The sequence below is a fragment of the Bufo gargarizans genome, chromosome 5 (genome assembly GCF_014858855.1).
Source record: "Bufo gargarizans isolate SCDJY-AF-19 chromosome 5, ASM1485885v1, whole genome shotgun sequence".
Taxonomy (NCBI): Eukaryota; Metazoa; Chordata; class Amphibia; order Anura; family Bufonidae; genus Bufo; species Bufo gargarizans.
Window position 1 is genome coordinate 297152279 of NC_058084.1, and position 72089 is coordinate 297224367.

Consider the following 72089-nt stretch of genomic DNA (forward strand, 5'->3'; position numbering starts at 1 on the left):
CGTCTCCAGTCTCCTGACCAGCCAATTTTACCAGCATCTGTTCCAGGACATGAAGCAGTGGAATGACTTTGTTCATTCTGTAGTCCTGGCGACTGACAAATAACGGGGCATCCTCAAAGGGTCTGAGCAAACTGCAGGTGTCACACATGAGCTGCCACTGGCTGACATCGCAGTTACACAGAAGAGTACTCCTGTCCTCTTGGATCATCAGGAAATCGTTGATGGCCTTTTTCTGTTCATATAGTCGGTCCAACAAAACGCTTGACAACCATATTGAACACGTGTCATGCAGGACGGATGGCTGAGCCCTCCTTGACGCAGCTCTGACAAAATTTTCTTCCCGTAGTTGGTCACCATGGATTCGATTTTTAGTTGTCGCAAGGAAAGCCAGGATTTGATTTCTTGCTGAAGGACACGGAGCAGTTCCTCCCCTGTGTGACATTTTTTGCCAAGGCAAACGAGGTGCAGAACAGCGTGACACCACCTTGCCCTGCACATGTGGTTTGCTGGAGGGACACTGTGAAATGTCCCTGCAGTGGAGGCTGAGGACACGGTGGAGGATGTGGAGGAAGAGGAGGACATTATCGCTGGACCAATGGCGTGGCAACATGGAGGCGGAAGCGGCGTCACCTGGCCAAGTTGCTGGTGTGGCTGTGCAGGAACGACATACACCCAGTGGGCGGTAAAGGACATGTACTGTCCCTGAACGTAGTTACAGCTCTACACGTCGGCGCTGCCATGCACTTTGGCAGACACTGACAGGCTCAAGGACGGGCCCACCTTCTGTTCTACATATTTGTGCAGGGCTGGTACTGCCTTTTTGACAAAGAAATGATGGCTTGGGACTCTCCACTTCGGCTAGGCACAAGCCATAAGTTCCCTGAAAGGTGCAGTCCACCACTTGGAAAGGTAGGGACTGCAGCACCAGTAACTTGGACAGGAGAAGATTCAGCTTCTGCGCCGTTGGATGAGTGTGCATTTCTTGGCAATCACTTCGGTGATCGATTTCTGATGGAATGAGTGACAAGGAGTAGGAAGTAGAGGAGGAGAAGGATCATTGGGAACAGCAGATGATGGGAATGACCAACAGTTCCCTTCGGCTGAGGTGGTGAAGCCTTGACTGCCTGAAACCGGGTGTGTGCCACTGGGTGATGCAGCGGTTGCTGCAGCAGGCTGGACCACCACATCGGAGCCACGGTTCTGCCAGGCCACTGCATGGCGATGCTGCATATGTTGACGCAGGGTGGCAGTGTCAACATTGGCACACTGGCCACGCTTCACCTTCTGCCCACAGATTCTACATATGGCCACATTCACCTTCTCCAGAGGCTGAGTAGGTGATTTTACTACCCCTGCACCGCTACTTCCTGGGCAGGTAGGCTCCCGAGAAGCGGGTGGTCTACCCCTGGCACGTTTGGATCCCAACCTCCCACTGCTGGCACCCTGCTGACTCCTGCCCACGCTAGCGCCTTGCTGGATCCACTTCTGGCTCGCGGGCAACCTGCCACCCTCTTCTCCCGATGATGATGAAGCCCCTTTGTCACCCGGCTCCCAAGTGCGATCAGCTACATCATCATTATCGAGTAGTGTCTGCATTTCATTGATGTCCTCCTCAATGGTCTCTGGGTCAGGAGCCTGACTGCTTGCAACACCAGCTCCCACGCCACTCTCCTCATCACTACTTGCCCGCCTAGCGGAGGAATCGGCGGATGTCTCCTCCAGATCTTGGCTGTGCAGTAGCTGCTGACTGCCCCCCAATCCCTTGTCCTCACTTTATAGTGGAGGTGAGCCCTCAGCATACAATACTTCTGTGGCTATGGGAAAGGAAAAGGACAGAGGCAGGTCTAGGACAGGTGAGGGTGCAGGGCCTGCTTTAGGGCCATGCTAACTAAGGGTTGTGTCTGACGAACCCACTGACTCTTGGATTGGGGTGTCTGTTGTCACTCGCGACTAAGTCGAAGATTGAGTCAACACTCAAGAACCGCTGGGTTGCTGGTCACGACACGACTGCTAGCTGAGACTGGGAGCTCAGGCCTCTCAAAGTGACCCCTGCTGCCATGACCCCTTACTCTGGTGCGACCTCTGCCTGCGCCAGAAACATTTAGGGGTCTGCTACTCCCCTGTGCAGGACCTGGCACTTCTCTGCCTGACATACTATTAGATCAAATAAATAAAAAGGAAATTAAAACACCCCACAAAAGTCTTTACTACAGATAACTTCACCGATGAGCTGCAAATATATTTTTTCTTTTTGTGGTAATGCACCCCACAAAAGCCTTTACTACAGATTAATGCAGAGTGGCAAATGTTTTTTTTCTTTTCTTTTTACGCTAATATGCGTCACAAAAAGCTTAATAAGAAATTACTGCACCACAGAGCGGCAAATATATGTTTTCTTTTTACGCTAATACACGTCACAAAAGGCTTAACAAAAAGTAACTGCACAGCACAGCGGCAAATGTATTTTTTTCTTTTTAGGCTACTACACTCCACAAAAGGCCAAACAAGAAATAATTGCACTGCAGAGCGGCAAAAGTATTTTTTCTTTTTCTGCAAAATCACCCCACCAAAGCCTTTCCTACAAATATATTTTTTCTTTTTGTGCTAATCTATGTCACAAAAGGCATAACAAGAAATAACAGTACCGCAGAGCGGCATATGTATTTTTTTATTTTTGTGCTAGTGCACGTCACAAAAAGCTCAGCAAAAAATAACTGCGACACAGATTGGCAAATTTCTTTTTTTCTTTTTGCTCTAAAACACCCCACAAAAGCTTTTAATAACAGATTGCAGCACCGCAGAGCAGCAAATATATTTTTTATTTTTCTGCTAAAACACCCCAGCAAAGCCTTTACTACAGATGAGTGCACCGCCGAGTGGCAAATAAATAAATACACGTCACAAAAGGCTTTACAAGAAATAACTGCACCGCAGAGCGGCAAATGTATTTTTTTTTCTTTTTGCGCTGAAACACCCCACAAAAGCCTTTACTACAGATAACTGCAACACAGAGTGGAAAATGTATGTTTTCTTTTTGCGCTAATAGACGTCACAAAAAGCTTTACAAGAAATAACTGCACCGCAGAGCGGCAAATGCATTTTTTTCTTTTTAATCTAAAACACCCTACAAAGCCTTTTACTGCACGGCAGAGAGGCAAATGATTTTTTATTTTTTTTGCTCTAATGCACATCACAAAAGGCTTTACAAGAAATAACTACACTGCTGAGCAGCAAATATATTTTTTTCTTTTTCCGCTAAAACACCCCACAAAAGTATTTACTATAGATTACTGCACCGCAGAGAGGCAAATGTATCTTTTTTTCTTTTTGCGCTAATACACATCACAAAAGGCTTAACAAGAAATAACTGTACCACAGAGCGGCAAATCTTTTTTTTCTTTTTTCGCTAAAACATCCCACCAAAGCCTTTGCTTAAGATAAGGGCACCGCAGAGCGGCAAATGTATTTTTATTTTTGCGCTAATACATGTCACAAAAGGCTTTACAAGAAATAACTACACCGCAGAGCGACAAATGTATTTTTCTTTTTGTGCTAATACACGTCACAAAAGGCTTAACAAGAAATAACTGCACCGTGGAGTGGCAAATGTTTTTTTTTTTTTTTTTGTGCTAATACACGTCACAAAAAGCTTAACAAGAAATAACTGCCCTGCAGAGTGGCAAATATATTCTTTCTTTTTTGTTCTAATAAAGTCACAAAAAGCTTAACAAGAAATACTGCACCACAGAGCGGCAAATGTATGTTTTCTTTTTACGCTAATACACGCCACAAAAGGCTTAACAATAGAGTTGAGCGGACACCTGGATGTTCAGGTTTGACTGGTTCGGCAGAACTTCACAAAAAAGTTTGAGTTCGGGACCCGAACATGTCCCGAACCCGAACCACATTGAAGTCAATGGGGACCCGAACTATGGAGCACTAAAAAAGTCATGCAAAGGACTAGAGGGCTGCAAATGGCATCAAAATGTGGTTAAGTGCATGGCAAGTGTTCTGCAAACTGCACCGCAGGGGGATGGGGATATGACTAAAACTAACATAAAATACGCAAAAATAAAAAACATTATAATCTTGATCTAGGAGGACGAGGTCCATATGGAGTAGGAGGTTGAGGAGGCGGTGGATGTGGCAGTGTGGGTGGGAGCGGCGGTGGAGGAGGAGGAGGAGGTAGCCAACACTGTTTTTTTGTTTTAATTTATTTTATATATTTTTTGTTTAAATTAAGGTACATCCCAAAACATTGGGAAATATAACCTGTGATAACCCCCTCTAGCCATGCTAAATAAATGTTCAGACAATACACTGGCTGCAGGGCAGGCCAGCACCTCCAAGGCGTAAAGGGCAAGCTCCGTCTATGTGCCTTATTTGGAAACCCAGAAGTTGAAGGGGGCAGACCCATCAGTCAGTACGTGTAGGCGTGTGCACACACACTGCTCCACCATGTTGCACGTCCCCGTGATGGCCATGGTCCAATTGAATATCTGCTCTATCAACTTTTGATGTTCTTTTCTTTGCCTACCATGTTGATCATGGTTAGCGGTTCCACGCCGGAGAGGGAGGTTAATGGATAAAATTTAATGTGATCGAGCCGAAATGTGGGACAAATTATTGAAGCCGAAGCTTCCAAGTAAAGAAGGGTGGGCGTGGCAATTACCCACTCCCAAATAAGGGAGGTAGTGACAATAAATTACAATATAGAACTCTTAAGAGGCCCTGTTATTGGAATGATTAATACAAAATTATAGGGAATGTCACTGATATATTTTGGATTTGGAAAACATTAGATAGGAGAGGCCCTGCTGCCACTTTGTTGACTCTAGATAACTTCTACCTGATTGCACGTCCCCGTGACATCCACGATCCAATTGGATATCTTCTCGATCAACTTTTGATGTTCTTTTCTGCGCCTACCATGTTGATCACGGTTAGCGGCGAATCAGAGTTTCACGCCTGAGAGGGAGCGTGAGAAAGGGATACCACATCCAAGGGAGGTCAATGGTTGCAATGTGATGAAGCTGAAATGTGGGACAAGTTATTAAAGCGAAAGGATCGAATGAAAGGGCCAATTAAAGACGAATTTTACAAATTTAAGTCTCTGTCATCTATGCAGAGCAGGGGTCTTTCATTGGCAAAAATGGATTAATGTCACTCACCAATAGAACAGACGATTTTTAAAAATTTCGGGCACTGTCAACTATGTAGAGCAGGGGTTTATTCACGGCATAACTGTGTTCATGTCACCCACCAATTCAACAGATGATTTTACAAAAAATAAGGTCCCAGTCACCTATGCAGAGCAGGGGTTTATTCACGGCAAAAATGGTAAAATGTCACCCAAGAATGTAACAAACATATTAGTGAAATGTATTTCCTTGTCCACTAAGTAGAGCAGGGGTATATCACAGCCAAAAATTTGTGAATTTCACCTGACAACGTAACAGAAAAATTTGGGAAATTTATTAACCTGTCCACTAGGTAGAGCAGGGGTATATCAAAGCCAAAAATTGGTGAATGTCACCCAACTATGTAACAGAAAAATTTGTGAAATTTATGAACCTGTCTACTAGGTAGTTCAGGGGTATATCACAGCCAAAAAATTGTGAATTTCACCCGACAATGTAACAGAAAAATTAGTGAAATTTATTAACCTGTCCACTAGGTAGAGCAGGGGTATATCACAGCCAAAAATTGGTGAATTTCACCCAACTATATAACAGAAAAATGTGTGTAATGTATTAACCTGTCCACTAGGTAGAGCAGGGGTATCTCACAGCCAAAAATTTCGGATATATAAACCAACAATATCTCAGACAAATGAGTGAAATGACCTAAAATTTTGCTGGATTCGTGGGATTTGTGGACTGGAATCCAGGCGTAATTTGCTCTGCTTAACTAGAAATAACTGCACCGCAGAGCGGAAAATGTATTTTTTCCTTTTACGCTAATACACTTCACAAAAAGCTCAACAAAAAATAACTGCAACACAGATTGGCAAATATATTTTTTCTATTTTCTCTAAAACACCTAACAAAAGCCTTCATAACAGATTGCTGCACCACAGAGTGGCAAATATTTTTTTTATTTTTCCGCTAAAACACCCCAGCAAAGCCTTTACTACAGATAAGTGTAACACAGAGTGGCAAATGTATTTTTTTCTTTTTGCTCTAATACATGTCACAAAAAGCTTTACAAGAAATAACTGCACCGCAGAGCGGCAAATGTATTTTTCTTTTTCCGCTAAAACACTCCACCAAAGCCTTTACTACAGATAAGTGCACTGCAGAGCAGCAAATGTATTTTTATTTTTGCTCTAATACACGTCACAAAAGGCTTTACAAGAAATAACTGCACCACTGAGCAGCAAATATATTTTTTCTTTTTCCACTAAAACACCCCCACAAAAGTCTTTACTACAGATTACTGCACCGCAGAGAGGCAAATGTATATTTTTTTCTTTTTGTGCTAATACACGTCACAAAAGGCTTAACAAGAAATAACTGAACCACAGAGCAGCAAATGTATTTTTTCTTTTTTCGCTTAAACATCCCACCAAAGCCTTTGCTTCAGATAAGTGCACTGCAGAGCAGCAAATGTATTTTTATTTTTGGGCTAATATAAGTCACAAAAGGCTTTACAAGAAATAACTACACCGCTGAGTGGCAAATATATATTTTTCTTTTCCGCTAAAACACACCACAATTGGCTTTTCTACAGATTATTGAACCACAGAGCGACAAATATATATTTTTATTTTTTTGCTAAAACATCCCACAAATGCTGTTTACTACAGATAAGTGCACAGCACAAGGTCAAATAAGATATAGAAATATTTCCTTGTAATAACCCCTCTTAATGCCTGTATCAAACAGCACTTGCACCCTAATAAGAACGGTTTGCTGGAATTACAAAGCTGTATAATGGCAATTTGGGTGCCCAGTCAGTGCTGCAAGGTCTAATAGGAATGTTCTTTTTACCCTAGTTGTCACCCCCCCCCCCCCCTCCACCGAATGAACCCTGTTCAACAGAAATGCAGTTGAATTATTCCTTCCTATTCTTTCCCTACACCTTGAATAATCTTTCCCTGCACTTGTAAAAAAAAAATTAAGCAGAATGACAATTTTTCTATCGCTGTCCCTAGTGCCAGCAGAAACTTCTCTCCCTGCACTATATACGCTGGTGAATGGCAGAATCTAAGATGGCTGCCGTATTTATGTGGCTGTGACATTACAGGGCTGGCTGGCTTCTGATTGGCTGCATGCATGTCAGTATGGGTGATTCCTCCTTCCTTTCTCCATGTCCTCACACGTGCAGTAGCCATTTTAGGAAAAATGCGATTTGTTACTACAAAGCGTGAGGAAATTGACATTCGGTGCGATTCCAATTTTTCCTGAAATTTGTAGCAAATTCCACTTCGTCAGCTTCGATTCACTCATCTCTAATTGTAGGGTGTTCAAATTCTTTTATAAGTAATTTAATCCTCCTTAATTGTGTAATTGGGGCAAAATTGCAGTCTAATACTACAGATTTTGGGGTGCTTACTTTCTTTTATATACTGTATAAGTACGTATATTGATTCATCCTTGATTCTGGGGTGAAATTGCGGCCTGATACTATAGATTTTAGGGTGTTAATATTCCTTTATACAAACAGCTGTGTTAAAAATAATAGCAGTGTGTTTAAAAAAAGTGAATAATGCTCAAAATCCTTCTAATAGCTTTTATTTCCATACACACAAATTCATTGAGAACACTACACATTCTATTCCAAATCAAAACATGAAGCAAATATATCAAATTTGTGTTGCTCCTCAAAAAAATAAATAAAAAATAAAAGAAAATTGAATATTAGATTGTTAAAAAAAAATAGCAGTGTTTGTATTCTTCTTTACAAACTCTAATATTTAGTTGTATAACCACTGTTTCTGAGAACTGATGTACATCTGTGTTGCATGGAGTCAACCAACTTCTGGCACCTGTGAACAGGTATTCCAGCCCAGGATGATTGGACCACATTCCACAGTTCTTTATTTCTTGGGTTTGCCTCAGAAACTTTTTTGATGCCACCCCACAAGTTTTCTATTGGCTGGCCACTCCATAACATCAATCTTGTTGGTCTGGAACCATTCTTGTTCTAACACCCATTTCAAGGGCATTTCCTCTTCAGCATAATGCAGCATGACCTTTTCAAGTATTCTGATGTATTCAAACTGATCCATGATCCTTTTAGATCTTTCAGTTGGATAGCTGTCAGCCAAAGGGTCTAAATAAAAGATTAGATCTAATATTGCAACAATAATATAATATAGTTCCCACTATACATTTTGTGTTTTTATGTTATGTATATATTTTTTATTTTTTGTAGAGAACTTTTTAAAATAAAGGAGATTACCGGCATATTTTCTGGTCATATGACAGCCTAATTGCAGGCGCAGCTGTGTGGCCGGTTTATATGCTGTAAGCATATGTATCCTCAGTTTGTCATGAGTAAGGGCAGACATCACAATAGCCCAAAACCGGTAGACGAGGATTTGTCAAACTGGATGTTTAATTTTTAATTGCTGAAATAAAGTACTGTTGCACTGTCTATGTATTGAGCTGGATTGCATCCATTTTATTGGATTTCTACTTACCCGCATCCAAGTGCGGTTATCCCATGCTCAAAGTAGATGAAGAGCAGGTGAGAGCTGTTTTATCTTTCTTGCTGGATCTATGATCGCTGGTATGCGATAAATAGGCCCAACACCATAGTATGAGAAACATCCCCATATCATGATGCTTGTGCCACCATGCTTCACTGTCTTCACAGTGTACTGTGGCTTGAATTCAGTGTTTGGGGGTCGCCTGACAAACTGTCTCTGGCCACTAGACCCAAAAAGAACAATCTTACTTTCATTAGTCCATAAAATGACTCTTAAGGCCAGTCAATTTGCTATTTGTCAAATTGTAACCTCTTCAGCACGTCTTTTTTTTTTAACAGGGGGCCTTTTTCAGATAGCTTGGCTTCACATAGGCGTCTTTTTATTGTAACAGTACTCACAGGTAATTTTAGACCTTCTTTGATCTTCCTGGAGCTGAATTTTGGCTATACTTCTATCCATTTGAATGGTAGTTTTTCACTTTCTTCCACATCTTTCAGGTTTTGCCATTTTAAAGCATTTGCGATTAGAGTTGAGCGGACACCTGGATGTTCGGATTCAACGGGTTCGGCCGAACTTCGGAAAAAAGTTTGAGTTCGGTACCCGAACTTGACCCTGAACCCGAACCCCATTGAAGTCAATGGAAACCCGAACTTTTGAGCACTAAAATGTCTGTAAAAATGTCATGGAAAGCGCTAGAGGGCTGCATATGTCGTAAAAATGTGGTTAAGAGCATGGCAAGTGCTCTGCAAACAAATGTGGATAGGGAAATGACTTATAAAAATAAAAAAATCTATAATCTTGATCTAGGAGGACCAGGTCCATATGGAGTAGGAGGTTGAGGAGGCGGTGGATGTGGCGGTGTAGGTATAAGTGGTGGTGGAGGAGGTAGCCTACACTGCTTTTTGTTTTAAAATTTATTTTAATTTTTTAAAATTAAGGTACACCCCAAAACATTGGGAAATATAACCCTCCAGTCATGCTAAACACACGTTCAGACAATACACCGGCTGCAGGGCAGGCCAGCACCTCGAAGGTGTAAAGGGCAAGCTCAGGCCATGTGCCTAATTTTGAGACCCAGAAGTTGCAGGGGCTGACCCCTGTCAGTTAGTTCGTGTAGGCGTGTGCATACTTACTGCCCCACCATGTTGCACGTCCCAGTGATGTTCACAATCCAATTTGATATCTGCTCTATCAACTTTCGATGTTCTTTTATGCGCCTACCATGGTGATTACGGGTGGTGGGGAATCAGGGTTCCAGGCCGGAGAGGGAGCGTGAGAAAAAGAGACCTAATTTAAGGGAGATAAATTTATTTATTTTTAAATTGGGATCGAGAAGAAATGTGGGAAAAGCTATTGAGGCACAAAAGTGGGAAAAATTACAGAAGCCCAAATGTGGGCCAAAAGAGTCAAGCGGAATTGTGAGAAAAGCTATTGAGGCGCAAATGTTGGCCAAAAGAGGATAGCGGAAATGTGGGACAAAGTATTGAAGCTTAAATGTGGCACAACTTGTTTAAGTTTAAGCATTGATTCAAAGGAGGTGGCACGCATCAATTAAAGAAGCATTTCAGACATTTTATTCCCTGTCACCTATACAGAGCAGGGGTTTATTAACGTCTAAAATTGTATAATGTCAACCCAAGAATGTAACAGAAAAATTACAGAAATTAATTACCTGTCTACTTCGTAGAGCAGGGGTCTATGACAGAAAACAATTGTTTATTGTCACCCGAAAATGTAAAATAAAAATTATTGAAATTTATTAAGCTGTCAACTAGATAGAGATAAAATTTGTGAATTTGACCAGGTCTAATAGGTATAGCAGAGATACATCACACCCAAAAATAGCTGAATTTCATCAGAAAATGTAACTGCCAATTTTTTTTAATTTTTTTTTTACCGGTCTACTAGATATAGCAGTGGTACTTCACACCAAAAAGGTTGCTAGATTTCACCAGAAAAATGTAACTGACAAATATTTTTTTTTGGTTAACCGGCCTACTAGTTATAGCAGTGGTACTATACACCCAAAAATTGGTTAATTTCACCCGAAAATGTAACTGAAATTTTTTAATTTATTTTTTAAACGGCCTACTAGGTATAGCAGTGGTACATCACACCCAAAAATTGGTGAATTTCACCATAAAATGTAACAGACAAATTGTTTTATTGTTTAACCTGTCTACTAGGTATAGCAGTGGTACTTCACACCCAAAAATTTGTGAATTTCACTGGAAAATGTAAATGACAAAGCAGTGAAATGATATAAAATAAAACACATACAAAAAAAAAATTTGATTTTATAGGTGGAGTTCCATATGGAGTATGAGTTTGAGGAGGCGGTAGACGTAGCGGAGTAGGTGAAAGCGGCGGTGGAGAAGGACGAGATAGCCAACACAGGTTTTTGGTTTTAATTTAATTTTCTAAAATTAAGGTACACTCCAAAAAGTGTGACATATCCAAAATACAAAGATAAACAATTGTGCTGCAGTATGACATTGGCTGCTTAGTGCCGGTATACATGTCTATTCTGCACAAGGTACGGACAAGTCCTGAGGGATCCATGCCTGGTTCATTTTTAATAAACGTGAGCTTGTCCACATTGGCTGTGGACAGGCGGCTGCACTTGTCTGTAAAGAGAACGGGTGAGAACGCTGAAAGCGCGCACAGACGGCCCACACTTTATGCAGCAGCTCTGACATATCGGGGTAAGTTTTAAGGAATCTCTGCACCACCAAATTCAGCACATCCGCCAGGCAAGGGATGTGCATCAAACCGGCTAGTCCCAGAGCTACTATGAGATTTTGGCATTATCGCACACCACTAGGCCGGGCTTGAGGCTGACTGGCACAAACCACTCATTGGTCTGTTGCTCAAGGCCCGTCCACAGCTCCTGCGCAGTGTGGGGTTTGTCCCCCAAACAGATAAGTTTAAAAACTGCCTGCTGTCGTTTACCCCTGGCTGTGATGAAGTTTGTGGTGAAGGTATTACGCTGACCAGATGAGGAGCTGGTAGAGGATGAGGAAGCAGAGTAGGAGGAGGAAGCAACAGGAGACAAACTGAAGCACCCTGCAATCCTAGGTGGTGGAAGGACATGCACCAAACTGCTATCCGCCTCAGGCCCAGCCGCCACTGCATTTACACAGTGTGCTGTTATGGAGATATAACGGCCCTGACAGTACTTACTGGTCCACGTATCCGTAGTCAGGTGCACCTTGCCACAGATGGCGTTGCGCAGTTCACACCTGATTTTGTCCCCTACATGGTTGTGCAGGGAAGGGTTGGCTCGCCTTGAAAAGTAGTGGTGGCTGGGCATGACATACTGTGGGACAGCCACCGCCATAAGGCCTTTAAAACTATCCGTCTCCACCAGACGGAATGACAGCATTTCAAAGGCCAGTAATTTAGAAATGCTGGCATTCAGGGCTAGGGATCGCGGGTAGGTAGGTGGGTACTTCCTCTTCCTCTCCAGCGTTTGGGAGATGGAGAGCTGAACGCTTCCGTGGGACATTGTGGAGATGCTTGGTGACCCAGGTGTTTGTGTTGCTGGCAGATCCTCTGTTTGCGGGGTGGCAGGTGGCACTGTCACTCCAGATGTGGATGAAGAGGCCGAGACTGCAGCAGAAGAGGAAGCAGGAGGAGCCAGAGACCTTTCTTGGTTTTTGAGCTGTCGACTCCACTGCAGCTAGTGCTTTGCACTTACATGCCTGGTCATGCAGGTTGTGCTCAGATTGAGAATGTTTATGCCTCGCTTCAGGCTCTGATTGCACAGCGTGCAAACCACTCATGTCTTGTGGTCAGCACATTGTCTGAAGAACTGCCATGCCAGGGACTCCTTGGAGCAGGCTTTGGTGTGCTCGGTCCCTTGCTGCAGTGGGCTGTAGCAGGCATACTGTCTAGAGGACGGCCTCTCCTCTTTTGCACCCTGCTCCCTCTTCTGCTGTGCTGGTGGCTTTGTGCGACCACCGCATCTTTCTCCGAACTACATAGGTCACTCGCATGACCTTGAATCCATGTGGGATCGAGGACCTCATCATCCTCCACATCATCTTCCACTTAGTCTTCACCCCTGCCATCCTTGTCGGTCTGCACACTTTCGAAATCCACAGCAGTTGGCACCTGTGTTTCGTCATCATCCGAGACGTGCTGTGATGGTCCTCCCATGTACTCATCTTGAAAGATAAGTGGTTGGGCATCTGTACACTCAATCTCTTCCACTTCTGGGGCAGGGCTAGGTGGTGGATGTCCCTGGAAAAACCTGCTAACAGAGTCATCAAAAAGCAGAAGAGACTGCTGCATGACTTGGGGCTCAGACTGCTAGGCTGATTTGCAAGGGGGTGAGGTCAAAGACAGATGGACATCGGCTGCAGGTGCCAACTGTAGTCTTTCAGCAGGAGACTGGGTGGGAGACAATGTGAAGGAACTGGATCCACTGACAGCAACCCAATCTACTATTGTCTGTACTTGTTCAGGCCTCACCATTCGTAGAGCCGCATTAGGTCCGACCAAATACCACTGCAGGTTTTGTCGCCTACTCACACCTGAGGAAAGGGTTTCACTTGTGCGTGTAACTGGCATAGATCTACCACGTCCTCTCCCTGCAACAGGAGCTCCAACAGCAGCACCACGACCTGGGCCATGTCCCTTTTTTGACGCTCTCCTCATATTTCTCAAATTTAGGATCTTGCCCTAAATGGGTGTTTAATTAAAAGTAGAATAGAACCACAATATGTAAAGGGTGTATCTCACACGGCCTGAACCAGACTAGGCCTCAATTAAAGATTTTTTTGCCCAAAATAGCTGTATTTTAACCCCTTAGGGACTTAGGGTATACCGGTATGCCCTGTTTCCCGAGTCCTTAAGAACCCAGGGCGTACCAGTTCGTCCTGTGTAGTTTTGATCACTGCCGCACGGTGCCTGTTGAAATCATTCAGCAGGCACCCTGTGACAATGCCTAGGGGGTCCTGTGACCCCCCCACATTGCTGATCGCTACAAATTGCAGGTCAATTCAGACATACGGTTTTTAGCACTTATGCAAGTTTCTGATCCCTGCGGTCCGTGACCGTAGGGATCAGAAACCCCAAAGTGCCTATATTTCTATGTTAACACCCCCCCATGCAGCCCTCTGTGTTTTTCTGCCTGCGGGCCCAGTGGGGGGAGAATTGCGGGCGGTGCGGGAGGCGGCGGGAGGCCGGCGGCAATGTGGGGGGCGGGTGAGCGATCTTCCTCCCGCCCCCCGTTTATTTTCAGGATGGCCAAGCGGTTAAATCAGAGTGTCAGCTCATTTCTGACACTCCGATTGAAACGTAGGGACCGCTGTATGGAAGAGGTGAAGAGGGAGGGAGCTCCCTCCCTCTCCCATCTGAGGGCTGCTGTGCCTTTGCAGCCCCCGGACAGGATGGGGTGACAGAGGGAGGGAGCCCTCCTCCCTCCCCTTCCCCGTCTGCTCAGGCATCCTGCTGTCCATGGTGCTGAACAGATCTGTACTAAAGGCAGAGATCTGTTCAGACAAAGTGTGAATGAAATACAGTGCAGTACACTATATAGTGTACTGTACTGTATTATACAGACATCAGACCCACTGGATATTCAAGAACCAAGTGGGTCTGGGTAAAAAAAAAAAATGTGAAAAAAAAAGTAAAAAAAAAAAAAAAAACATTTATCCCTGATTAAAAAAAAATAAAAAATTCCCTATGCATGTTATATATCACTGTGTCCATAACGACCCAATCTATAAAACGGTCATGTTACAGTTCCTGCACGGTGAACCACATAAAAAATAAAAACTATGATGAAATTGAAATTTGGCTCACCTTACTACCAAAAAAGGGTAATATAAGTGATCAAAAAAGTTGTATGTACGCCAAAATAGTACCATTCAAACCGTCGTCTCATCCCACAAAAGATGATCCCCTACAGGAGACAATGGGCCAAAAAATAAAAAAAACTTGGGCTTTTAGACTATAGAGACACTAAAACAAGTTTTTTTGGTTTAAAAAATGATATTATTGTGTAAAACCTTAATAAATAAAAAAAGGTACACATATTAGGCATTGCCTTGTCCGTAAGAACCTGCTCTATAAAAATATCACATGATCTAACCCTTCAGTTGAACAACGTAAAAAAAGAAAATTAAAATGGTGTAAAAAGATCCATAATTTTGTCACCTTACTTCCAAAAAAGGTAATAAAAACTATCAAAAAAGTTGTATGTACCCCAAAAACATACCATTAAAACAGTCACCTCATCCTGCAAAAAAGGAGACCCTAACTAAGACAATTTCCCAAAAAAAAAAAAAAAAAAAAACTATGGCTCTCAGACTATGGAGACACAAAAATGATATTTTTTGTTTCAAAAATGATATTATTGTGTAAAACTTAAATAAATTTAAAAAAGTAAACATATTAGGTATCCCTGCATCCGTAACAACCTGCTCTATAAAAATAGTACATGATCTAATCTGTCAGATGAACGTTGTAAATAATAAAAAATTAAAACCGTGTCAAAACAGGTATTTTTTGGCATATTTTCCATTTTAATCATTTTTTCCCTTAACAAAGCAAGGGTTAACAGCCAAACAAAACTCAATATTTATTGCCCTGATTCTTTAGTTTACAGAAACACCCCATATGTGATCGTAAACCTCTGTACGGGCACACAGCAGGGTGCAGAAGGAAAGGAATGCCATATGGATTTTGGAAGGCAGTTTTTGCTGGACTTGTTTTTTGACACCATGTCCCATTTGAAGCCCCCCTGATGCACCCCTAGAGTAGAAACTCCAAAAATTGACCCCATTTAAGAAACTACACCCCTCAAGGTATTCAACTGATTATTGCAAACTTTGTTAACCCTTTAAGTTTTCCACAAGAGTCAATGGCAAATGGAGATTAAATTTCCGAATTTCTATTTTTTGTTACTTAGCTTCACAAAAAGTGTAATATAGAGCAACCAAAAATCATATGTAACCTAAAAAAGTACCAAAAAAAACTGCCACCTTATCCCGTAGTTTCCAAAATGGGGTCACATTCTTGGAGATTCTACAGGGGGCTTCAAAGGGGACATGGTGTAAATAAACCACACGGCGTTCCTTTCCCTATACGCCCTGACGTGGGGCTGTAGAGTGGTGTACGACCACATATCGGGTGTTTCTGTAAACCTCAGAGTCAGGGCAATAAATATAGAGTTTTGTTTGGCTGTTAACCCTTGCTTTGTTAGTGAAAAAAATTGATTAAAATAGAAAACTTGGCAAAAAATTTTAATTCTGAAATTTCATCTCCATTTGCCATCAACTCTTGGTGAACACCTAAAGGGTTAATAATGTTAGTTAGTGGGGTCACTTTTTGGTGGTTTATATTAAGTAAGCCTCACAAAGTGACTTCAGACCTGAACTGGTCTCTAAAAAGTGTTTTATTGAAAATTTCAGAAAATTTTCAAGATTTGCATCTAAACTTCAAGTCTTGTAACGTCCCCAAAAAATAAAATGGCATTCCCAAAATGATCCAAACATAAAGTAGAGATATGGGGAATGTAAACTAATAGCTATTTTTGGAGGTATTACTATTTGGGTAAATTTGGTATTTTTTTATAAATAAAAATGATATTTTTTTACTCCATTTTACCAGTGTTATGAATTACAATATGTGAGAAAAAAAACAATCTCAGAATGGCCTGGATAAGTAAAAGTGTTTTAAAGTAATCACCACATAAAGTGACACTGGTCAGATTTGCAAAAAAATGGCCAAGTCCTTAAGGTGAAATAGGGCTGAGTCCTTAAGGGGTTAAATGCCTGAATAGAACCCCTGTATGTAGAGGGAGTATCTCACAGGGCCTGAACCAGTGTAGGCCTAAATTAAATATTTATTTGCACAAAAAGGCTGTATTTCAAATGGCTGTATTTCAAATGCCTGAATCAAACCCCTGTATGTAGAGGGTGTATCTCACACAGCCTGAACAAGTGCAGGCTTGAATTCAATATTGGTGCACCAAAAGCAGTATTTAAAAAGCCTGAATCAAACCCCTGTATGTAGAGGGTGTATCTCACAGGGCCTGAACCAGTGTAGGCCTAAATTAAATATTTATTTGCACAAAATGGATGTATTTCAAATGGCTGTATTTCAAATGCCTGAATGAAACCCCTGTATGTAGAGGGTGTATCTCACACAGCCTGAACCAGTGCAGGCCTGAATTAAATATTGGTGCACCAAATGGTGGTATTTCAAATGCCTGAATCAAACACCTGTATGTAGAGGGTGTATCTCACAGGGCCTGAACCAGCGTAGGCCTAAATTTAAAATTTCTTTGCACAAAATGAATGTATTTCAAATGGCTGTATTTCAAATGCCTGAATCAAACCCCTGTATGTAGAGGGTGTATCTCACAGGGACTGAAGCAGTGTAGGCCTAAATTAAATATTTTATCACAAGACACGGAGGCTCATATTGCTTTCTCTTCCTTTACTAAATTCCATAGCAGCAAGAAGAGTAACCATGGTAACAACAAAAGAAACACCCCTAAGGGTAACTCCTCCCTCCCATCAGTCCATAAATAGCTCCTCCACAGGGACCACTTCCTCTTTCTTTGCTGCTCCATAGCAGATAAGTGGTCTATTTTTTGTCATATTGTGATTTCTGTTATAATAACTTTTTATAACTGTATTTTGCCTTACAGTTTACCCCACTGTCTGGGGGAGAGGTTTCTTATCAACCCCCTATTGCGTTAAGTTCTCTGTGGGGGCATTTATTGTTCTTTATATATATATATATATATATATATATATCTTATATATGTAAATTGCTTCTGCCTGCGCCTCATTTTACCCTCTCTCATATTCTACTCCTATCTTGTTATTCAGCTTTTCCGTCCCCCTGGGTTTCCCACGGACCTTTTTTCCTATCACGCTTCTTGGCCTCCGTTCGGGGTCCTCCGGGCGGGCTCCATATTTTCGTCCCCTTCAGCAGCGTTCGCCTGTTCTCCCCGCGCCCGAACTCTCGCGATTCACGAGACTTCGGGCGCCATCTTGGAATTCGGGGGTCGGTCCTCATCCGCCATCTTGGTGTCCCCGGCCGTTCTCGGGACACGCCTCCTTCTTGGGCGGTCTTTTCTCTGGGCGGCGCTTTTTTCCTCCCGCTCCTATTGGTTTATCGAAGCGGGGGGGCGTTCCCATATTACTGCGGCAGCCGTTGTCTTCCGCTCCAGCGCCATTTCGGCCCTGCATCTCGCTAGTTTCGGTCGGCTTCTCAGCAGGTTATATCAGCGATCTCTGCCCACACACTAGGTCCTATCTGTGTGAGTGACTAACTCCACTGGTATGTCTGTGCAGGATTCCGCCACCCCTGTCCCCAGCTCTCTGGCTCCCATACCCCAGGGACCCTCTCCGGCTCATGGGGCGTTTACTATGTCCCCTGCGGATGCCCAAGCTCTGGCCCTGCAGCAGTCCATATCCCAGGCAGTTTCTGCCGCTATGGGATCCATGTCTTCTGTTATCAGCCAGTCCATTTCTCAGGCCCTTATCCCTAGAGCATCTCCCCGCATTCCGTCACCTGCAGCCACTGCCTCCAGAAACCCTACCACTGATAGCATTGTTCTATCGCATGAGAGCGTGCCTGGCACACGCAAACGAGCCTGTCCGCTCCAGGCAGAAAAGTCGCGTCGGTGGAAATCTGCTCGCGCTCAGCACAAGCCTAGTGATCACTCTGAAATTGAGTCAGATGAGGAGGCTTTGAGTTTCCATCCGGATGGTTCGGATGATGATATTGAGGGGGTTATGGTGGACCCTGATGTGGACGATTACGTCCCAGTCTCTCGGCCATCTACTAGTGGGACCTCAGGGGCTATCAATTCTGCCACCGCCCCCCTTACTGACCCATCGGGTGAACCTCTGTTTGACCCGGATAGCATACACCACCCCAGGTCCGCCAAGTGGGTCCCCGCTCCCCATGTGGCTAGTTACCTGGAGTCCAGGATTAGAACTCCCTTGGGCAAGGAGACCCGCAACAAGCTAAGGGCTGAATGTCCACGCCCCATTATCCCTAATAAGGTCGGTGAGACTCCTAACGTGGACCCTAAAATGGTCCAGTTTCTGGCCAAAACAGGTTTTCACCCTCGCAGGGGCCTTGACTCGGCCCTACGGGCTTGCCAGGATAAACTCCTGGATATCCTAGGTCCCCTCACAAAAAATTTTGAGCTGGCTGAGGCAGCCAAGTCTGATGGCACTCAGATTGACCCAGATGAGCTCAGGGGCTGGTTGCAGCGTGCCATATGTGTGACCGGGAATGTTAATACTCCCCTGGCGATTGAGAGGAGGAAAGCAATCCTCATGAAAATTGAGCCTAAACTTACCAATATGGCCTTATCCGAATCTGGCAAAGATGCTCAGGGGCTCCTTTTTGGCGATTCCTTTATTAAGGAACTAGGCAAATTTGTTGGAGCCTTCACGGCACTGGATAAAGCGCAATCTAACATGCGCAAAGTCTTTCAGAATCGGGTCTCTACCAGGGTCGGCAGCTCAAGGGGCCGCCTGTCCGGCCATTCGCATTTCCAGGCCCGTAACACCGGTCGAGGCTCCTTTCATCAGCGCCAAACGTTCTAGGATCAGCGTCAACAAACGCCGTTCTTCCCGTCCAGAGGCACCTTCAGAAGGTCCAGAGGCTTCAGAGGAGCTCCGAGTTCCCATCGTCCATTTGGTAAGTCCCCAGATTTGTCCTCTGTCTTCTTCCCTATGCATAGGGGGCAGGCTCCGACATTTTTTACATGCCTGGGATCGCATCACCTCTGATCCGTGGGTCCTTTCCACTGTCAGGGGTTTTCGGATCGAACTTACAGACTTGTCTGCCCCCCTTCAGACCGCGAGAGTTCTCTCCAGAGTCTCGCAGACTCATAGACACGGAACTCTGGTCCCTTTTGGAAAAGGGCGCCATAGAAAGAGCCCCAGACCCTTGCGGGGGAGTGGTCAGCGGTATTTTCCTTGTGGAAAAGAAAGGAGGGCAGTTCCGCCCAGTGATCAATCTGAAGAATCTGAACGTGTATGTGCGATACCGCCATTTCAAAATGGAGGGCATTCATCTGCTCAGGGACCTTCTCCTCCCGGACGAGTGGATGGTCAAACTCGATTTGAAGGACGCCTATCTCACGGTTCCTAATGCTCAACAGTCCAGGGATCTGTTGCGTTTTCTGTGGGGGGATCAGATTTGGCGGTTCACGTGCCTCCCGTTTGGCCTCTCATCGGCCCCTTGGTGTTTCACCAAACTCATGAAGCCGGTGGTTTCCTGGCTTCGGGGTCAGGGTGTCCGTCTGATAATTTATCTAGACGACATGCTGCTGATTGCTCGGGATCCCTCCACGCTCCTTACTCATCTGCGACTGTCCGTTTCTCTGCTCACCGGTCTGGGATTCGTTATCAATCACGAAAAGTCTTGTCTCCAACCTTCCAGGTCCATGGAATTCCTGGGGTTCAGAGTGGACTCTTCCACCCACACTCTCTGCCTACCGATGTCCAAGGTTCGAGCCATCCGGAGGGAATTACGACACACCCTCCGGTTGCCTCACGTGTCCCTTCGTCACTTAGCCCGTGTCTTGGGTCTCCTTTCTTCCTCGATTCAGGCGGTCTTCCCGACTCCTCTCCATTACCGGGCGCTTCAACGGCTCAAGATTGCCCATCTTCGGGCGGGCGCATCCTACGGGGAATTGGTGGTCCTGCATCAGGACACCAGGGACGAGTTAACGTGGTGGATTCACAACCTCGACGTGTGGAACGGCAAGGCTATCGTGGGTCCTCAGCCAGACGTGGTGATAGAATCGGATGCCAGTCTGCAGGGATGGGGGGCCCGCTGCAATGGCGTTTCCACCGGAGGGCCTTGGTCCACGTCGGAGTCATCTCTGCACATCAACGCGTTGGAGCTGCTGGCAGGGTCCTTCGCGATTCGGAGCTTCGTCGACGGCAAGGTCAACGCTTGCATACGTCTCAGGATGGACAATGTGTCGGCAGTCCGGTATGTGAACTTCATGGGCGGCACTCGGTCGGCAATGTTGACTCATCTGGCGAAGGAGTTCTGGTCCTATTGTCTGGACAGGGGTATAACAGTCGTGGCGGAGTACATTCCAGGACTCCTCAACGTTCATGCGGATTGGAGTTCACGCTACATCTCGGACTTCAGCGACTGGATGTTGGATTCTGCGGTGTTCTCCTCCATCGAATCCCTCTGGGGCCCGTTCTCCGTGGACCTTTTTGCTTCTCGTTGGAACGCCCAGCTGCCCAGGTACTACAGTTGGAGGCCGGATCCTCACTCGGAGGAGGTGGATGCATTGCTCCAGGATTGGTCGGGCGCTCTCTTATACGCTTTTCCACCCTTCGCCTTGATTCCCCGGGTATTGTCTCAGGTACGTCGCCAGCAAGCGGAGTTGGTTCTGGTGGTTCCGTTCTGGCGGCCACAGACTTGGTTCCCACAGCTGATGGAGCTATTGATTGCGGACCCGATCCTTCTCCCGGCCCGTCTGGATCTCCTTCTAGGCCCGCTAGGTCAACACCATCCCCTGCTATTGAACAACGCTCTCCGTCTCCTGGCATGCAGGATCTCAGGGGTCGCTGGGACATCGATGGAATATCGGAAATGACTAGATTCCTTCTGGAAAGTGCGTGGGCCCCCGGTACAATTTGGGCGTATCGAGCAGCCTGGGGAGTTTGGTCTCGTTGGTGCTTGGGACGGGACCTGGATCCCGTTTCGGCTCCCGTAGAGGAGGTGTTGCAGTTTTTGTCCTCCCTCTTCGAGGATGGCAAGGCCTATCGTACCATTAATTGGTACAGGTCTGCCATTTCTTCCCGTCATCAGGGGTTCTCGTCTCTCTAGACCTCCTAGGCCTCGGTTCTCCTCATACGTCCGCATGTGTTTTGTGGATCCGATCCATGTATCCATGGATCCGTAAAAATCATGCGGACGTCTGAATGGAGCCTTACAGGGGGGTGATCAATGACAGGCGGGTGATCACCCATATACACTCCCTGATCACCCCCTGTCATTGATCACCCCCCTGTAAGGCTCCATTCAGACGTCCGCATGATTTTTACGGATCCATGGATACATGGATCGGATCCGCAAAACACATGCGGACGTCTGAATGGAGCCTTACAGGGGGTGATCAATGACAGGCGGGTGATCACCCATATACACTCCCTGATCACTCCCTGTCATTGATCACCCCCCTGTCATTGATCACCCCCCTGTAAGGCTCCATTCAGACGTCCGTATGATTTTTACGGATCCATGGATACATGGATCGGATCCACAAAACACATGCGGACGTCTGAATGGAGCCTTACAGGGGGGGTGATCAATGACAGGGGGGTGATCAGGGAGTGTATATGGGTGATCACCCCCTGTCATTGATCACCCCCCTGTCATTGATCACCCCCCTGTAAGGCTCCATTCAGACGTCCGCATGATTTTTACGGATCCATGGATACATGGATCGGATCCGCAAAACACATGCGGACGTCTGAATGGAGCCTTACAGGGGGTGATCAATGACAGGCGGGTGATCACCCATATACACTCCCTGATCACCCCCCTGTCATTGATCACCCCCCTGTAAGGCTCCATTCAGACGTCCGCATGTGTTTTGTGGATCCGATCCATGTATCCATGGATCCGTAAAAATCATGCGGACGTCTGAATGGAGCCTTACAGGGGGGGTGATCAGTGACAGGGGGGTGATCACCCTGATCACCCCCTGTCATTGATAACCCCCCTGTAAGGCTCCATTCAGACGTCCGCATGTGTTTTGTGGATCCGATCCATGTATCCATGGATCCGTAAAAATCATGCGGATGTCTGAATGGAGCCTTACAGGGGGGTGATCAGTGACAGGGGGGTGATCACCCTGATCACCCCCTGTCATTGATAACCCCCCTGTAAGGCTCCATTCAGACGTCCGCATGTGTTTTGTGGATCCGATCCATGTATCCATGGATCCGTAAAAATCATGCGGACGTCTGAATGGAGCCTTACAGGGGGGTGATCAGTGACAGGGGGGTGATCACCCTGATCACCCCCTGTCATTGATAACCCCCCTGTAAGGCTCCATTCAGACGTCCGCATGTGTTTTGCGGATCCGATCCATGTATCCATGGATCCGTAAAAATCATGCGGACGTCTGAATGGAGCCTTACAGGGGGGTGATCAATGACAGGGGGGTGATCAATGACAGGGGGTGATCAGGGAGTCTATATGGGTGATCACCCCTATGTCATTGATCACCCCCCTGTCATTGGTCACCCCCCTGTCATTGATCACCCCCCCTGTAAGGTATCATTCAGACATTTTTTTTGGCACAAGTTAGCGGAAATTTTTTGTTTGTTTTTGTTTTTGTTTTTTCTTACTAAGTCTCATATTCTACTAACTTGTGTCAAAAAATAAAATCTCACATGAACTCACCATACCCCTCACGGAATCCAAATGCGTAAACATTTTTAGACATTTATATTCCAGACTTCTTCTCACGCTTTAGGGCCCCTAAAAAGCCAGGGCAGTATAAATACCCCACATGTGACCCCATTTCGGAAAGAAGACACCCCAAGGTATTCCGTGAGGGGCATATTGAGTCCATGAAAGATTGACATTTTTGTCCTAAGTTAGCGGAAAGTGAGACTTTGTGAGAAAAAAACAAAAAAAAAATCAATATCCGCTAACTTATGCAAAAAAAAAAAAAATTCTAGGAACTCGCCATGCCCCTCATTGAATACCTTGGGGTGTCTTCTTTCCAAAGTGGGGTCACATGTGGGGTATTTATACTGCCCTGGCTTTTTAGGGGCCCGAAAGTGTGAGAAGAAGTCTGGGATCCAAATGTCTAAAAATGCCCTCCTAAAAGGAATTTGGGCCCCTTTGCGCATCTAGGCTGCAAAAAAGTGTCACACATGTGGTATCGCCGTACTCAGGAGAAGTTGGGGAATGTGTTTTGGGGTGTCATTTTACATATACCCATGCTGGGTGAGAAAAATATCTTGGTCATGACGATTAACAAGGTTCCCCAAACTTTTGCATCCCACTGTATCTAGATACCCAATACATCTCAGGTCTAGTGGTCTCTGTGTGGTCTGGCTGCAGGCTACCTATTGGATTCTTCAGAAATATGAGAGGTGTACTCAATTTTTGTGAATATTCGCTTTAATGAGCAGTCATACATAGGTGTGGAGAAAGACCTCTTCCACTCCTAAGATCTCCTGTTTCTGTTTTCTTACAACCCTAAATGAGAAAAGGAGAAGAGGGAGAATGCACGTAAGGTCACGCAATTAACTGCTATCGGGAGGTAGGTGTGGAGAGTGACTTCTTTCACTACTGAGAACTCCTAAGCGGGGGAAGGAGAAAGGTGGAGAAGGTACATTCAGATTACATATACACACTGCTATCTGAACCTAGGTGTGGAGAGAGACCTCTTCCACTATGGCTGTGAGTAAAGCACTTAGGAAGTTTATATCTCAGCCCAAGTAGCTGTCGATTAAAGACTATTTCACCTTTGGGACAACTTTTTTAATGATTGTATTTTACTCATTTGGGTCTAAAAGTCATTTTTCAATTGCTCTTTATTAAACATATTGAGTATTTTTATCACAAAGAATTAACTGTTTTTCTAGCTATGTACATCCTACAGTACTTTCACTTCCACTTTGTGCCTGGTCATCTCTAAATTGCTAAGATGTCATAAACACTTATTTAAGCCACATTCTTATCAGTAAGATAAGGATTGAGCTTGGATGCGTGTTTATGAGGTCTGAGGTCAGAGATAAAGAGCCTGTCAGCCTCCTGGCTGGCTGAATAGAGAGAAAATTCAGATCCTGCGCTGCTCTGTACAGAGAAAATGACTCCTAGGGGGTCATTTATCAAACTGGTGTAAAGTAAAACTGTCTTAGTTACCCGAGGCAACCAAATTACATATTTTTTTTATTTTTTTTTAAAACAGCTCCTTTGGAAAATGAAAGGTAGAATCTGATTGTTTGCTATTGGCAACTAAGCCTGTTCTACTTTACACCAATTTGATAACTCTCCCCCATATTTTTAATAAAGACCAATTGAAAAAATGCCAGGGCAGTATAAATACCCCACATGTGACCCCATTTCGGAAAGAAGACACCCCAAGGTATTCCGTGAGGGGCATATTGAGTCCATGAAAGATTGACATTTTTGTCCTAAGTTAGCGGAAAGTGAGACTTTGTGAGAAAAAAACAAAAAAAAATCAATATCCGCTAACTTATGCAAAAAAAAAATAATTTCTAGGAACTCGCCATGCCCCTCATTGAATACCTTGGGGTGTCTTCTTTCCAAAGTGGGGTCACATGTGGGGTATTTATACTGCCCTGGCTTTTTAGGGGCCCGAAAGTGTGAGAAGAAGTCTGGGATCCAAATGTCTAAAAATGCCCTCCTAAAAGGAATTTGGGCACCTTTGCGCATCTAGGCTGCAAAAAAGTGTCACACATGTGGTATCGCCGTACTCAGGAGAAGTTGGGGAATGTGTTTTGGGGTGTCATTTTACATATACCCATGCTGGGTGAGAAAAATATCTTGGTCAAATGCCAACTTTGTATAAAAAAAATGGGAAAAGTTGTCTTTTGCCAAGATATTTCTCTCACCCAGCATGGGTATATGTAAAATGACACCCCAAAACACATTCCCCAACTTCTCCTGAGTACGGCGATACCACATGTGTAACACTTTTTTGCAGCCAAGGTGGGCAAAGGGGCACATATTCCAAAGTGCACCTTTCGGATTTCGCAGGCCATTTTTTACACATTTTGATTGCAAGGTACTTCTTACACATTTGGGCCCCTAAATTGCCAGGGCAGTATAACTACGCCACAAGTGACCCCATTTTGGAAAGAAGACACCCCAAGGTATTCCGTAAGGGGCATGGCGAGTTCCTAGAATTTTTTATTTTTTGTCACAAGTTAGCGGAAAATGATGATTTTTCTTTTTTTTTCTTTTTTCCTTACAAAGTCTCATATTCCACTAACTTGCGACAAAAAATAAAAAATTCTAGGAACTCGCCATGCCCCTCACGGAATACCCTGGGGTGTCTTCTTTCCAAAATGGGGTCACTTGTGGCGTAGTTATACTGCCCTGGCAATTAGGGGCCCATATGTGTGAGAAGTACTTTGCAATCAAAATCTGTAAAAAATGACCGGTGAAATCCGAAAGGTGCACTTTGGAATATGTGCTCCTTTGCCCACCTTCGCATCAAAAAAAAGTCACACATCTGGTATCGCCGTACTCAGGAGAAGTTGGGGAATGTGTTTTGGGGTGTCATTTTACATATACCCATGCTGGGTGAGAGAAATATCTTGGCAAAAGACAACTTTTCCCATTTTTTTATACAAAGTTGGCATTTGACCAAGATATTTTTCTCACCCAGCATGGGTATATGTAAAATGACACCCCAAAACACATTCCCCAACTTCTCCTGAGTACGGCGATACCACATGTGTGACACTTTTTTGCAGCCAAGGTGGGCAAAGGGGCACATATTCCAAAGAGCACCTTTTGGATTTCGCAGGCCATTTTTTACACATTTTGATTGCAAGGTACTTCTTACACATTTGGGCCCCTAAATTGCCAGGGCAGTATAACTACGCCACAAGTGACCCCATTTTGGAAAGAAGACACCCCAAGGTATTCCGTGAGGGGCACGGCGAGTTCCTAGAATTTTTTATTTTTTGTCACAAGTTAGCGGAAAATGATGATTTTTCTTTTTTTTTCTTTTTTCCTTACAAAGTCTCCTATTCCACTAACTTGCGACAAAAAATAAAAAATTCTAGGAACTCGCCATGCCCCTCACGGAATACCTTGGGGTGTCTTCTTTCCAAAATGGGGTCACTTGTGGCGTAGTTATACTGCCCTGGCAATTTAGGGGCCCATATGTGTAAGAAGTACTTTGCAATCAAAATCTGTAAAAAATGACCAGTGAAATCCGAAAGGTGCACTTTGGAATATGTGCCCCTTTGCCCACCTTGGCATCAAAAAAGTGTCACACATCTGGTATCGCCGTACTCAGGAGAAGTTGGGGAATGTGTTTTGGGGGTGTCATTTTACATATAACCATGCTGGGTGAGAGAAATATCTTGGCAAAAGACAACTTTTCCCATTTTTTTATACAAAGTTGGCATTTGACCAAGATATTTTTCTCACCCAGCATGGGTATATGTAAAATGACACCCCAAAACACATTCCCCAACTTCTCCTGAGTACGGCGATACCAGATGTGTGACACTTTTTTGCAGCCAAGGTGGGCAAAGGGGCACATATTCCAAAGTGCACCTTTCGGATTTCACCGGTCATTTTTTACACATTTCGATTGCAAAGTTCTTCTCACACATTTGGGCCCCTAAATTGCCAGGGCAGTATAACTACCCCACAAGTGACCCCATTTTGGAAAGAAGACACCCCAAGGTATTCCGTGAGGGGCATGGCGAGTTCCTAGAATTTTTTATTTTTTGTCGCAAGTTAGTGGAATATGAGACTTTGTAAGAAAAAAATAAAAATAAAAAATCATCATCATTTTCCGCTAACTTGTGACAAAAAATAAAAAGTTCTATGAACTCACTATGCCCATCAGCAAATACCTTAGGGTGTCTACTTTCCGAAATGGGGTCATTTGTGGGGGTTTTCTACTGTTTGGGCATTGTAGAACCTCAGGAATCATGACAGGTGCTCAGAAAGTCAGAGCTGCTTCAAAAAGCGGAAATTCACATTTTTGTACCATAGTTTGTAAACGCTATAACTTTTACCCAAACCATTTTTTTTTTTTGCCCAAAATTTTTTTTTTATCAAAGACATGTAGAACTATAAATTTAGCGAAAAAGTTATATATGGATGTCGTTTTTTTTGCAAAATTTTACAGCTGAAAGTGAAAAATGTCATTTTTTTGCAAAAAAATAGTTACATTTCGATTAATAACAAAAAAAGTAAAAATGTCAGCAGCAATAAAATACCACCAAATGAAAGCTCTATTAGTGAGAAGAAAAGGAGGTAAAATTCATTTGGGTGGTAAGTTGCATGACCGAGCGATAAACGGTGAAAGGAGTGTAGTGCCGAAGTGTAAAAAGTGGCCTGGTCATTAAGGGGGTTTCAGCTAGCGGGGCTGAAGTGGTTAATAAAATCATGACTTTACGTCATTACTTAGGAAAATCATACAATTTCTTTGCACAAAATGGATGTATTTCAAATGGCTGTATTTGTATGTGTTATTTTTTTTTTTGTAACAGAATATGAAAGCTGTATATATTAAACTTGAATTTAACACTTGCAGATCAGGAAAATAGTGTTTTTTGAAGAAAAAATTTGTGTTTTTCAAACCCCAGAAAATGATGGGTATATTTCTAGCTTAAATTGCACACTGACTAATCAAGATGTTGTAGATTGCCCAAAAAGTGTATTTTTGGTAACAGAATATGAAAGCTGTATATATTAAACTTGAATTTAACACTTGCAGATCAGGAAAATAATGTTTTTTTTTTAGAAAAAAATAGTGTGTTTTTCAAACCCCAGAAAATGAGTGTATTTCTAGCTTAACCCCCTCCCGACCGCCTAACGCAGAGATTTCCTGTGAACATGCGCACACAGGAGAGCACGTTCATAGGATCGGAAGGTAACCTTGAAAGGTATATCCTTGAAAGGTATATCAGACACTGTTTTGTTAACAGCGTCTGATATACCTGCTACCTGGTCCTTTGGTGGTCCCTTTTGCTTGGATTGACCACCAGAGGACACAGGCAGCTCAGTAATAAGTAGCAGCAAGCACCACACTACACTACACCCCCCCTGTCACTTATTAACCCCTGACCCCCCCCCCCTGTCATTGATCACCCCCATGTAAGGCTCTATTTAGACGTATAAAAAAATGGGAAAAGTTGCATTTTACAGATATTTATCTCACCCAGCATGGGTATATGTACAAATACACCCCAAAACACATTGCCCTTCTTCTCCTGAGTACGGCGATACCACATGTGTGACACTTTTTTGCAGCCTGGGTGCGCAAAGGGGCCCAAATTCCTTTTAGGAGGGCATTTTTTATGCATTTGGATTCCAAACTACTTCTCACGCTTTTGGTCCCCCAAAATGCAAGGGCAGTATAAATACCCCACAAGTGACCCCATTTTGGAAAGAAGACACCCCAAGGTATTCCGTTGAGTTCATGTAAAATTTAATTTTTTGTCACAAGTTAGTGGAATATGAGACTTTGTAAGAAAAGATAAAAATCATTTTCCACTAACTTGTGACAAAAAATAAAAACTTCCATGAACTCACTATGCCCATCAGCGAATACCTTAGGGTGTCTACTTTCTGAAATAGGGTCATTTGTGGGGTGTTTCTACTGTCTGGGCATTGTAGAACCTCGGGAAACATGACAGGTGCTCAGAAAGTCAAAGTGTATAAATTCACATTTTTGCACCATAGTTTGTAAACACTATAACTTTTACCCAAACCAATAAATATACACTTATTGCATTTTTTTTTATTAAAGACATGTAGAACAATAAATTTAAATAAAAAAAATATATAGAAATGTAGTTTTATTTGAAAAATTTTACAACAGAAAGTGAAAAATGTCATTTTTTTGCAAAAATGTCGGTCAATTTTGATTAATATCAAAAAAAGTAAAAATGTCAGCAGTAATGAAATACCACCAAATGAAAGCTCTATTAGTGAGAAAAAAAGGAGGTAAATTTTATTTGGGTGGTAAGTTGTATGACCGAGCAATAAACCGTGAAAGTAGTGTAGTGCAGAAGTGTAAAAAGTGGTCTGGTCATTAAGGGGGTTTAAGCTAGGGGGGCTGAAGTGGTTAAATTGTACACTGACTAATCAAGATGTTGTAGATTGCCAAAAAAGTGTTTTTTTGGTAACAAAATATGAAAGCTGTATATATTAAACTTGAATTTAACACTTGCAGATCAGGAAAATACATTTTTTTATTTTTTTATTTTTAAGTGTGTTTTTCAAACCCCAGAAAATGATGGGTGTATTTCTAGCTTAAATTGCACACTGACTAATCAAGATGTTGTAGTTTGCCCAAAAAAATTGTGATTTGCAATGTCCCAAAAGCTCAGATGCAGTGCTGGTGCACTGAGCTTGCATAAAATGTCCGCCTCCGCCGCCCACCTAACTAACAGAATTATAAAAGTGTTTTTTTTTTTTTTTTTTTTGGTCAATGGGCTTAGGGCAGGGTAAAACGATTGTGCCCTGCACCCATACAACTATTTCTCTGTAGATCGCTGAGTTAGATTCTCTCCTATTCTCTCCCTGAAATCACCAGTCCAGCAGCATCCTCTCCCTGCACTTGTAACAGCAGAGTGATGTGCAGCGCTACGTGACTCAAGCTTATATAGAGGCTGGGTCACATGCTGCTCTGGCCAATCACAGCCATGCCATTAGTAGGCATGGCTGCGATGGCTTCTAAGGTCAGACAGTTAAACGCTTATTGATTGGCTGCTCTGCAGCCTTTCAAAAAGCACCAAGAAAGCGCCGAACACCGAACCCGAACTTTTAATGAAATGTTCGGGTTCGGGTCCGTGTCCAAAAATCCTAAAGTTCAGTATGAACCGGAACTTTACAGTTCGGATTCGCTCAACCCTATATTTAAACTCAAAACCACCAACCCTCATGGTCTGAATAATCAGTTACAATTTGGCTGTTTCCTGTGACCGGTAATGATGCCCCTTTTACTCAACAGTGCTCCCTGGCTGCGTACAAGATTAGTTGATCAAGCGTGTGGAATTGAGGGCAATTTATTATCATCCTTATATGCCCCTTTCCACTATCTTTTCACCCCCTCTAGCCACCAAAACATTGTGAAAAATGGCCCGCTACTTCTGGCCACATGCTTCAGTCACTATTCTGATGCTGCCACCCTCCTGATGCCACACACTTACTGCCTGTGCTGCCATCTTCTCCTACTGTCACTATCTTGTTCTGTTATCTCAACTGCTGTTGCCCCCCACCTACTCACTCTGTGACTGGTCCACTATGTTGATGCCTCATGCTGTTTCCACCCTCACCACTCTGTGACAGAGCCACTATGTGCACTCCTCATGTTGTTGCCACCCTTAACACTCTGTGATGGTGTCACTTTATTGACTCCTAATGCTGTTGCCACACTGACCACTCTGTGAAAGGGCCACTATATTGACTCCTCATGCTGTTACCACCCTCACCACTCTGTCAGAAGAACCAAAACTGAAAAACACAACAGAGTCTGTCTTTGGAGCTTTAATAAAGGCTTTTATCACATGGTAAGTATTTTTCATGAGAATTTACTCATGATTTGGAAGCCAAAAGCAGGAGTGGGTTCAAAACTACAGTGTTCATTTTAGGACATGGTCAGATATCATAGTCAAGTATCAAAATAATGCCAATGTGACACCTGACCCTGACACCTGACCCTGACACCTGACTCTGACACCTGACCCTGACACCTGACCCTGACACCTGACCCTGACACCTGACTCTCATATCTGAATTTGCTCTTCATAAGTCAGGGTCAAAGTGAGAAGGAGTTATAGATAAACTATGTATTTGACCGCTAAATCACACAACCAAAGTATGTCTATTGCTGAGCTCATAGCTCTTTGCCAGGCAAGCTGGTAGCTCAGTGGTAATGCTGCTGCCCCATGTCCAGGCTTTCTGAGTCCAAAGCCCCTTTCAGCCTCCAAAAAAAGGTTTACATTTTATTATGTGCTAGATAAGAGGCAAATTTAAATGATGTGTGACGCTGATATCTGACGTCCTTCACTTGTCAGTATCACAAAACATTTTAGCTTTACTGTGGTTTTGTATTCTACATCACATAGATGAACAAAAATCACAAGCGCATATGAGGCCAGCTGGTAGCTCAGTGGTAATGCTCTTGCCCCATGTCCAGGCTCTCTGAGTTCAAAGCCCCTTTCACCCTTAAAAGTATGTTTACATTTTGTTATGCCCTAGAAATTAGGCAAATTTAAATGATGTGTGACGCTGATGTGTGACGCTGATGTCTCACTTCCTTCAGTTGTCAGTATCACAAAACATTTTAGGTTTACTGTGTTTTTTGCTATACTACATCTCATAGATCAAAAAAATCCCCATCTTTGCTGTCTAAAGCTATAGTTCAGTGGTAAAACACTTGCTTTGCATGTTGTGTTCATGGGTTCAATACCTGTTTCAGGCTTTTAATTAAATTAATATTTTATATTTTATTGAGCTCTAGATCAGAGACAAATTCCAGTGCTGTGTGATGTAAGTAGTCCTTTATTTTATTTTATTAAGAGTACATGGGCAGCACTATAGTAAAGGGTGCCCTGTATACAGAGCTGTATCCTGGATTTTACATATCTACTGTATATATGTGTATTATACACACAGCGTGCTATAGCTTCACCACACTGAGACTTGCTCCGAAAGCTGATATACTTATCACTGCTTTATCCACGGACACAATATCTGATCATACAGATGGCAGTACTAAGTGATAGCTTCTAAGCATAGAAAAACCATGTGGTAATGTCATAGCTCGGAGGTTACATTAATGGCTTTGCTTGTTGAAGTCCCCAGAAAGACATATGTATTTTTTCTTTAATAGCATATACTATAATAAATAATATGTCATTAACCCATAGGATACCAGCGCTGTACATGTATGTCGCTGGAAACACGGTCACAAATCCCAGCACCATACAGGTACAGCGCTCTGATCGGGCGGCACAGGAGCTACTCCCTCCCGATCAGCTGCAGGGGTCCAGAAGGCACTAATAGTTGGACCCCTGCTGCATGCACCGGCATCGGTGAAAACCCTGATGCCGGCTCATTAACCCTTGCACTGCCGCTGACAGCTGCATGTGCGGTATCCCCGTGGTGCTGTGATGTCAGCCTGCTGTCTAGCTCTGTCAGTCAATGGGGGGAGGGGTGTGTGTGCAGAGCACAGGGTGATAGAGCAGTGTTTCCCAACCAGCGTGCCTCCAGCTGTGGCAAAACTACAACTCCCAGCATGCCCGGACAGCCTTTGGCTGTGCATGCATGCTGGGAGTTGTAGTTTTGCAACACCTGGCACACTGGTTGGGAAACACTGTGATAGAGCATTGCTCAGAATATTAAGCCCCGCCTCTGAGGGCTCAAATTGTTTATTTGCATATGAATAAAAATACAGATATCTCTGCAGTTATTTATCATACATAATCAGCATAATGAGCCCTACCAGGCAGTATGTATGGTCTAATAGGGTTGATTCTGGTGACAGAGCCTCTTTAGCCTCTTATGGACACAGGGCGTACCTGTGTATTTCCGATCACCGCTGTGCGGCGGGCAGTGTTACGAACGGTGTGCCTGCTGAAATCATTCAGAAGGCACCCTGTGACAATGCCAAGGGGGGTCCTGTGACCATCCTCCCCCATATCGGTGATCGCTGCTAACTGCAGGTCAATTCAGACCTGCGGTTTGCAGCATTTCCAGGTTATTCAGGTCTCCGGTGACCTGAATATGAGGGTGATCAGTGGTGTAATATACATCAACCAATCACCCTCCGTAGATCCTGTGAGGTGGCGGTGATGGTGGATGAGGGTGAGGATCACCTGTGATTGGTTGGAGGGACTGACCTGGAGATAACGTCCTGGAGCTCCACTCTCCCCGCCCACAGACTTCTGTGTGAGTAAGGAGAGAGGAGCCCTGTGTCAGTCCATCTGCATCCCACACAATCCACCGCCATCCGTGGCCCCTGAGACCCCATAAAGTGCCATCTGGCATATAAACATTTAGGGAGAGCTTTTGGTTAGGTAGGGGTAGTGGAAAAAAAAGTAATATTGTAATATAGTAATAATTTTTGTGTGCAGCACCCGGATCTGAGGGTATCTGGGGTCCACAGCAACTTGTGCGACCCCCGTCCCCCCAGGAGTGCTGCAGCTTTCCCCCCCACCCAGATATTTTGGGGCGCAAGTGCATTTTTTTTCTTTTTGTAGGTGCGCTGACTGTGGCCGGCACTCTTAGCTGTAAAAGAGCGCCTGGCCACTGTCAGCGCATCGCCCACCCCACCGCTGATCAGCTTGGTACCGCTGATCAGTGAGTTTTTGGGCTGTGAGCAATTTTTCGGGGATTCTGTTAGGTTAGGGTGGGTTAGGGTAGGGTATACATAAAAACACACCGCCCCCCACACACAGTAAATAAAGTTTTACACACACACGCACTCCCCTTTAGCGTTCTAAGATGGCCCGCTGTATGTTCTCGGCCGAGGAGGCGTACGCCCAGCTGCTCTCCGACTCCGAGAGCCCCAGTGAGGACGAGGATGACCCCACTTTCCTGTTGTCATCCTCGTTCTCCTCATCATCTAGCGATGATGATGAGCCCCAAGACGGCGGAGACGCCGCCAGCGGAGCCAGGAACCCCCCGTGCCAGGAAACCTGTGGCCCACACTAGTATGAGCAGCCCTGGGGCTCGTACTAGTTTTCCGGCCCACCAGGCAAGTTCACCTGAGCCCTCTACCGGTGAACTTGGCTGGAGTACCCCAGAAGACAAATATCCCCATCATTGTCATCTCTGTTTTGATCCCACTTCTGTTTTTTTGGCCTTAGCAATACTAATGAAATACTGATGCAAAAAACTGACCAAATACTGACCATGTGAAGGAGGATGCTCAAAAAACAACATCCGTTTTTTGGGGGTTGTTTTTGTGACAGATCAGAAGAAGGGAAAAATAAACAGGGACGTCAACACAAACTTACTGCTGACACCCTCTCCACTAGAGATGGCCTTGTGGTTCGCCCGATGTTCTTTTCACAGCGAACTTTGATTGTTCGCGATTCGCCGAACATGCAAACATATGGAGATATTCGCGCCCACCATATTCTTTTACATTGTGAAGAACTTTGACCCATGACACATGCATCAGCTGGTACAGGACAGGCAATTGAGACATTTCAGCACATAGATACACCCCCTACCTTATAAATAAACCTGATCTGGCCGCCATTTTACATTCAGTGTTTTGCCAGTGTAGGGAGAGGTTGCTGTGTGGAGCAGGGACAGGCTGTTAGGGACACCAAACGCTAGCTAATAGGGCCACAAAAGTCATTTTAAGGACTAGTATAGGTGTGCTATCTATATGTGTGATACACAGAGGGGTGCAATATACTTATAATATACTTTTATAATGAGTCAAAAAACACATAGATCTATATAGTGATCACCTGGAAGTCAGGGGCCTAGAGGCTAGGGGCTTACTAGGGACATTTTTATATAGGGTAAGGTTCCGGACGGGGTCGCTCTTATCAGGGCGGGTGGCCTGTGGTTAGGCTATCAGGGCCAGAATAGTACCCCCTGTAGGGCAATATCAGGGACAGTTCTTTGCCCACCCTGTCCTTCAATACCACATCATCATCATCTAGCCCAGAGATAGATGTTTTTTTGCTTTCCCTCCGGGATTCATGGATGTGCACTGGAACCCCCCGGATTGTGGTAGGACATATGGTTTCTGATTTAGTGCCACCGAGCACCTGATTTAGTGCCGCCGAGCACTTGTTATTGCCTACCAGATTTATGCTTTTTGCTTAACTTTAATAATTTCATTTATTTTCATTTTGAGGGATATCTTTTCGATTCACACGTCCACAAAATGGGTCCGCATCCGTTCCGCAATTTTGTGGAACGGGTGCAGCCCCATTCATTTTTAATAGGGCCGGAATGTGCTGTTCGCAACCGCATTTGCGGATCCGCATCCGCATTTGCGGATCCGCACTTCCGCCTACGTGCTTCCGTTTCCGCAAAAAAAATAGAACATGTCCTGTTCTTGTCCGCAACTGCAGACAAGATCAGGCATTTTCTATTATAGTGCAGGCGATGTGCGGTCCGCAAATTGCGGAATGCACATTGCCGGTGTCTGCGTTTTGCGGATCCGCAAAACACTTACGGACGTGTGAATGGACCCTCATAGTAAAATTATTAAAGGTTACGTTTTATCTTTATGTATATTCTAATGGATTGCCTTCCGTGTACAATGTTATAATATACTTTCTATGTTAGAAAGTATATTATAGTGCATTTGTATTGTGCGGCAGTTGTGTGCGGTTCTGCAGCGATACTGCAGGTATATAGAGGGACAAGCGTTATTGGAACAAATAATTTCTACTGGTGTGATATACCAGTCGCCCCCCCCAAAAAAAACTAATTGAAGCGGGGTGTTATATACCAATATACTTTCTTTATAGTGCATTTGGGTATTGTATAGTGCATTTGCGCATGTGCGTACGCGAAAAAGATATTGTCGATATTTTGCATTGAAAAAAATAATGAATGGAGATCGCAAATTTGAATAATACATCTGGTATGTCACTGTCCATGTTGTGGGACAATTTGTGCACTTCTAGTAATTATTTCTTGGCTGCAAATATGAGCTGAAAGTTTTTCAGGTTCGCCTGCCATTAAAATGAATGGGACCCACTGCGAACTTACGGTTCACGAACATTTGATCGCGTTCGTGAATCGTCCTGGCAGATGTTCGACCATCACTACTCTCCACTCTCTCTTGGGCCCACTACTTGTATCAGTATGTAACAGAACAGGTTCTCTAGCAATCTATGTGGAATCAGCAGATGGTGTAAAAGGACTCTTTCAGTTTATAGTAGAATAGCCACTGCATGGCTAAGTCCATTATGCATTTGAAAGAAAAAGTATGTGAACCCTTTGGAATCATATGTATTTCTGCACAAATTAGTCATAAAATGTGATCTGATCTTCCTTTAAGTCAGAACAATAGACAATCACAGTCTGCTTAAACTAATAACACACAAAGAAATAAATGCTACCATGTTTGTATTGAACACACCATTGGATTTAATAACAGTTTGAACCTCCTTTGGCAGCAATAACTTCAGCCAAACGCTTCCTGTAGTTGCAGATCAGACGTGCACAACGGTCAGGAGTAATTCTTGACCATTCCTCTTTACAGAACTGTTTCAGTTCAGCAATATTCTTGGGATGTCTGGTGTGAATCGCTTTCTTGAGGTCATTCCACAGCATTTTAATTGGATTGAGGTCAGGACTCTGAGTGGACCACTCCAGAAGGCATATTTTCTTCAGTTTAAGCCATTCTGTTGTTGATTTACTTCTATGCTTTGGGTTGTTTTCCTGTTGCAACACCCATCTTCTGTTGAGCTTCAGCTGGTGGACAGATGGCCTTAAGTTATCCTGCAAAATGTCTTGATAAACTTGAGAATTCATCTTTCCTTCGAAGCAGCCCCAAACCATGATGTGCCCACTACCATACTTCACAGTTGGGATGAGGTTTTGAATTTGGTGTGCTGTGCCTTTTTTTCTCCACACATAGTGTTGTATGTTTCTTCATAACAACTCAACTTTGGTTTCATCTGTCCACAGAGTATTTTGCCAGTACTGCTGTGGAACATCCAGGTGCTGTTGTGCAAACTGTAAATGTGCAGCAATGTTTTGAGGTATCCTCCCATGAAATCCATTCTTGTTTAGTGTTTTACGTATCGTAGATTCGCTAACAGGGATGTTAGCATATGCCAGATACTTTGGTAAGTCTTTAGCTGACGCTCTAGGATTCTTCTTCACCTCATTGAGCAGTCTGCGTTGTGCTCTTGCAGTCATCTTTACAGGATGGCTACTCCTAGGGAGAGTAGCAGCAGTGTAGAACTTTCTCCATTTATAGACAATTTGTCTTACCGTGGACTGATGAACAGCAAGGCTTTTGGAGATACTTTTATAACCCTTTCCAGCTTTATGCAAGTCAACAATTCTTAATCGTAGGTCTTCTGAGAGCTCTTTTGTGCAAGGCATCATTCACATCAGGCAATGCATCTTGTGAAAAGCAAACCCAGAACTGGTGTGTGTTTTTTATAGAGCAGGTCAGCTGTAACCAACACCTCCAATCTCATCTCATTGATTGGACTCCAGTTGGCTGACACCTCACTCCAATTAGCTCTTGGAGATGTCATTAGTCTAGGGGTTCACATACTTTTTCCAACGGCACTGTGAATGTTTACATGGTGTGTTCAATAAAAACATGGTAACATTTATTGCTTTGTGTTTTATTTGTTTAAGCAGACTGTGATTGTCTATTGTTGTGACTTAGATGAAGATCAGATCACATTTTCTGACCAATTTGTGCAGAAATCCATATAATTTCAAAGGGTTCACATACTTTTTCTTGCAACTGTACCTGATGCTAACATTGACACACGGCCATATGTATTTTGTGGTATGTAAAACACGGATACACAAAAAAAAAAAAATGATTGCATCCATTTGATGTACGTACTACATCCGTTTTTTTTAGCGGATCCATTGTAACAACGCTGGTCCTTGTCTACAAAACGGACAGGAATAGGACATATTCTTTTCTTATGGAATGGCCATGTGGACAACTGGATACGGAATGCACATGAATTAAAAAATTCCATGTTTTGTGAACTGTAAAATACATATGGTCGTGTGCATGAGCCCTAAGAGTGACACCTGTCACCTGCTTGTCATACTGATGTACAGTAACTGTTTTACTACCACAGCAGTCTAGCTATGTATGTTTCATACATGCTCCCTGCAGCATTGAAATAGCTGATTAATAATGCATAGAGATGTCCCAAACTATTCGCCAGTGTACAGTTCCCGGTGAACATCGCTTGTTCGCGTTTGCTGCGGCTGGTGAACATATGCAATGTTCAAGCCGCCCCCTATACGTCATCATTGAGCGAACTTTGACCCTGTACCTCACAGTCAGCAGACACATTCCAGCCAATCAGCATACCTTCCCTCCCAGAACCTCCCACCTCCTATCAAAAAGCAAGGACATCATCCATCTTAGGCCTCATGCACACGACAGTATTTTTTCAGAGTCCGCAAAAACGGGGTCCGTAGGTCCGTGATCCGTGACAGTTTTTTCGTCCGTGGGTCTTTCTTGATTTTTGGAGGATCCACGGACATGAAAAAAAAGTTGTTTTGGTGTCCGCCTGGCCGTGCGGAGCCAAACGGATCCGTCCTGAATTACAATGCAAGTCAATGGGGACGGATCCGTTTGACGTTGACACAATATGGTGTCATTTCAAACGGATCCGTCCCCATTGACTTTCAATGTAAAGTCTGGAGTCCCTTTTATACCATCGGATCGGAGTTTTCTCCAATCCGATGGTATATTCTAACTAGAAGCGTCCCCATAACCATGGGAACGCCTCTATGTTAGAATATACTGTCGGATATGAGTTAGATTGTGAAAACTCATTTCCGACAGTATATTCTAACACAGAGGCATTCCCATGGTGATGGGGACGCTTCTAGTTAGAATATACTACTAACTGTGTACAAGACTGCCCCCTGCTGCCTGGCAGCACCCGATCTCTTACAGGGGGCCGTGATCAGCACAATTAACCCCTCAGGTGCCGCACCTGAAGGGGTTAATTGTACTATCATATCCCCCTGTAAGAGATCAGGGCTGCCAGGCAGCAGGGGGCAGACGCCCCCCTCCCCAGTTTGAATATCATTGGTGGCCACTGCGGCCCCCCCTCCCTCTATTGTAATAATAGGTTGGTGGCACAGTGTGCGGCCCCCCATCCACCCCTCCCTCCGTCTATTATAATAATTCGTTGGTGGCACAGTGTGCGCTCCCCATCGGCCCCCCCTCCCTCTATAGCATTAACAACATTAGGGCTTTTATAGTCGTCTGTTTCCTGCCGGGCTCCTTTCTGTTAGAGAGCCCTGTTCATCCTGAGCCTCCTGGTGCCAGACACCGATCATTAGGACATAGGCTGTAGTATTTCACTCTGCCGGCCATTAGTGGTTGTCACCCATCGTCTCCAGGGTAACGCATAAGGGGTTAATAGCCTCCATTAACATGTCCTTGTCGTATGAGCTTACAATCCTGTTCCTGTTCCTTCCTCCTCCCCCTCCCATCTCCTTCCTTCCTCCCCCTCCCATCTCCCCCCCATTGGTGGCAGCAGAGTTCCGAACGGAGTCCCAGTTTAATCGCTGGGGCTCCGATCGGTAACCATGGCAACCAGGACGCTACTGCAGCCCTGGTTGCCATGGTTACTTAGCAATAGTTCAATAGTAAAAGATTCATACTTACCGGCGAGCTGCGATGTCTGTGTCCGGCCGGGAGCTCCTCCTACTGGTAAGTGACAGTTCATTTAGCAATGCGCCGCACAGACCTGTCACTTACCAGTAGGTGGAGCTCCCGGCCGGACACGAACATCGCAGCAGCCAGCAGGTAAGTATGAATCTTCTACTATTGTACTATTGCTAAGTAACCATGGCAACCAGGACTGCAGTAGCGTCCTGGTTGCCATGGTTACCGATCGGAGCCCCAGCGATTAAACTGGGACTCCGATCGGAACTCCGCTGGCACCAATGATTGGGGGGGGGAGATGGGAGGCCGCACACTGGCCACCAATGTTGTTAATGCTATAGAGGGAGGGGGGCCGATGGGGGGCGCACACTGTGCCACCAACAAATTATTACAATAGAGGGAGGAAGGGGGGGGGGGGCGGGCACACTGTGCCACCAACAAATTATTACAATAGAGGGAGGGGGGGCGGGGGGCGCACACTGTGCCACCAACGAATAATTACAATAGAGGGAGGGAGGGGGGCCGCACTGGCCACCAATGATATTCAAACTGGGGAGGGGGGGGGTCTGCCCCCTGCTGCCTGGCAGCCCTGATCTCTTACAGGGGGATATGATAGTACAATTAACCCCTTCAGGTGCCGCACCTGAAGGGGTTAATTGTGCTGATCACGGCCCCTTGTAAGAGATCGGGTGCTGCCAGGCAGCAGGGGGCAGTCTTGTACACAGTTTGTAGTGTATTCTAACTAGAAGTGTCCCCATCACCATGGGAACTCCTCTGTGTTAGAATATACTGTCGGATATGAGTTTTCACGAAGTGAAAACTTAGATCTGAAAAAGCTTTTATGCAGACGGATCTTCGGATCCGTCTGTATGAAAGTAACCTACGGCCACGGATCACGGACACGGATGCCAATCTTGTGTGCATCCGTGTTCTTTCACGGACCCATTGACTTGAATGGGTCTGTGAACCGTTGTCCGTCATAAAAATAGGACAGGTCCTATTTTTGGGACGGACAGGATACACGGATCACGGCCTCGGCTGAAAGTCAATGGGTCCGCGAAAAAAAAAGGAAAACGGCACAACGGCCACGGATGCACACAACGGTCGTGTGCATGAGGCCTTAGATTCATTCTGAAGCTGCAGTGTTAGTGAGAGCAGGGAGAGTACTGCTGCTGCTGAATTAATAGGGAAATCATTAGCTAGGCCAGTGTTCGGTGTCCAGTCCTCAAAGACTCATCTGCTGTAAGGACAGCATCCTGACAGCACCCCAAAAAGCACTTTTTAGGGCTAGTACATCAGTCTGCTTTTTTTTATATATATATATATATATATATATGTATATATATATAGACGAAAACGGACAGCAACTCCAAGTAGTACAAAAAATGATAATTTATTGGGCCACAGTGGCACAGAAGCGACGTTTCGGCTCAAAATCCAGAGCCTTTCTCAAGCATCAAAACACAAAGGTGAGTGCACATATAAATAGGTGTACACAATTATAACATTATAATCAATTAAGTTTCGCAATTAATATCAAAGTGACAAATACATCAATAAATAGTGTTACAAAAAATGATAACATACAGGGATAAGTCCAATAATACATAATTGTGAATGTGATTCATAATAAATACATGGAAAGAAATATAATTCATAATATAAACATAAGTGGCTCCAATGTAAATCATCTGTTTCACATCTTCTTTAATAATCTATAATCTATAAGATAAGGGTGACGTACCACAGAGTTCGCTTGTATCCACATCCCGACAATGGCCACACTTGGCGTCAAGCTGAATGAAGTGCGCAGGCGCCAGTATCCGTCCCTACAGAATCGCGTCATGTTACGTCCTGCTGCGGCGCGCCCGCATCATACCTTACGTCATCAACTGCACGCCACTAGCTCCACTTCAGTGCGCATGCTCAAAGCGTTCTATGCCACGCCATATTTGGTTCTGGACGGGTTGCCCATAGTTCCTGAATCTATACTTGGGATGGCTAACAGGAGGCAAGAATAAGCGAACCATAACCCTCTGTCAGGGGATCATGGTAATCCCATGTTGGGCATGCATTATGGTCCCGACCGACACCTCAGTATCGGTCGCGTACCAAGTGCCGCCCCCATCTTGTCACCCATAGCCACTTAATAAGGGTTCTCCTTAGTGTTACATATTCTTAAAAGAAACAGGTATGTACAGTATGTCGGAACATGATCCGACCCCAACACGCAATCCAATCCAGATAAGACCAAATATGTGGATATCATCGGACGTGGGATACAGCACACTTCCATGTGGAAAAACGACACCCAGACTTCATAGCTCCTTTTTCTCTAATATTCATTAATCATCTGCAATATTCATTAATCATCTGCAATAATATTAGAGAAAAAGGAGCTATCTGGGTGTCGTTTTTCCACATGGAAGTGTGCTGTATCCCACGTCCGATGATATCCACATATTTGGTCTTATCTGGATTGGATTGCGTGTTGGGGTCGGATCATGTTCCGACATACTGTACATACCTGTTTCTTTTAAGAATATGTAACACTAAGGAGAACCCTTATTGAGTGGCTATGGGTGACAAGATGGGGGCGGCACTTGGTACGCGACCGATACTGAGGTGTCGGTCGGGACCATAATGCATGCCCAACATGGGATTACCATGATCCCCTGACAGAGGGTTATGGTTCTCTTATTCTTACCTCCTGTTAGCCATCCCAAGTATAGATTCAGGAACTATGGGCAACCCGTCCAGAACCAAATATGGCGTGGCATAGAACGCTTTGAGCATGCGCACTGAAGTGGAGCTAGTGGCGTGCAGTTGATGACGTAAGGTATGATGCGGGCGCGCCGCAGCAGGACGTAACATGACGCGATTCTGTAGGGACGGATACTGGCGCCTGCGCACTTCATTCAGCTAGACGCCAAGTGTGGCCATTGTCGGGATGTGGATACAAGCGAACTCTGTGGTACGTCACCCTTATCTCTCTGGCACCTCCTTGTTTTTAATTATAGATTATTAAAGAAGATGTGAAACAGATGATTTACATTGGAGCCACTTATGTTTATATTATGAATTATATTTCTTTCCATGTATTTATTATGAATCACATTCACAATTATGTATTATTGGACTTATCCCTGTATGTTATCATTTTTTGTAACACTATTTATTGATGTATTTGTCACTTTGATATTAATTGCGAAACTTAATTGATTATAATGTTATAATTGTGTACACCTATTTATATGTGCACTCACCTTTGTGTTTTGATGCTTGAGAAAGGCTCTGGATTTTGAGCCGAAACGTCGCCTCTGTGCCACTGTGGCCCAATAAATTATCATTTTTTGTACTACTTGGAGTTGCTGTCCGTTTTCGTCTACATACAAGGGTAAGTAGTGAATTCCCTAGACCTAGCACCCTATCTTCTCTTTTTGGTATAAATTGGTGCTGCCACACATTTTTCTTTTTATATATATATATATATATATATATATATATATATATATATATATTGCAGTTGCCTGCCTGTGTGTGTGAGGCCCACTGACTGTTCTGTGCCCACTGCCAGTGCCCACTACTAATATTGGGTGGCACAGTACCTTGCAGATTAAAAAGTAATTTTATATTTTTTTTCTCTGTAATATAATTGCAGTTGCCTGCCAGTGTGTGTCAGGCCCACAGACTGTTTTGTGCCCACTGCCAGTGCCCACCACTCATATCTGGTGGCACAGTACCTTGCAGATAAAAAAGTAATACAATTTATTTTATGCAATATAAGTGAAGTTGTCTGCCAGTGTGTGTCAGGCCCACAGACTGTACTGTGCCCACTGCCCACCATTCATATCTGGTGGCACAGTACCTTGCAGATAAAAAAGTTATACATTTTTTTTCTCTGTAATATAATTGCAGTTGCCTGCCAGTGTGTGTCAGGCCCACAGACTGTACTGTGCCCACTACTCATATCTGGTGGCACAGTACCTTGCAGATAAAAAAAGTAATACAATTTTTTCTCTGTAATATAATTGCAGTTGCCTGCCAGTGTGTGTCAGGCCCACAGACTGTACTGTGCCCACTGCCCACCACTCATATCTGGTGGCACAGTACCAAGCAGATAAAAAAGTAATACCATTGTTTCTCTGTAATATTATTGCAGTTGCCTGCCAGTGTGTGTCAGGCCCACAGACTGTACTGTGCCCACTGCCCACCACTCATATCTGGTGGCACAGTACCTTGCAGATAAAAAAGTAATACAATTTGTTCTCTGTAATATAATTGCAGTTGCCTGCCAGTGTGTGTCAGGCCCACAGACTGTACTGTGCCCACTGCCCACCACTCATATCTGGTGGCATGGTACCTTGCAGATAAAAAAAAGTATTTTTTTTTTCTCTGTAATATAATTGCAGTTGCCTGCCAGTGTGTTTCAGGCCCACAGACTGTACTGTGCCCACTGCCCACCACTCATATCTGGTGGCACAGTACCTTGCAGATAAAAAAATAATAATACATTTTTTCCCTGTAATATAATTGCAGTTGCCTGCCAGTGTGTGTCAGGCCACAGACTGTACTGTGTACTGTGCCCACTGCCAGTGCCCACCACTCATATCTGGTGGCACAGTACCTTGCAGATAAAAAATTAATACTTTTTTCTCTGTAATATAATTGCAGTTGCCTGCCAGTGTGTGTCAGGCCCACAGACTGTACTGTGCCCACTGCCAGTGCCCACCACTCATATCTGGTGGCACAGTACCTTGCAGATAAAAAAGTAATACAATTTTTTCTCTGTAATATAATTGCAGTTGCCTGGCAGTGAGTGTCAGGCCCACAGACTGTACTGTGCCCACTGTGCCCACAACTCATATCGGGTGGCACAGTACCTTGCACGTATATTACCACTAATCTAAAAAAAATGACAGGCAGAGGCAGGCCATCCTGCAGGGGCCGTCATGGTGCTGTGATTTCCTTTGGCCCTAGAATAATTCCCAGTGTTCAGAGGCCAAGTACCCTGAAAAGTTCTGAGGACACAGTTGAAGGCTTACACAGGACACCCAATCTTCTACAGCTTCCGCTCGTAACCTTGACGCACCATCCTCCTCTAGCTCAGCTTCGGGCACCTCTCAAGTTATCATATAACTGATAACAGCAATGCCATTTGCAACCTTAGCCAAAAGAAACTGAGTCGTGGGAAGTCCAACACCCACCTAGGTACAACTGCTTTGCGAAGGCACATGATCTCACATCACAAACGCCTATGGGATGAACACATGATGATGAGTAAAAACAGCACACAAACTCAAAGCCACCATCCTCCTCCTGGTCCAGCATCTTCAGCCACGTCAACCACTGCTGTCCTCCTTGCAGCCTCTCAACCACCCGTCACTCTCCCTCTCACCTTCAGCAGTTCCATCTCATCTGCCCACAGTCAGGTGTCTGTCAAGGAAATGTTTGAGCGCAAGAAGCCAATGTCACAGAGTCACCCCCTTGCCCGGCGTCTGACAGCTGGCTTGTTGGAACTCTTAGCCGCCAGCTTTTACCATACAAGCTGGTGGAGTCTGAGGCCTTCAAAAAACTTGTAGCTATTGGGACACCGCAGTGGAAGGTACCCGGCCGAATTTTTTTTTCACAAAAAGCAATCCCCAACCTGTACTTTATTGTGGAAAAGGAAGTCATGGCATGTCTGGCACACAGTGTTGGGGCAAGGGTCCATCTGACCACTGATACCTGTTCTGCAGAGCACGGTCAGGGCAGGTATATTACGTACACTGTGCCTTGGGTAAACCTGCTGACGTCTGCCAATCATGGAATGCGTGGCTCTGCAGAGGAGTTGGTGACACCGCCACGACTTGCAGGCAGGCCTGCTGCCACCTCCTCTACTCCTCCTACTCCATCCTCTTCACTAACCTCCTCGGCTGAGTCCTCTTCTGCTGCTGCGTCTTGCTCCACATCAACTGCACCCCCCCAGCTCCCCAGGGGCTATTCTACATCCTGGATACGACAGTGTCACGCCGTCTTGGGGTTGACTTGACTGAAAGCACAGAGTCACACCGGACCATCACTCCTGTCTGCCCTGAACGCACAGGTGGATCAGTGTCTGACCCCGTACCAACTGGAGATCGGCAAAGTGGTGTGTGACAATGGAAGCAATTTGTTGGTGGCATTGAATTTGGGCAAGTTGACACATGTGCCGTGCATGGCACATGTGTTGAATCTGATCGTACAACGCTTTGTGCATAAGTACCCAGGCTTACAGGACGTCCTCAAGCAGGTCAGGAAGGTGTGTGGCCATTTCAGGCGTTCCTACATGGCCATGGCACACTTTTCCGATATTCAGAGGCGAAACAACATGCCAGTGAGGCGCTTGATTTGCGACAGCCCAACACGTTGGAATTCAAAACTTCTAATGTTCGACCGCCTGCTCCAAAAAGAAAAAAAGGTGTCAACGAGTATTTGTATGACCGGGGTGCTAGGACAGCCTCTGCAGAGCTGGGTATTTTTTTGCCACGTTACTGGACGCTCATGCGCAATGCCTGTAGGCTCATGGGTCCTTTTGAGGAGGTGACAAACCTAGTCAGTCGCACCGAAGGCACAATCAGCGACATTATCCCATTTGTTTTCTTCCTGGATCGTGCCCTGCGAAGAGTGCTCGATCAGGCTGTAGATGAGCGTGATGAGGAGGAGTTGTGGTCACCATCACCACCAGAAACAGCCTTATCATCATCGCTTGCTGGACCTGCGGCAACGCTGGAAGAGGAGTCTGAGGAAGAGGAGTCAGAGGATAAATGTGGCTTTGAGGAATCTAAGGTGATTGTTAAAGCCTACTAGGCCAACAATGGGCCCACACTGCAGAATCATTGTTTTCTGGGTCACTTAACTGTCACTGAACTACCTCAGCTTGACCATAGGCTTTGAAAAACTGCCATTGCCTGCAATCTCCCAAACGTGTGCACGAGCACAGTCATCACTACACCAAGATTGACGCATAGAGGAATAAAATTGATGTCATGAGTGTGTCAACTATTGACAACTCTTTGCGGTTGTCTAAAATCTATTCGATGCACGTCCCCTGATAAGGGACGTAACAGGGATTAAACTGATATGAATAGAACTACTTAACACACCACTCATATAGGGTGGCACAGTACATTGCACGGCGCAATCGCTGTGGCCAAAATTGGAAGTAAGAGGACCGACCAACCATCTTTTTCCATCTCCCGGTTCCTAAAATCTATTCCATACACCGGCCTCTGCACGCTCATGCACAATGGCTGTAGGCTCATGCGTCCTTTTGCAGAGGTGACAAACCTGGTCAGTCAAACCCAAGGCAACATCATCGACCTTATCCTATATGCGTTTTTTCTGGAGCGTGCCCTGCAAAGAGTGCTGGATCAGGCCATAGATGAGCATGAAGAGGAAGAGTTGTGGTCACCATCACCACCAGAAGCAGCCTTGTTGTTGTCAATTGCTGGACCTGTGGCAACGCAGAGAGACGAGTCTAAAGAAGAGGAGTCAGAGGAGGAATGTGGCTTTGAAGAGGTGGAAGACCAACCACAGCAGGCATCCCAGGGGGCTTTTTGTCACCTTTTGGTGACCCTTGGTGTTGTACATGGCTGGGTGGAGGAAGAGACCTTCAATGATGTCAGTGAGGACAAGGAACAGGACATGGCTAGCTTGGTATCCAACCTTGTGCAAATGGGGAGTTTGCTGTTGTGTAAATGGACTGTTTGCGGTTGTTTGCGGTGCGTTAAACTGGGAGTTTGGTCTGTCAGAGTTTGGTCTGTCACTGTGAAGCGGGCCATACCTGATGTTTTAAAGCACGTTATTCCAAACAATTTAGGAATCTGCGTCAACTACGTAATTTTCCATGGGAGTTTTTCCATGGATCCCCCTCCGGCATGCCACAGTCCACAGTCCAGGTGTTAGTCCCCTTGAAACAACTTTTCCATCACTATTGTGGCCAGAAGTGCCTATTGAAGTCTATGGTGGTTCTGAGGGGTTCAATAACTGTGGGTGGCACGATCACTGTTCCCGGTCATTGTGCCTGTTACATACAAAGAAATACACCACAAAGCAAATTTATTTGTCAAATTTGGTGAAGCAACCAAATGGAATTTTCCAGAACTTCGCTCATCTCTAGTACTGTACATCAAATTTCAGGAAGGGGTTAAAGAGACTTTCTAGGACTTTGATGCTGATGACCTATATAGTACTTAGGATAAGTTATCAATATCAGATCAGTAGGGGTGCAATACCTGGCACCCACGCTGACCAGCTGCCGACAGGAGCTCTAGCTTACAGCAGATCAGCTTCCATTCTAGTCAATGGGAGCTGAGCCGCAGCAACTGGTCACAGTCACTGCACAGTGTATGGAGCTGTACGCAACTCCTGCTAGCAGTCAATTGATGGGGAATCCAGTGGGATTTGCATCAATGTGATATTGTTAACCTCTCCTGTGTTTTTTTTTTTTTTTTTTTTATCATAGTGTGTTGGATGACATTTTAAGGTTAATAAGGTGAGAATTTGGGATAGAAAGAGAGGAAGGAGTAAGGGCCCATTCACATGACAGTATTGTGTACTCTGCATGTTATCCGCAGTTTTACAGATAACATGCAGACCCATTCACTTCTATGGAGATTAAAAATATGCGGACGCATCCGTTGTTCCATTTTGCGGCCCCACAAAAAATATAGAGCATGTCCTGTTCTTGTCCGCAAATGCGGACAAGAATATGTATTTTCTTTTAGAGTGACGGCCATGTGCGGTCTGCAAATTACAGAAGGCACAAGGGACGGTATCCGTGTTTTGCGGATCCGCAATTTGCGGACCGCAAAACTCATACGGCCATCAGAATAAACCCTAAGAGAGAGGAAGGGAAGGAAAGAATGAGAGAAATAAAATTTCTACCTTCTGTTTGATGAACTTTACTTGAAAGGTGTAACATTTTTACTTTGATATGCATAGAAATTTAACTGGTTTCAGGTACTGTCTTCTTCCTCTAATTAAAATCCACTTCTCAAATCTTTAGACACACAAAATGATCTTCCACTTAAATCTGCATCAAAGAGTTCAGTATGTGTTGCATTATTTTCTTTTAGATGTGGAAAAAAACAACATCTGTGCTTAATGGGTATAATCAATAGAGATGCTTTCACTCTGCACAGTAAATTTTGATATTTTACTGAGGATTCTAGTCTGATGTTTGCGAAATGAAAAGTTAGTATTTTTTAAGATTTTATAATCTTTTTAGTTTATATGCATCTAAATATCTGGTAACATTCTTGAGTATTTTTTTTTATCATTTATCATTATTTATTATTTACAGTATGATGTAATTTGCAATTTAAAAAATCTAACGAGTACATGAAATAGTGATGTTTTAAATGTGTTTTATTAGTTTCACCTAGTATCATGTAAATTATACTTTTATCTCTAGCAAACTGTTTTCCAAAACTGTGAAGGATTTACGCTTCATTTGCATCTGCATCAAACAAACTGTCCATCATAGGAACAGTAAAACAGAATGCAAGTCAAAAACACGATCTGCCACATGATGGACATGAACAGTGCCTGATGGACCTCATTGACTATAAGGGGGTCATTCAAGTTTTCATCATGGTGAAAGCCATTTTACTGGACAAAATAATACAACAGGTATTTCAAGTCATCCTACATTTGTCTCCTGAACCCAGTAGAACATTAAATTATAAAAATAGTCAGTTCTGTTCAGAGGAATAGCTAGGGGTTAATTGAAGTGAAGGGGTGGGTCAAACAAAGCAGTAATGGTTAAACATTGATGTGGAAACATAAGGACCCAGTGAAAAGTACTGCAAAGTTAGGGTCTGTACCAAACTTTGCTAGTTTGAGTACCCAAACCTGAACTTTTCCGCAAAGGTTCGGGATTTGTGTTCTGCAATTTATAAAGCTTGCTAAAAGGCTTCAGAACAGTCAATCTATGTAGTAGCTCTGGGCCTAGGCAGTTTAATGCACATCCCTTGCCTGGCGGATGTGCTGAATTTGGTGGTGCAGAGGTTCCTGAAAAATTACCCTGATATTTCAGAGCTGCTGCAGAAAGTGCGTGCCATCTGTGAGCACTTTCGGCGTTCTCATCCAGCTGCTGCTAGCCTGTCAGCACTGCAGCGTAACTTCGGCCTTCCCACTCACCACCTCATATGCAATGTACCCACAAGGTGGAACTCCACCTTGCGCATGCCGGAGAGACTGTACGAGCAGCAGCAGGCGATAGTGGAGTTTTAGCTGCAGCATGCACGGGTGAGTCGCTCTGCAGAACAGCACCACTTCTCTACCACCGAGAGGGTCTCGTTGCAGGACGTGTATGGCCTGCTTTGCTGTTTTGAATACTCCACCAACAAGGCCAGCACTAATGACACCATCCTCAGCATTACTATTCCACTTCTATGATTCCTTTGAAAAACACTTCAGGCCATGATGGATGAGGTGGTGGCACAGGAGGAAGAGGAGGAGGAACAGGGATTATTCTCACGGTTATCAGGCCAGTCGTTCACAGGTGGCTCAGAGCGCGGGTTCTTGCAACAACAGCAGCCAGGTGCAGAACTGTCCAGCCAGGGCACAGTTTTGGAGGAGGATGATGATGAGGAATCATGTTTACAGCAGGGTGGCATCAAAAGCAGCTTATGGGCATCACTGAAGCATGGCTGGGGGAATACAGAGAATGCAGACCAAAGCTTTGAAAGTGTCCCCAAGTGCAGTCACAAAAACCATCAAGCGCTACAAAGAAACTGGCTCACATGCGGACCGACCCAGGAAAGGAAGACCAAGAGTCACCTCTGCTGCGGAGGATAAGTTCATCCGAGTCACCAGCCTCAGAAATCGCAGGTTAACAGCAGCTCAGATTAGAGACCAGGTTCTAGCAGCAGACACATCTCTAGAACAACTGTTAAGCGTAGACTGTGTGAATCAAGCCTTCATGGTAAAATATCTGCTAGGAAACCACTGCTAAGGACAGGCAACAAGCAGAAGAGACTTGTTTGGGCTAAAGAACACAAGGAATGGACATTAGACCAGTGGAAATCTGTGCTTTGGTCTGATGAGTCCAAATTTGAGATCTTTGGTTCCAACCACCGTGTCTTTGTGCAGAAAAGGTGAACGGATGGACTCTACGTGCCTGGTTCCCACCGTGAAGCATGGAGGAGGAGGTGTGATAGTGTGGGGGTGCTTTGCTGGTGACATGGTTGGGGATTTATTCAAAATTGAAGGCATACTGAACCAGCATGGCTACCACAGCATCTTGCAGCGGCATACTATTCCATCCGGTTTGTGTTTAGTTGGACCATCATTTATTTTTCAACAGGACAATGACCCCAAACACACCTCCAGGCTGTGTAAGGGGTGTTTTGATGCCTTCAGTGTGAATCTACAATTTTTATAGTAATGAAAATAAAGAAAACTCTTTGAATGAGAAGTTGTGTCTAAACTTTTGGTTTGTACTGTTGATGATACTCCTCCCACAGAGGACAACTTGTCTTTGCTTCTGGGCAGCCTGGCACACATGAGTGACTAAATGCTGAAATATCTGCACAACGACCGCCAAGTTCTAACCAGTGCTGTTTACTAGATGGCTACCCTGCTGGATCCCAGCTACAAGAACAACATGTTGTCCTTAATTCAGTCGCTTGAGGGTGAAGAGAGTGAACTTAATATGCGCAAGTACAAGCACACGCTGGTAGACACGCAACTGTTGGCATTCCCACCTGACAGCAGGGGCTTAGTGGAAGCAAAAGGCGAAGGCAGAGGAGGAGGTGGAATAAGTTGCCAACACAGCTGGGGCAGTGCCAGCACCTCCAAAGGGGTGGGTTAGCATGGCTGAAATGTGGAAAATCTTTGTAAGCACACCGCCACATCCAGCACCACCAGCTGATTCGGAATGTCTTAGCAGGAGGCAACATTTCAGCAACATGGTGAAAGTACGTGTGCACATGCCTGCACTTACTGATGGATGGGTCTGCCCCATTCAACTTCTTGGTCTCCAAATTGGGCACATGGCCTGAGCTTGCTCTTTACGTCTTGGAGGTACTGGCCTGCCCTGTGGACAGTGTATTGTCATATTGTGTGTTTAGCGCGGCAGTGCGGTGATCACAGATATGCGTATCTGCCTGTCCACAGCCAATGTGGACAAGCTCATGTCCATTAAAATGAACCAGGCATGGATCCCACAGGACTTGTCGGTACCTTGTGCTGAGTAGAAAAGTATACTGGCCGCAACCAGACGTTGTTATACTACAGCTGTTTTGTTTGCCATTTCCCAATGTTTTTGGAACTTTCAAAATTTGTAAAAAAAAAAGAAATATGTTTATCTCACAGATTTTAGCATCATTTGATGTTCTAAGTTTTTATTCTTCTATTAACCACAACATGGGTCTCCAAGTGATCAGGGAATGCTTGAAAACGACTGCATACACATTTGAGTACAATGATTTTGTTTAAATCACTTCTTGACATTGTATTCACATGCAATAACTTTCTCTTTCAGGAAGACTTTTTTGTTCAATTACGGGGGTCCACGATGGGTTCCAACATAGTGCCAAATTATGCAAATATATTTATGGATGGAGGAGAGACACATCTATGTGAGCCACCACTTAAGACATGTGCTGGGGTGGTGGTTTTACATTGATGATGTCTTCCTTCTATTGACTGGCACAGATGATAAATTGAACCTTTTTTAGGGTCTTTCTTAACATAATAGACCCTGAGGTAAAATTCACATTGTTCTTTTCACACCATGAGATTCACTTTTTTTATGTAGTTGTGAGAAACACAAGTGGTCAACTTTCCACTGATTTACATATGAAAGCCACTGATAAAATCACTCTTCTCAGGTATGATAGCAATCATCCCAGGACTATATTGAGATCTTAACTTACAAATTCATCCAAAAGGGTTATCCTAGAATGTTAGTCCAGCATCATATCAATAGGGTTAGTTCTCTCACTAGAAAATCTCTTTTACATAAAGAAGTGGCCACAACAACACAAAGAATGTCTTGTATACCATTTGTTTCCGAATACACAGTGAGCAGCATTAAGAATGGTAACATTTTTTAAAAACATTGGTCAATCTTAAAGGGGTTCTCCAGGAAGTTAGAAAATTAAAATACTCATATATTACTTTAGTATCAACATATTCCCAAATAACTTTCATTAGTTATAATGGCTCATTTTGTCTGGGGAGCAATCATCAAAGAAAATACAATGGCCGCCATCCTACATACAAAACCTGTCCTAATCACACAGCAGGACAAGTTACTGCAGAACACTGAGCTAATGAGCTGCCTCATCCTCCTCTCTGCTCTACTTCTCAGCCTTCAGCTGAATGTCTGTAGGAATGGAATTCATGAGGAGACATGTAGTACAGAGAGGAGGTGGGGATGTGACTAATGAGCAGCAGCACTTATATGCAGACTCCATTACCACAGACCCACATTACCACAGGCTGTCCTTCCTCTTGGTACTTTATGTCTCCTCATGAACTCCATTCCTACAGACATTCAGCTGAAGCTCTTATAATCTGGATTCAGGATAATAAAACTTGACATGTAAGAGAGGTGTCATGCCTTCACAAGCATTAATATCTGTTTTTATTGTGTGCATTTTATATTCCCTATTGTAATGGATTGCCGTTGCTAATTTGCCAACAGCGCCATCTACTGTCTTGATGCAGCCTGTTTTATTCCACTTCCTATATCTGTAAAAGCTCCTGCTGAGCTCTCTTAAGTTTGGCCATTCCAGCCACATTTGTTTTCCCATCTGCCCCTTTGGTCCTGCCCTTACTTGTGGCAAAAGCCATCTTCACCTCATGGAAGCCAGACATCTTGTCTGTCTCTCTCCACCATTTGCTTCATCCTGATGTTTAACCCTACCATAGTACAGTCATTTTACACTGATCCTTTCAATAAAAGCTGTAAAAGACCCCCACCATCTACCTCAGTGAATTGTTAGGGAAGAGTTTAGCTGCTTGTCAACTCATTCTCCTGTCAAAGTGTGAGGGTGGCAGAACAGTAAAACAATTGCTATCAAATGGGGTTGAAGCACAGGACACTGATCCCTGATCACTAAGCGGAAGCTACCACACCCAGGCTAGATAGCAAGTCACTGAACCCTGGTCAGCGAGACTTCCTATAGAGACCTCCCACACACTATTCCCTGCTGCCTTCAGATCGCTACGCAGAAAGAAATTGAACTCTTTGAAGTTAACCTTGAAAAAGTCACTGTGGATAAGGAAGCGGCGGCGGCAGAAGCTGAAGCACAGGCTTTACAGGAAGCAGCATATCCCACTAGTGAAAGATTCAGCCACATACTTGGGCTTGAACCTAGTCATTGTCACTAGTGATAAGCGGGAGGTGCCATATTCGATTTTGCAATATTTTGCGAATATTCAATTGAATATTTGTCTTATATTCGTCAAAATTGAATATTTGTCATTATTCTATTTATCACAAATAATATGTGATTTAATTATTTGCGTATTGCGAGTTTAACTGTATAAGGCAACTTTCCTATTGGTTGGCTATCTAGAATTAATGAAGATAACGAATATAGCACTATATTCTCTATATTCGTTATTATGTTCTAGCAAGCCATTAGGCAAGTTCTTCAGAGAACAAGAGGTAGTGCAGTCTAAGACTTAATGTTTAATAGATACTATGATAAAAAGATACAAACATTACATATAGTGCCAAGTGTGTACACACCACAAACGTGTGACAAACAGAATTCACACACAACAAATAATATTGTCATGGGGGACCGTAGATGCGTGGTCACAGCCACACGAGCAAGTAACACGTTTCTCCACATCCGGTAAATATTCCACACAATAAAAGGCATAGTCTTACCAGTAGATGGGGATCATCTGGATGTCGTGATGTGGTTCCAGAGATCAATCTTACTTGCGGGCAGGATCCAGATGAAACTCACTGTCCCTAGAAAGCCCTGTCAAGCCTAGAATGCCCTATGTCCCAACCCAGAGCGACCCTTCCAGAACCTGGTCCTACAATATTAGAGACCCTGGACATTCCTGCCTAAGGGTACTAGTTTAGTATGGACCCCTAGGGCAGGAATAATTCCTACGCGTTTTGTCTGTAGTTAAACTAAGCCCCAGACTCATCAGGGGATAAAGAGCTTGAAGAGGTGGAGGGGGCTGTTAAACCACCTATGGCTGGTGTGAACCAAGTAGACCCCCCACTCTCTCAATGAGGTATCATAAAGATGGTGTCTTATATCTAAAGCTGAAGTGGACCTAACAATACAGAAATGGAGACCTGATGGGGTGCACTAAGGCGTATGGTTATTAGAAAACTGCCCCCAGTCGATAGTTCAAAAGGTCCAGTGGTCCAAGGATCAGCAGGGAGGACGGCGTATGGCCCGTCCTCAAAACGTGTAGTGTGGGCTGGCATATTTTGCCACCCAGTGTTCAAATGCACGCAGAAGAGGCGCGAACCCCGCCCCCGTGGCGGGAATCCCAGTGACGTCATCCACACGTCACTGACAGCCGGGGAGGATGCACATAGTAGTGATGGGAAGTTCGGATCTTTTAGGTGAATTGGTTCATTTGAATCAGCTCATTCAAATGAACCGATTCATGAATCGGATCTTCGGTTCACTTGTGAGTCAGACTGCTGAGCTGACTCGCAAGTGAACCGAAGACTCTAGGTGCCGGTGCGCATGCGCAGATGCTATACAGTCACTTGCTGCTGCAGTCGGCTTGTCTTCAGCTCTCTTCAGGAAGAGTGATTTATTATGTGTGTTATAGTGATGGACAGGAGGACTCAGGACAGGAGTCAGAAGCTGTCACTGTGGTGTGCAATGTGCATTGTTACCCACAGTGACAGCAGTCTGACACTGACAGTAGTACAATGAACAGAGAAGTGATGTGAACCCACCCATAGCTACTTAACTGAATGAGATGCCTTTAACATATATCTCCTGACAAGCTAATTTGATCCTAAAGGGTTAATTTAATTCAACCTGTAATCTAAACTGTTGTGTCATCTGTCACTTCTCCTATCCCTTAATCTTATCACTGCTGCAACAAAAGCAGCCTCAGCCTTAGTGTAAACTGTTCTACACTCTGACTCACTGCTCTTTTAACTCAATGAATCGAATGAGTCACAAACTAAGTCGGATCTTTAGATTCTTTTAACTTGTGACTCATTCGATTCCTTTCTATTCTTAGACTCCCTGCACTTGTGTGACTCAGACGACTCAGAGCTTGCCTTGCCCCCTCAGCTCTGGTCTGTGATTGGTTGGTGGGCGGGGAGGGGAGGGGCTGGCAGAAGCCAGCTTCCACTCTGAGATCATATTACGCTCCTCCCCGTCCCTCCCTCAGGCTCCCTGCTGCCAGCGTCTCTGCATTGTCTGTGTGACTGAGCTGAGCCGTTTCACACGGATCGGCTCAGTCAGGTGAATCGACTCCTCCGGTTCACTGAACTGAATCGATTCAAATGAACGATTTGCTCATGAACCGGACATCACTAGCACATAGGTGCGCGGCCTTGGCGATGCGCTGAGAGCGGCGTATTACTGGCCGCTCATCAGTACATCGTTCAATACTAGGACGGTTACTCCAAACGGAGTGTCACCATCCATTTGGGCAGGAAGGGGACATTTTAGGGCTGGCTTATTACTGGGTAGTGGCGAATACTGGTAATCGGGAGGCTATTTGGATGATGTGTAGAGCGGAGGAAAAAGGAAGAAACAAACAGATACTCAGGATAAAACATAAAATATGAATGCAGCAGTTAGAGATATCACATTCAAGAGGTAAAGTTGGTGAAGAAGACCAGTATAATTATTGATGTGTTAGCCAAGAAATATAATGTATGAGGGATAATGTGATGTGATAACCTAATGAGACAATTCAGAGTGTATTAAATACATTGGACAAAAACAGTGATTATGGCTCTCAAATGAAGCAGCCAAAGTTCAGTTGTTCATTAAGTCCATTAGGGCACGGGGTGTTCAATTTATGGATCCACCAGGTCTCTCTCTGAAGGATCCATCTGTTCCAGTCACCTCCCCTGGGGGACCTGGTGATCACTTCAATTCCTTTGAACTTTAGTGGGTTTGTATGACTCTGATGGCATTCGTTCACGTGCCTTGCCACAGACGTATCTCTTTTGTTGGGAACGTCATTGAGATGTTCCCTAATGTGATGGCAAAACTCTCTCTTTGTTTTGCTGATGTATTGTAAGCCGCATTCACAAATGATCAGTTAGACGACACCCGTGGTGCGACAATTAATAAAGCCATTTATGTAGTGGCTATATCCGTTATCACAGTTGATAAAGAATTTGCCGGTTTGCACATAATCACAGAATCTACAGTTGCCACATCTCTAGCACCCCTTCACCGGGTTGCCAAGCCAAGTTTTAGGGCCTGGCACTCCGGTGAAGTGGCTATGTATCAAGCGATCCCTCAAATTCTTCCCCCTCTTATAGGTAATGGATGGGTAGGAATTGAGGGCATCCCCTAGGTCAGGATCCATTAGGAGTGTCTCCCAATGTTTAGATATAGTACTGCGGACTTGGGCGGAGGCGTGTCAAAACGTGCCTACCACTCTAATGATGTTTGCAGTTTCTCTCTTTGGGCAGTTGGATGCATGCAGCAGATTAGTGCGTTCCGGATCCTGCGCCCTCTGGAATGCGGTGCACAAGACCCTATCAGAATATCCACGTTCCTGGAATCTCCTACGTAAGTCGTCTGCCTGGTTATTAAATTCCCTCTCCTCTGAGCAATTCCGTCTAAGGTGTAGATATTGCCCTGTGGGAATGCCCCGTTTGAGTGGTCCTGGATGGTTACTTTCCCATCTCAATAAGGAATTAGTTGATATTGCAGAAGGCCTCAATGGTAAGGTGTGTCTTTTTGCTGATGACACAAAGATTTGTAACAGGGTTGATGTTCCTGGAGGGATACACCAAATGGAAAAGGACTTAGGAAAACTAGAGGAATGGTCAAAAATCTGGCAACTATAATTTAATGTTGATAAGTGCAAGATAATGCACCTGGGACGTAAAAACCCAAGAGCAGAATATAAAATCAGTGATACAGTCCTAACCTCAGTATCTGAGGAAAGGGATTTAGGGGTCATTATTTCAGAAGACCTAAAGGTAGGCAGACAATGTCATAGAGCAGCAGGAAATGCTAGCAGAATGCTTGGTTGTGTAGGGAGAGGAATTACTAGTAGAAAGAGGGAGGTGCTCATGCCGCTCTACAGAGCACTAGTGAGACCTAATTTGGAGTATTGTGCTCAGTACTGGAGACCATATCTCCAGAAGGATATTGATACTTTGGAGAGAGTTCAGAGAAGAGCTACTAAACTGGTACATGGACTGCAGGATAAAACTTACCAGGAAAGATTAAAGGACATGTATAGCTTGGAAGAAAGACGAGACAGAGGGGATATGATATAAACTTTTAAATACATAAAAGGAATCAACAAGGTAAAAGAGGAGAGAATATTTAAAAGAAGAAAAACTGCTACAAGAGGACATAGTTTTAAATTAGAGGGGCAAAGGTTTAAAAGTAATATCAGGAAGTATTACTTTACTGAGAAAGTAGTGGATGCATGGAATAGCCTTCCTGCAGAAGTGGTAGCTGCAAATACAGTGGAGGAGTTTAAGCATGCATGGGATAGGCATAAGGCCATCCTTCATATAAGATAGGGCCAGGGGCTATCCATAGTATTTAGTATATTGGGCAGACTAGATGGGCAAAATGGTTCTTATCTGCTGACACATTCTATGTTTCTATGTTTCTATTAGCTTACAATAATTGCGGGTCTCATTTTGTCCTGTTGTACCTTTCTGGATAAGAATATCTAGAAATGGTAAGTGATCCTTCTCAATTACTGAGGTAAACCTCAGATTTATCATTTTCTTGTTGAGATCTACCACAAAATCCCTAAATTCTCGCTCAGTACTGCTCCAGATGACAAAAATGAGAGACCTGTCAAAGGGGGATTCCCAAACACAGTGGTTTATTCCCACCAGCCCAGGAGCAGATTTGCATACGACAGCTCACAGGAACTGCCCATCACGATGCCCCTGAGCTGGTGAGTACCGGCCGTCAAAAAGAAAACAATTCTTAGTCAGTATAAACTGTAAAATTTCAATGATGAAATCGTTATGACTCAGAAATTGTTGGCCCCTTGCTCTCAGAAAGTGTCTTACTGCCAAGATTCCTGCCTTATGGGGTATCAACAAATAAAGTGCCTCCACATCAATTGATGCAAGGAACCAGTTCTTCTCAATTAGTATGCCCTCAAGCTTGGTGTCCCTGATGTAGGAGGGGAGACTTTCAACAAATGGTCTCAACAGCTAGTCGATATAGATCCCACAGTTTTGTGAGAGGCTGCCCACCCCGACACAATGGGGTGCCCCTTCATGGGTACTATCCCCTTGTGTACCTTAAGCAGGCAATAGAATGTTGCCATTACGGGGTATGGGGGATACAGAAAGTCATGTTCGTCCTGGCTAATGCTGTGCTGTGGTTGCTGTGTGTGAAAGCCAAGAGCCACACTGGTCTGGCACTGCTTTCAGCTCTGTGGTCACAGGCCAATCAGTGGCTAACCCCGCTCAATTTGACAGTTGGTAAAGTGGTGTGCGACAATGGTGTCAATCTGCTGAGCGCACTGAAACAGGGCAAAATGACACATGTGCCGTGCATGGCACACGTCATGAACTTAGTCATGCAGTGATTCGTTGTCAAGTACCCCGGGGTCCAGGATGTCTTGCGACAGGCAAGAAAAGTCTCTGGCCATATTAGAAGATCTTACATGGCCATGGCTCGTCTTGCTGACGTTCATCGGCGACACCACTTGCCCGTCAGACGTCTGATTTGTGACTGCCCAATGCGCTGGAACTCTACCTTGCATATGCTTGATAGGCTGCTCCAGCAGAAATGTGCCATTAACGACTACTTGTATGAACTCTGCAGCAGGACAGTTTCTGGAGAGGTTGGTTTCTTTTCACCGCACCAGTGGCTGTTCATGCCCGAGCCATGCAGACTTCTGCGGCCATTTGATGAGATCACCAAACTCATCAGTAGCAGCCAGGGCGCCATCAATGACATCATACCTTACACTTTCTTTCTGGAGCGGGCATTGCATCATGTCATTGATCAAGCCGTCGAGGAGCAGGGGCTGTAAGATGAGAATGTCGCAATACTGAATTAATTTCCATGGGGGCTACTCCATCTGAGACAAGTCAGCAGCATTCTGACGAGAAGTCAGAGGAGGATGGTGGCTAAGGGGAAGAAGGAGGAGGAGAAGCAAGAAGAGCAGGCTTTAAACTTTTCAGGGATCACTGGTGTTGTCCGTGGCTGTGGGGAGGAGACCAAGGACAAATATTCTCCTGGTCGATGATCAGGAGACAGGGTGCTCTGCCACTTCCAATTTAGTGTAAATGGGGGCCTTTGTGCTCCAGTGTTTGAAGAGGGACTCCCGTATAAAAAGCATAAAGGTCAAGGACCTGTACTGGGTGGCAACGTACTTAGACCCCGGTACAAACACAAAATGGCAGACATGTTACCAGCATCACAGAGGGCTGTCAGAATGCAGCATTTCCAGGCCTTGCTGCGAGAGATGCTGCATTCGGCTGTTGCGGGCACTGGCAGAGGAATTTCCACTAACAGCGAAACAGGTGGGAATAACAATCCTACCGCACCTGCAAAAAGAGGACGGTTTGAAGACGTGTTGGTCACTTTGGATATGAGATCATTTTTGCAGTCAACCCATTGATAGCGGCCCTCCGGATACAGCCTCAGGGAACGCCTAGACCGACAGGTGTCCGACTACATCGAGTTAATGGACAATGTGGATGCGAACCCCTGGACTACTGGGTGTGCAGGCTTGACCTGTGGCCAGAGATGGCACAATTTGACATGGAACTCTTGGCTTGCTCCTCATCGAGTGTCCTGTCCGAAAGGACATTCAGCGCAGCTGGGCGAATCATGACCGATAAGCGCACTCGCCTACCGTAGCTCACAACAATGTGAACTACCTCACATTTTTATGGATCTCGGAGGAATTTAATACCTTTGATGACCATGTTTAATTGAATTTTCTCATGACAGCCAACACATATCTGCCACCACCCAGAACAAAGAATGGTCCTTGCCTTATGTACAGTATATATAGTGGCATAAAAGGCCTTTAATGTCAGGTGAATACCTAATTTTTGGGGCCTGTACTGGCCACAGTTATATATGTATCCTGTGACTGCCTAATGTGCCTCTAGCCACAGAATACAAAGTTCCGTGCTGTCAGGTGACTGCCTATTGCCTAATTTTTGGGGCCTGTACTGGCCGAGAGTTACATATTTGTCCTGTGATCGCCTAATGTACCTCCAGACAAATAATCCAAAGTTCTTTGCTGTCAGGTGAATGCCTATTGGCTAATTTTTGGAGCCTGTAGTGGCCAACAGTTACATATTTATCCTGTGACCGCCTAATGGACGTACAGCCAATGAATCCAAAGTTCTTTGCTGTGGTTGCTGTGTGTGAAAGCCAAGAGCCACACTGGTCTGGCACTGCTTTCAGCTCTGTGGTCACAGGCCAATCAGTGGCTAACCCCGCTCAATTTGACAGTTGGTAAAGTGGTGTGCGACAATGGTGTCAATCTGCTGAGCGCACTGAAACAGGGCAAAATGACACATGTGCCGTGCATGGCACACGTCATGAACTTAGTCATGCAGTGATTCGTTGTCAAGTACCCCCGGGTCCAGGATGTCTTGCGACAGGCAAGGAAAGTCTCTGGCCATATTAGAAGATCTTACATGGCCATGGCTCGTCTTGCTGACGTTCATCGGCGACACCACTTGCCCGTCAGACGTCTGATTTGTGACTGCCCAATGCGCTGGAACTCTACCTTGCATATGCTTGATAGGCTGCTCCAGCAGAAATGTGCCATTAACGACTACTTGTATGAACTCTGCAGCAGGACAGTTTCTGGAGAGGTTGGTTTCTTTTCACCGCACCAGTGGCTGTTCATGCCCGAGCCATGCAGACTTCTGCGGCCATTTGATGAGATCACCAAACTCATCAGTAGCAGCCAGGGCGCCATCAATGACATCATACCTTACACTTTCTTTCTGGAGCGGGCATTGCATCATGTCATTGATCAAGCCGTCGAGGAGCAGGGGCTGTAAGATGAGAATGTCGCAATACTGAATTAATTTCCATGGGGGCTACTCCATCTGAGACAAGTCAGCAGCATTCTGACGAGAAGTCAGAGGAGGATGGTGGCTAAGGGGAAGAAGGAGGAGGAGAAGCAAGAAGAGCAGGCTTTAAACTTTTCAGGGATCACTGGTGTTGTCCGTGGCTGTGGGGAGGAGACCAAGGACAAATATTCTCCTGGTCGATGATCAGGAGACAGGGTGCTCCGCCACTTCCAATTTAGTGTAAATGGGGGCCTTTGTGCTCCAGTGTTTGAAGAGGAACTCCCATATAAAAAGCATAAAGGTCAAGGACCTGTACTGGGTGGCAACGTACTTAGACCCCGGTACAAACACAAAATGGCAGACATGTTACCAGCATCACAGAGGGCTGTCAGAATGCAGCATTTCCAGGCCTTGCTGCGAGAGATGCTGCATTCGGCTGTTGCGGGCACTGGCAGAGGAATTTCCACAAACAGCGAAACAGGTGGGAATAACAATCCTACCGCGCCTGCAAAAAGAGGACGGTTTGAAGACGTGTTGGTCACTTTGGATATGAGATCATTTTTGCAGTCAACCCATTGATAGCGGCCCTCCGGATATAGCCTCAGGGAACGCCTAGACCGACAGGTGTCCGACTACATCGAGTTAATGGACAATGTGGATGCGAACCCCTGGACTACTGGGTGTGCAGGCTTGACCTGTGGCCAGAGATGGCACAATTTGACATGGAACTCTTGGCTTGCTCCTCATCGAGTGTCCTGTCCGAAAGGACATTCAGCGCAGCTGGGCGAATCATGACCGATAAGCGCACTCGCCTACCGTAGCTCACAACAATGTGAACTACCTCACATTTTTATGGATCTCGGAGGAATTTAATACCTTTGATGACCATGTTTAATTGAATTTCCTCATGACAGCCAACACATATCTGCCACCACCCAGAACAAAGAATGGTCCTTGCCTTATGTACAGTATATATAGTGGCATAAAAGGCCTTTAATGTCAGGTGAATACCTAATTTTTGGGGCCTGTACTGGCCACAGTTATATATGTATCCTGTGACTGCCTAATGTGCCTCTAGCCACAGAATACAAAGTTCCGTGCTGTCAGGTGACTGCCTATTGCCTAATTTTTGGGGCCTGTACTGGCCGAGAGTTACATATTTGTCCTGTGATCGCCTAATGTACCTCCAGACAAATAATCCAAAGTTCTTTGCTGTCAGGTGAATGCCTATTGGCTAATTTTTGGAGCCTGTAGTGGCCAACAGTTACATATTTATCCTGTGACCGCCTAATGGACGTACAGCCAATGAATCCAAAGTTCTTTGCTGTCAGGTGAATGCCTATTGCTTAATTTTTGGGGCCTATACTGTCCGACAGTTACATATTTATCCTGTGACCGCCTAATGTACCTCCAGCCACAGAATACAAAGTTCTTTGCGTCAGGTGAATGCCTATTGGCTAATTTTTGGGGCCTGTACTGGATGATAGTTACATAATTATCCTGTGACTGCCTAATGTACCTCCAGCTACATAATCCAAAGTTCTTTGCTGTCAAGTGAATGCCTATTGCCTAATTTTTGGGGCCCGTACTGGCCGATAGTTACATATTTATCCTGTGACCGCCCAATGTACCTCCAGCCACATAATCCAAAGTTCTTTGCTGTCAGGTGAATGCCTATTGGCTAATTTTTGGAGCCTGTAGTGGCCGACAGTTACATATTTATCCTGTGACCGCCTAATTTACCTCCAGCCACAGAATACAAAGTTCTTTGCTGTCAGGTGAATGCCTATTGGCTAATTTTTGGAGCCTGTACTGGATGATAGTTACATAATTATCCTGTGACTGCCTAATGTACCTCCAGCTACATAATCCAAAGTTCTTTGTTGTCAAGTGAATGCCTATCGCCTAATTTTTGGGGCCCATACTGGCCGACAGTTACATATTTATCCTGTGACCGCCCAATGTACCTCCAGCCACATAATCCAAAGTTCTTTGCTGTCAGGTGAATGCCTATTGGCACATTTTTGGGGCCTGTACTGGCCAATAGTTACATATTTTTCCCTGACCGCCTAATGTACCCCCAGCCACATAATCCAAAATTCTTTGCTGTCAGGTAATGCCTATTGCGTAATTTTTTGGGCCTGAACTGGCCAACAGTTAAATGTATTATCTCTAGCCACATAATCACACCCCTGTCTCACTCATCTGCCTCTCATTATGGTGTCGTATGAATCACATTCACCATAAGGACCATCTAATGTCACAGTGTCATGTGACTGTGCCCCCCAGCCCGTACTGTGCCCCACACCTTGTGCAGTGCCCCTAGTCATTCCCTGTACTGTGCCCTCTTATACCCTTTTATCCTGTCACGGTATGGCGCTGTTATTTGGTCACTGTACAGAGGTGTTATCCGGTCAATGTATGGCAGTAGTATCCAATAACTGGATGGCCATAACTGTATCCCTTTCCCTGCCCATGCCATCCTTTTTTAGACCTGGCATGAGCAGGAAAAATATGCAGATTGTGGTGCTAAGGACCTTTGTACCACAATCTCTGTCAGTAATACGCCTAACAGATGTATTTCTGTATAATAAATGACCACCTTATTGTATTATAATTTGGGTATAGGGCTAATATCTTTATATTATATTGATTGTAGTGTATTATACAGTGCCCTATATTTCCCAGTAGAAAATGATCCTTGGGAAACAGTCCTCATCCCGGACCACCAGGACTGGGTAGCGCTCTGTCAGTACATTGCGGCCTCCCCTCTCCACCACGCTGCTCCGATTTGTACTGGTGCTTATTCTGACACTAGTGCTGGGTACACATCCTATTTTTTCCATCCATTTAGTGCATACCAAAAACGTATGCATTAACCCATCGACAGCTGCCCTCCAGATCCAGCCTCAGGGAACGCCTAGACAGACAGGTGTCTGACTACATCGGGTTAATTGCCGATGTGGACGCTCTAAGAAGCTAGGCACTATTGGACTACTGTGTGTGAAGGCTTTACCTGTGGACAGAGCTGGCACAATTTGCCATGGAACTCTTGGCTTGCCCCTCATCGAGTGTCCTGTCCGAAAGGACTTTCAGCGCAGCAGGGGGGATCGTGACTCATTAGAGCACTCGCCTAGCTCACGACAGCGTGGACTACCTCACATTTCCAAAAATGAATGAGGCATGGATCTCTGAGGAATTAAAAACCTGTGACGACCACGTATAATTGAATTTCCTCCTGCCAGCTCACCCATATCCGCCACCACCGAGAACAAAGTATGGTCCTTGTCTTTTGTATATACAGAGGAATAAAAGGCCTTTTCTGACAGGTGAATGCCTAATTGTGGGGCCTATACTGGCCTACAGTAAAGTTGTTATCCAGTGACTGCCTAATGTACTACCAGCCACATAATAACTTGTTCTTTTCTGTCCAGTGAATGCCTAATTTTTGGGGCCTATACTCCACTGGCCTACAGTGAAATTGTCATCCAGTGACCGTCTAATATACCTCCAGCCACATTATCACCTGTTCTTTTCTGTCAGTTTAATGCCTAGATTTTGGGGCCTGTACTCCACTAGACTAAAGTAAAAGTGTTATTCAGTGACCGCCTAACGTACCTCCAGAAACATAATCACTTGTTCTTTTCTGTCAGGTTAAATCAAAATTTTTGGGGCCTGTACTGGCCTACAGTAAAAATATCTCCCATTGACCGTCTAATATACCTCCAGCCATATAATCACTTGTTCTTTTTTGTCAGGTGAATGCCTAATTTCTGGGGCCTATGCTCCTATTGGCCTACAGTAAAATTGTTATTCAGTGACCGCCTAATGTACCTCTAGCCACAAAATCACTTATTCTTTTCTGTCAGGTGAATGCCTAATTTTTGGGGCATGTACTGGCCTACAGTAAAAATTATTTTCCAGTGTCCATCTAATGTACCATATTTTTTGCCCTATAAGATGCACCTGCCCATAAGACGCATCTAGGTTTTTAAGGAGGAAAATAAGAAGATTTTTTTTTTTAACCAAAAGGTGTGCTTTTGGTGGGTTTTGAGCTAATGGTGGTCTGTGGAGGACACTGTTATGGGGATCTGTGGGTGACACTGTTATGGGGGATCTGTGGGTGACACTGTTATGGAGGATCTGTGGGTGACACTGTTATGGGGGATCTGTGGGTGACACTGTTATGGGGGATCTGTGTGTGACACTGTTATGGGGGATCTGTGGGTGACACTGTTATGGGGGGAGATCTGTGGATGACACATATATAGCATCTTATGCTATGTGTCATCCACAGATCCCCTCCATAACAGTGTCCCTGTAGTTTAAATAACCCCCAATACAGGGAGTGGGGGTCACATCTGGTTTTATACTGACAGTGGGGCCCGTGCAGTGGCTTTATTCTACTACACGGACCCCGCTCACTGTATATTTAATCTTCTCTTTAATTGTAGGCATTGTTAATATATAAAAAATTTGAGTAATCAGCGCCTGTATTACTTACAAGTGCTAAGTAGCAGAGAGGAGGGAGGAGGCAGGCTGGGAGGAAGCAGGTGGTGTAGGCGCATGACGTAGTGACTCACGCTGTCAGCGCCCATCCTCATGGCCTGCCTCCTCCTTCCTCTTTGCTACCGAGCGCTTATAAGTAATACAGGCGTTGATTACCCTGAATTTTTATACAGTAATAATGCCTACAATTACAGATAGGATTATATACAGTGAGCGGGGCCCGTGTAGTAGTATACAGTCACTGCACAGGCCCCGCTGTCATTATAAAAGCAGATGCTGGCCCCCAGCCCCTCCTCCCTCTCAGCCGCGCAGCATTGCGGTATCATTAAGAATTCGGCAAAATGCAGCTTGCGCTTTATAAGATGTACTGCTATTTCCCCCCACTTTTTTTTGGGGGGGAAGTGCGTCTTATAGGGCGAAAGATACGGTACCTCCAGCCACATAATCACTTGTTATTTTCTGTCAGGTGAATGCTTAATTTATTTTAATTTTTTCAATGCTTTATTGAAAGTATTAATATTGTGTATATATATATATATATATATATATATATATATGAAGAAAAATGGCGGCACTGGCTCAAAGAAAGAGGTACGGGTGCACGTCCCAAGGGGAATGGACTTATTACCCCATTAAATGGATCCAGAAAAAAGAGCGGCACTCCGATAGGTAAAAGCAAGTGAACCCTTTATTCACCCAGCTGGTGCAACGTTTCGGCTCCAAACATGAGCCTTCTTCAAGCAAAGATACAACTCAAATAGTGGCAATTATATAGGGAAATCAATTAACATACAAATCATGTGATCACATACCCCCCAATGGGTGTGTTTACAAATCATGACAACATTATAATAAGTGAATACAGTGACATATAGTGCAAAAATAAGAATACCTTTCATGAATAGAGAAGCATGATCATGAATACTGTATATGTCCAAAACGTACAATGTGCATAGATTGAGTGCAATAAACTTGATCAAAATATATAAACACTGATTATGCATAAGTGTGGGTGATACAGAGGGAGGAGCAAGGAAGTGGTATCACAGACATACCCGACCAGCAGGGAGGCTCATTCATGCCGCTATCTCGGCGTTGTGGTCATCTCATTGTGCAGGCGTGAACCAGCACCAACAGCTGACATTAGACAAGCAGGAGAGGCTAACACGTCATTAGAGTAGGCCGGCACTCATACGTTACACGGACGTCTTTCCAGCCAGCCGCGATATATCGCCCCATGCGCATGCCCAGTGAAGAACCATACTGGGAGCGCCATCTTGATGATTGGAAAATTGCCCATAGGTCGTCATCCTGTGTATCGCATCCAACCTAAAGCAAAAACGTGGCTTGTAAGGGCACTGAGCTCCCCGTAATTCAGGGTGCCTAAATGCCCAACCCAGGCAAAAATCCACCAGCATCCACGGAATCCGCAGTGTCTGCAGGGGTTTCGCCATAGGTACCAAGCCCACATCAAACCGGAGAGGGATCTCCTCATCTAGCTGCATGGATGCCACAGGGTGTAGATAACTCATCACATAATGTTAAGAAAATTATAAGAATTGCAACAACAGGGCTGTTGTACCAAATGAACCAATCCCGCGGTGCTTGCCATTCCCAGCAAAAACGGGGGTAAAAGATGCCATAATCTGAATGAACAAAATATATAGTATAATTAGGTGACCCCCTCCTGCGGTACACTGCGTACACACCATCCGTGTATTCCATCCCCCGCGGTGCTGAGTGTAGGTGATCTAGAGAAAGAGAAAAAAATATTAAAGCAAGAATAAATTGAGTTATATAACTCTCAAGGCGTGTACACAGATGGCTGAACGACATCCAGCTGGACAACGGAGGCAAACCAACCCTCATAAGACATCCCCGAAATTATACTCAATATTTAAGCCATTGGGTTTTAAGCTGTCCAACTTGTGGATGCAGCTGAGTTCTCTGCGCTTAAGTATCCTGGACCTGTCACCACCTCGTCTGGGCTGAGGTATGTGATCGAGGATCCAACACCTCGGATCACCTTCCTTGTGCTTGGCCTCAGTGAAATGCTTGGATACCGGCAAATCCAACCGTTTTTTCCGGCTACTCAAGTTCAGTTGTAGTCTCGCCTACATAAAGCAAATTGCACGGGCAAGATAGTGCATAGATGACGTAATTGGAATCACAGGTTAAGTGAAATGAGATACTGTAGGATGCACCAGTACTGGGGTGTGTAAAACTCCTCCCTTTGCGAATATATTTGCAGTTGACGCAATTCAGACAGGGAAAACAGCCCAGTCCGGACTGCGTCAACTTGGTTTGTCTAAGGGATCCCTTAGAGCCAATATCAGCTTTGACCAACTGATCCCGCAAATTTCTGGATCGACGGTAGGATAGCAATGGTGGACATTGAAATTCAGGGATTTCCTTAAAACATGTGTCAAGCAAACCCCAGTGTTTATTGAGGATCTTGTTTATTGACGGGCTGAGTTCGATGTAAACCGAATTTTATGGACAGTGATCCGTTTCGTCAGCAACTTAGTCCTGTCAAGGGTACGAACCCTGTCCATGTGTTCCCTCAGCAGCAAACGTGTTGTGTCTGATGAAGCCAAATTAGATGCGACCCTAGATTCCATGGCCATCAAGTTCCAGGATAGGGGTTACCCCAAATGACTGCTGAGGGAACACATAGACAGGGTTCGTACCCTTGACAGGACTGAGTTGCTGACGAAACGGAGCACTGGCCATAAAATTGACAGGATTACGTTTGTCTCGGTTTACAGCGAACTCCGCCCGTCAATAAACAAGATCCTCAATAAACACTGAGGTTTGCTTGGCACATGTTTTAAGGAAATCCCTGAATTTCAATGTCCACCATTGCTACCCTACCGTCGATCCAGAAATTTGCGGGATCAGTTGGTCAAAGCTGATACAACAGCCCTGTTGTTGCAATTTTTATAATTTTCTTAACATTATGTGATGAGTTATCTACACCCAGTGGCATCCATGCAGCTAGATGAGGAGATCCCTCTCCGGTTAGATGTGGGCTTGGTACCTATGGCGAGACCCCTGCAGACACTGCGGATTCCGTGGATGCAGTGGATTTTTGCCTGGGTTGGGCATGTAGGCACCTGCGGTGGATTTTTGCCTGGGTTGGGCATGTAGGCACCCTGAATTACGGAGAGCTCAGTGCCCTTACAAGCCACCAATACCCGTTTTTGCTTTAGGTTGGATGCGATACACAGGATGACGACCTATGGGCAATTTTCCAATCACCAAGATGGCGCTCCCAGCATGGTTCTTCACTGGGCATGCGCATGGGGCGATATATCGCGGCTGGCTGGAAAGACGTCCGTGTGACGTATGAGTGCCGGCCTACTCTGATGACGTGTTAGCCTCTCCCGCTTGTCTAATGTCAGCTATTGGTGCCGGTTTACGCCTGCGCAATGAGATGACCACAACGCCGAGATAGCGGCATGAATGAGCCTCCCTGCTGGTCGGGTATGTCTGCGATACCACTTCCTTGCTCCTCCCTCTGTATCACCCACACTTATGTATAATCAGTGTTTATATATTTTGATCAAGTTTATTGCACTCGATCTATGCACATTGTACGTTTTGGACATATACAGTATTCATGATCATGCTTTTCTATTCATGATAGGTATTCTTATTTTTGCACTATATGTCACTGTATTTACTTATTATAATGTTGTCATTATTTGTAAACACACCCATTGGGGGGTATGTGATCACATGATTTGTATGTTAATTGATTTCCCTATGAAGAAGGCTCATGTTTGGAGCCGAAACGTTGCACCACCTTGGTGAATAAAGGGTTCACTTGCTTTTACCTATCGGAGTGCCGCTCTTTTTTCTGGATCTATATATATATATATATATATATATATATATATATATAAAATGTGGTACAGTCTGGAGCATTAAACAACAATATGCTGCATACAAATTTTAGGTAACAAAGTAGAGGTAATCTCTGAGCACAACACATGTTCATAGTCATCATATCTCATGGATCTAAGTACAAGGATCTAAGCATAGTCAAAGCACGGTCAACGACCTCTATTGAACTGTCTAAATTCTTCCCAACATTTCCACTGAACACAAAATCTATTGTGAGTACAATTCTCCCAAGCGGCTATTTCCTCAAATCTGTAAATCTTATCAATAGAACATTGGATAAACAAGGAGGTCAGATGTCAGCCAATTACGAGTAACTAATAGGCGAGCTGCCATCAGTAATGTTTTAAACAATAATGGAACTCCGGTGTCAGTGCAGGAAGGGGAAAGGCCTAGGAGGGCTAATTGAGGCAAAGGTAAAATCAATCTTTTGCACACCAGATTGGTGTGTCTAAGAATCTACGTTCACCACTTGTGGTAAAAGTTATCTCTCCCCTTCCCACTCCGCCAGCAGGTATCCGACCTCGTTACGTTGAACCTACAGGTAATGTCAGGGGTTTTCATACCAACTTGTGAGAATTTTATACCCATTCTCCTGTATTCTGACACACCTGGAGGAAGCGTGAGGCTCTCTAAAGAGTTGTAGTTGGTCCTCTGGGGAGAGAGAGACTCACAGATCTTTCTCCCAAGAGCCAGCAAAAGCAAATTTCACTATAAGAATAGGAGAGTTAAGTCTCTTATATTGTTGTGAAATTAGTTTTTTGGGGGAGGTCTGTGAGCAGATCAGGCTTTCAAACCAAGTTAAAGGTCTGAGTAATGTTTGATATGGAATGTATTTAGATAGGCATGAATAGAGGAATGAGATTAAGGATGGGAAGGGGTTAGCTTCAGGAAACAGAAAAAGGATGAAGTCTCTCTCTATTTCCTATCTTGCCCCCTTCATTGAACATGGAGAGGACTGGAATCCTGGAGTTGCAAATCGAGGTAGGGAGACTTTGTCTCAGTTCCAGTAAGGCAAGGTCAATTAGGTCCCTTACTTGAATAAGGGGTGGGGGGGAGTAATGGAATGCCCCAGGCTGAGTTTTTATGTTTGGGCTAATATTTTTAATATTTATGTGATTGTTCTGGGAGTTGACCAGACATACTCAAAAGGATGATTGGGATAGAGAGGTCTCCATTCCTATCCACGACTTATGTGGCGTCCCTCTGAACCAGTCTATGACCGGTTAATATGACTGATTAATAGAGTAGCTTTATTGTAAAGTGATGGGTCTGGGAGGTCTTTGAAGGTCAGAAAGGGCTATACAGGCTTTTTTTCCGTTCCATATGAATGCTCAGATTTTCTTAGTGAGGGTTTGGAAATATGAATTGGAGATGGGGGTAGAACTAAAGAGGTAAACAGATTTTTACGGCCAAACCATGAGAGTGTTGGGAGTTGTTAGTCAGTTGATTTTGCATGGACTGTAATAATGGGGTGTAATTGAGGTGGAATAATTTTTGAAGATCAGTACCAATTTTGATTCCCAGGTAGGTTATGTATGATGTATCCCAATTAAAGGGGGAGTGTGCTGCTAGATCAACTCTAGTTGATGCCCTTAATCCCATGCTCAAGATGTGTGATTTTTTTCATATTAATTAAAAAATTTGATAGTGGACTAAATCTTTCCAACTGGTCGTAAATGTGAGGTAAGGAGATTGTTGGGTTAGTGGTTAGTATTAGGAGGTCTTTGGCAAATGCTGCGACT